Source organism: Taudactylus pleione, unplaced genomic scaffold (genome assembly GCF_031769625.1).
Source record: "Taudactylus pleione unplaced genomic scaffold, aTauple2 ptg000305l, whole genome shotgun sequence".
NCBI lineage: Eukaryota > Metazoa > Chordata > Amphibia > Anura > Myobatrachidae > Taudactylus > Taudactylus pleione.
Genome location: NW_028284706.1, coordinates 10,134,095 through 10,206,183, shown reverse-complemented (window position 1 = coordinate 10,206,183; position 72,089 = coordinate 10,134,095). Strand labels below are relative to the sequence as shown.

At 43.7% G+C, this 72,089-nt stretch overlaps 1 protein-coding gene across 1 annotated transcript; it reads right to left on the bottom strand.

Annotated features, from left to right (window-relative positions):
• Nucleotides 1–23,674: 23,674 nt before the first annotated feature.
• On the bottom strand, nt 23,675–55,190 carry AUNIP (aurora kinase A and ninein interacting protein). The gene is made up of 4 exons (XM_088442154.1): nt 54,934–55,190; nt 44,283–44,427; nt 43,569–43,694; nt 23,675–24,382 (listed from the first exon to the last, which is right to left on the bottom strand). Exons 1-4 carry the CDS (start codon nt 55,048–55,050, stop codon nt 23,868–23,870), a joined length of 903 nt encoding a protein of 300 aa, XP_088298280.1. The 5' UTR covers nt 55,051–55,190; the 3' UTR covers nt 23,675–23,867.
• Between the last annotated feature and the right edge of the window lie 16,899 nt (nt 55,191–72,089).

Genomic DNA, 72,089 nt, shown 5'->3' with positions numbered 1-72,089 from the left:
AGTATTACTTTTTGCAAACAATGGATAGAATTCAGATTTTAATCTCAATTTATTATTCAACCCTTGGGTGTTGATATCATAAACTTGTACTTCGGTGGGTCGATTAGGGGAAATAACAATACCTTCCACCCATAAATCCTCCAGTATGGAGAGAGGAATAGAGTCAGTGGAGTCCAATATAATTGGAATCGAGTTATCGTCGTACTTTCTAAGTTGTTTGTTCGCGAAAAACCTTTCACGGCACAAATCGCAAACAAATTTATTTAAATCAACAAACAGTTCAAAAATATTAGGATTAGCAGTAGGCGAGAATTTCAATCCTTTACTTAATAGGGTTAATTGGCTCTCATCTAATTGTTTAGATGACAGATTAAATAGATTTGGAGGGTTCCTAGCATCATTGGCATGGTGATGTTCTTTATGTTTTAGGTTCTTTTTGGATTTTTCTTTGGAGCGTAGGCCTCCTCTTCTACCTCTAGGCTTATATCTCTTGATCTTTTGGAAGTCCCTAGTTGGGACGGAGCCCTGTGTCTCCATTCCCAGTGGTTTGGGGGAGGCCCCTCCTCCTGAAAATCCTCTGACTCAAAGCGTGATCTTCTTGGATGGGTTCTGATAAATTTCTTTTTCGGTCTAGCTCCCTGATCCATCACTTGGGGGGATCTAAATGTCTCTGGCCTGGAATTATTGATGTTCTCTCTATTAGGATGTGATCCTAGATAATTGGATCTCTCAACAAATCGGTCTAGTGTCTCTTTTATATGTTGTTCCTCTGTTCCCTCTAATCATATTAAAAGAGGGATCATGAGATGTATGTAGGTTCAGATCCTCCCTCTTTTTATAGGATCTGACCTTATTCTCCCTATAATCTTCTAAGTCCCTCTTATATTTTTTCTGTTTATTCTCAAAAAGTTGTTTCTCGAACCTTTCTATTCTGTCACATACAACCTTGTCCCTGTCTATGAATTCAATGGTTTTGCTCACAGGGTCCAAAGAAATTTTCAAATCTTCTATTTCCTTTTCTAATTCTTGGACTTTAAGTGATCTATATTTGATAACCATTTTCATCAAGGACACAGAGCAGTCATCAAGTATTTTTTCCCATTCCGATTGGAAACCTGAGTCCATAGGGAAAATGGATGGTTTGAACAGTCTCAGACCACGGGGAATCACTCCCTTGTCTATAAGTTTTTGGAGATGTAAACAATCCAGCCAGTGCTTGGATTCTGCTCTCATAAGGTCTTCCAATTGATAGAATTTTTTATGTAGATCAGCATTTTGTGATACATTTATAGGCTCTACATTAGTCTCCCATTGTGTCAGATATGTCTGTCTTCTATGTTTTCTATCTGAGAAATTAGACATGACTGCAGCCCCCAATCTGTTGACAGTATACAGGTATAGCTACAATAGATAGAAAGGAGATAGGAAGGGTGCTGTCAAAGCAGCTGGTTCAAAGTGGGTGTGTCAGACCCCAATAGTCACAAAAAAGAGAAGAAAAACGGATCGAACAGCGCTAATAATAATGTCAGTATATATACTGATCTCACACTAAATAGCTCCAAATCTGGTGGAACAACACTTAAATATAGTGCATAATGACAGATAATGAATAAAAATAGTTCCCTGAATGATATTCAATACGGCTTGGTTCAGAATTCAAAACATTTAATAATAAAATTGTACTAAAATAAATAGTAATAACAATCACACATAGAATAAAAAGCAACAGCACATAGAGTAATATTATTCCAGCATACAAAGTGCCTGTGTGGGCTCAAATCATGCGAGGTCTCTTGTCCATATAATCCACTGATATTGTGGAAATCAAATAAAATGTCACAAGAGAAAAGCAACCCACATGGAAAGAAACGGAGTATAGTGAGGCAATCCGGACGATTATCCAGCAATAATGAGTATATTACCAGCCCGCAGAGATGGTCCAGTTAGTGGCTGGTCCAGTTGGCCAGCATGGGCCGTCGCTTTATGGCAAAGGTGGTGAAAGTATATAGTGCTGGTCCGGAACTTCCCAAATGCGTCTCAAAATCAGTCCTGATATTCTGGGGTGCTGTAAGTCCTGGGGTGCTAAACGCGTTTCGTTGTGGAACCCCCCACAACTTCGTCAGTAACTCAGTGAAATAATCCTCTCAAGATGGGGTTTATATACCCTGATAATGATTATAAAGTCAGTGCAGCTGCATTCGCCCTAATTGATCTGAACCAAGCCGTATATATATTTATATGAATCGCTAAACACATGTTCTAAGGGAACTCCAATAAGAGTAAAAAGCATATTTGCTTCTTATTATACAAAGATAGTATAATACTTACAAAGTAAATAACGCACTTGCGCTCCATTACTTCTGGTTCGCGTGACTCAGATGTTATGATATGGTCACGCGAATCCCCGGAAGTGATAGTCAGTGATCCAAACATATCGGAGATCATGTGGTGTAAACACAGACAACGTGCGTCTGTGTTCTGACCGCCGAATAGTAGCGGTCACATGATGTAACTTACTACGTAGGTATGTTTACATCAGTGATCATGTGTCTCCACATGCCGCTCTACAACTATCTGTCTCAGAAACCACCCAATTAGCGGCGGTCACATGATGCAAACATGCTTGTTACATAAACACATGTATTAGGTGCAAATAGAAAAAAACACTCAAAGATTAGATTACTTATCCATTAATGGGGGTCAAAGGGAAATTAAACCAATCGATACCTAATTCCTCAATATAGATAGGCTATATGAAGAAAATTGAATAAAATTACATACAGAAATCAAATATACAATTTAATAAATAATAAACACATGGCTATCTAAGGAACCAAATAAACTAGGTTTGACTTGAAAAATAAATAAATACTGATACCACTCCTATATATCCACATGGGAAATCTCAGAGGGTGGATAGAATAAATGGAAGTGAATATGAAAATCGATGGTGGATACCCCATCTGTAAATTGAAACTAATATATCTACACAAAGTACTAAAAAATGGAATTGAATTCTACTGATTCATTCAAACCACCCGGATGTAGTGAATTTAGTTTGAACATCCAATAAACCTCTTGCCTACATAATGTCCGAAATCTGTCACCCCCCTAGACGTCATAGTGATGGACTCCAGTCCAACTATCCCTAGAGTTTGAGGATCTTTATTATGTTTGTCTAAGAAATGTAGAGATACACTGTGTGTTCTCACACCTTTAATGATGTTCCGACGGTGTTCCATGAACCTCGTTCTAAGTGGTCTCGTGGTGCGGCCCACGTATTTCAGACCGCAACCACAAGTAATAAGATAGACAATATAAGGTGTATCACAGTTCATAAAACTAACCAGTGTATAAGTATCCTGCCCTGTACCTAAAGAAATGGTGGTTGTTTTTTTCTGTGTGTGTACACATCGTACATCTCGCTTTCCCACACCAGTGGAAACCTGGAGGTCTAATGGGTAACCACTGTTCTCTGTGTTCAGAGACATCTGTCTCTGAATTGTTCTTTTTATCAGTCTTTAGATAGCAAGGGACTAGGATACATTTAAGGGATTTATTCTTCCTGTAAATCACAGCTGGTTTAGAGGGTAAAATGTTTCTCAGAATATTATCTTGTTGCAAGATTCTGTAATTTCTAAAGATAATCTCCCTAATTTCTTTATGTTTATTATTAAATTTACATATAAATGGTACATTGTTTCTATTAAATGATTTCTCCTTATTACTATATAGATCTTTTTCTTTGGGGTATAGTAAATCTAGTCTCTCTAGCTTCGAGACCTCCTCTAAGGCTTTTTTCAAAATGTGTGGGGAATAACCCCTTCTCTCAAAGGAGGTAACCATCCTGGATGCTTGTTGTTGGAAAGTTTCCAAAGTGGAGCAATTTCTCCGTAGGCGCATCAACTGCCCCTTGGGTATATTGTTTTTCTAAGGTTGGTAGTGAGCGCTGTTAAAGTGTAGGTATGATTGTGTATCCACTTATTTGGTAAAGTTCGAAGTGTGGATACTACCATCACGGACCTCAAGGGTCACATCTAGGAAGTCCATACGTAATGGATGATATTGATAAGTGAGAGAAAGATTGTAGTGATTAGTATTAAGAGATGAAACAAAATCAGAAACAGAAGACAGATCCCCATCCCAAATAAAAAATAGATCGTCAATGTAACGGCCATAGAAGACCAGGATCGCGACGAACTCGCTCCCCCACACATGCTAGTCCTCAAACTCTCCCATGTATAGGTTCGCGTAGCTCGGCGCAAACCTGGTCCCCATGGCCGTCCCCATGACTTGTAAATAAAAAGTGTTTTGAAACAAAAAATAATTGTGCGAAAGTATAAAAGAAATAGAGTCTAAAATGAAGTCCCTATGTTCCGGTGAGAGGTCGTCATCTCGGGACAAACGAACAGAGATATTGGCAATGCCAAACTGATGTGGAATGTGCGCATAAAGAGCATGGTAAGGGAGGCATAAGAAGGCTTCCATTCAATAGACTGAATACGTTGAAGGAAATGAGTAGTGTCCCGAAGATGCGACCTCAAAACCGGGACATAGGGTTGAAGAAAGGTGTCTACATAAAAAGATAAGTTAGACATGAGGGAATTGATGCCCGAAATGATGGGGCGTCCTGGGGGTGAGACCAAGGTTTTGTGGATTTTAGGAAGGTGGTAGTAGATAGGGATCACCGGGTGTGGATTGAAAATAAACCGATGGACTTCCCTAGATATGACCCCCTTGGTCAGTGCTGAGTCCAGGAGGATCTTAATCTCCGAGAGAAAGGTCCTGGTCGGATTGTGGGACAGAACCTCATAAAATGAACGGTCGCCCAACTGATTGAGGGCCTCCTTCAAATAATCGGCTCTATCCTGAACAACCAACCCACCCCCCTTGTCTGCCTCTTTGATGATGATGGAGATATCTTGAGTAAGTATCTTAAGGGCTCTTTTTTCCTTTCTGGAGAGATTCGATGGTACTCTAGTGGTCGGAGACCTAGAGCATAATGATTTAAAGTTCTCCAACGTAATTTTATAAAACGACTCTATAGTATTACTTTTTGCAAACAATGGATAGAATTCAGATTTTAATCTCAATTTATTATTCAACCCTTGGGTGTTGATATCATAAACTTGTACTTCGGTGGGTCGATTAGGGGAAATAACAATACCTTCCACCCATAAATCCTCCAGTATGGAGAGAGGAATAGAGTCAGTGGAGTCCAATATAATTGGAATCGAGTTATCGTCGTACTTTCTAAGTTGTTTGTTCGCGAAAAACCTTTCACGGCACAAATCGCAAACAAATTTATTTAAATCAACAAACAGTTCAAAAATATTAGGATTAGCAGTAGGCGAGAATTTCAATCCTTTACTTAATAGGGTTAATTGGCTCTCATCTAATTGTTTAGATGACAGATTAAATAGATTTGGAGGGTTCCTAGCATCATTGGCATGGTGATGTTCTTTATGTTTTAGGTTCTTTTTGGATTTTTCTTTGGAGCGTAGGCCTCCTCTTCTACCTCTAGGCTTATATCTCTTGATCTTTTGGAAGTCCCTAGTTGGGACGGAGCCCTGTGTCTCCATTCCCAGTGGTTTGGGGGAGGCCCCTCCTCCTGAAAATCCTCTGACTCAAAGCGTGATCTTCTTGGATGGGTTCTGATAAATTTCTTTTTCGGTCTAGCTCCCTGATCCATCACTTGGGGGGATCTAAATGTCTCTGGCCTGGAATTATTGATGTTCTCTCTATTAGGATGTGATCCTAGATAATTGGATCTCTCAACAAATCGGTCTAGTGTCTCTTTTATATGTTGTTCCTCTGTTCCCTCTAATCATATTAAAAGAGGGATCATGAGATGTATGTAGGTTCAGATCCTCCCTCTTTTTATAGGATCTGACCTTATTCTCCCTATAATCTTCTAAGTCCCTCTTATATTTTTTCTGTTTATTCTCAAAAAGTTGTTTCTCGAACCTTTCTATTCTGTCACATACAACCTTGTCCCTGTCTATGAATTCAATGGTTTTGCTCACAGGGTCCAAAGAAATTTTCAAATCTTCTATTTCCTTTTCTAATTCTTGGACTTTAAGTGATCTATATTTGATAACCATTTTCATCAAGGACACAGAGCAGTCATCAAGTATTTTTTCCCATTCCGATTGGAAACCTGAGTCCATAGGGAAAATGGATGGTTTGAACAGTCTCAGACCACGGGGAATCACTCCCTTGTCTATAAGTTTTTGGAGATGTAAACAATCCAGCCAGTGCTTGGATTCTGCTCTCATAAGGTCTTCCAATTGATAGAATTTTTTATGTAGATCAGCATTTTGTGATACATTTATAGGCTCTACATTAGTCTCCCATTGTGTCAGATATGTCTGTCTTCTATGTTTTCTATCTGAGAAATTAGACATGACTGCAGCCCCCAATCTGTTGACAGTATACAGGTATAGCTACAATAGATAGAAAGGAGATAGGAAGGGTGCTGTCAAAGCAGCTGGTTCAAAGTGGGTGTGTCAGACCCCAATAGTCACAAAAAAGAGAAGAAAAACGGATCGAACAGCGCTAATAATAATGTCAGTATATATACTGATCTCACACTAAATAGCTCCAAATCTGGTGGAACAACACTTAAATATAGTGCATAATGACAGATAATGAATAAAAATAGTTCCCTGAATGATATTCAATACGGCTTGGTTCAGAATTCAAAACATTTAATAAAATTGTACTAAAATAAATAGTAATAACAATCACACATAGAATAAAAAGCAACAGCACATAGAGTAATATTATTCCAGCATACAAAGTGCCTGTGTGGGCTCAAATCATGCGAGGTCTCTTGTCCATATAATCCACTGATATTGTGGAAATCAAATAAAATGTCACAAGAGAAAAGCAACCCACATGGAAAGAAACGGAGTATAGTGAGGCAATCCGGACGATTATCCAGCAATAATGAGTATATTACCAGCCCGCAGAGATGGTCCAGTTAGTGGCTGGTCCAGTTGGCCAGCATGGGCCGTCGCTTTATGGCAAAGGTGGTGAAAGTATATAGTGCTGGTCCGGAACTTCCCAAATGCGTCTCAAAATCAGTCCTGATATTCTGGGGTGCTGTAAGTCCTGGGGTGCTAAACGCGTTTCGTTGTGGAACCCCCCACAACTTCGTCAGTAACTCAGTGAAATAATCCTCTCAAGATGGGGTTTATATACCCTGATAATGATTATAAAGTCAGTGCAGCTGCATTCGCCCTAATTGATCTGAACCAAGCCGTATATATATTTATATGAATCGCTAAACACATGTTCTAAGGGAACTCCAATAAGAGTAAAAAGCATATTTGCTTCTTATTATACAAAGATAGTATAATACTTACAAAGTAAATAACGCACTTGCGCTCCATTACTTCTGGTTCGCGTGACTCAGATGTTATGATATGGTCACGCGAATCCCCGGAAGTGATAGTCAGTGATCCAAACATATCGGAGATCATGTGGTGTAAACACAGACAACGTGCGTCTGTGTTCTGACCGCCGAATAGTAGCGGTCACATGATGTAACTTACTACGTAGGTATGTTTACATCAGTGATCATGTGTCTCCACATGCCGCTCTACAACTATCTGTCTCAGAAACCACCCAATTAGCGGCGGTCACATGATGCAAACATGCTTGTTACATAAACACATGTATTAGGTGCAAATAGAAAAAAACACTCAAAGATTAGATTACTTATCCATTAATGGGGGTCAAAGGGAAATTAAACCAATCGATACCTAATTCCTCAATATAGATAGGCTATATGAAGAAAATTGAATAAAATTACATACAGAAATCAAATATACAATTTAATAAATAATAAACACATGGCTATCTAAGGAACCAAATAAACTAGGTTTGACTTGAAAAATAAATAAATACTGATACCACTCCTATATATCCACATGGGAAATCTCAGAGGGTGGATAGAATAAATGGAAGTGAATATGAAAATCGATGGTGGATACCCCATCTGTAAATTGAAACTAATATATCTACACAAAGTACTAAAAAATGGAATTGAATTCTACTGATTCATTCAAACCACCCGGATGTAGTGAATTTAGTTTGAACATCCAATAAACCTCTTGCCTACATAATGTCCGAAATCTGTCACCCCCCTAGACGTCATAGTGATGGACTCCAGTCCAACTATCCCTAGAGTTTGAGGATCTTTATTATGTTTGTCTAAGAAATGTAGAGATACACTGTGTGTTCTCACACCTTTAATGATGTTCTGACGGTGTTCCATGAACCTCGTTCTAAGTGGTCTCGTGGTGCGGCCCACGTATTTCAGACCGCAACCACAAGTAATAAGATAGACAATATAAGGTGTATCACAGTTCATAAAACTAACCAGTGTATAAGTATCCTGCTCTGTACCTAAAGAAATGGTGGTTGTTTTTTTCTGTGTATGTGTACACATCGTTCATCTCGCTTTCCCACACCGGTGGAAACCTGGAGGTCTAATGGGTAACCACTGTTCTCTGTGTTCAGAGACACCTGTCTCTGAATTGTTCTTTTAATCAGGCTTTAGATAGCTAGGGGCTAGGATACATTTAAGGGATTTATTCTTCCTGTAAATCACAGCTGGTTTAGAGGGTAAAACATTTCTCAGAACATTATCTTGTTGTAAGATTCTGTAATTTCTAAATATAATCTCCCTAATTTCTTTATGTTTATTATTAAATTTACATATAAATGGTACATTGTTTCTATTAAATGATTTCTCCTTATTACTATATAGATCTTTTTCTTTGGGGTATAGTAAATCTAGTCTCTCTAGCTTCGAGACCTCCTCTAAGGCTTTTTTCAAAATGTGTGGGGGATAACCCCTTCTCTCAAAGGAGGTAACCATCCTGGATGCTTGTTGTTGGAAAGTTTCCAAAGTGGAGCAATTTCTCCATAGGCGCATCAACTGCCCCTTGGGTATATTGTTTTTCCAAGGTTGGTAGTGAGCGCTGTTACAGTGTAGGTATGATTGTGTATCCACTTGTTTGGTAAAGTTCGAAGTGTGGATACTACCATCACGGACCTCAAGGGTCACATCTAGGAAGTCCATACGTAACGGATGATATTGATAAGTGAAAGAAAGATTGTAGTGATTAGTATTAAGAGACGAAACAAAATCAGAAACAGAAGACAGATCCCCATCCCAAATAAAAAATAGATAGTCAATGTAACGGCCATAGAAGACCAGGTTCGCGATGAACTCGCTCCCCCACACATGGTGGTCCTCAAACTCTCCCATGTATAGGTTCACGTAGCTCGGTGCAAACCTGGTCCCCATGGCCATCCCCATGACTTGTAAATAAAAAGTTGTCTTGAAACAAAAAATAATTGTGCCAGTAGCTGGGCCCCAGACAGCAGCAGTGGCAGTTGTGGTGACACTGGTGAGATGCAGGGGGTTGTGGCGACAGGAAGTAGGTTGTAATGAGATGCAGGGGGCTGTGGCAAAAGCCGAGGTAGGTTGCTTATATACTAGAACGTATCCAAGTGGAGGCAGATGGCTTATATTAATTAGTTGGTTGGAACAAAAATATGGTAATGTATGGGAGCACATGACAATCGACCATTTGCTCCCAAATGCTGGAAAATGGACAGAAATGGTTACTCAGACTGGTTGGGTATGGGATGCTGGCAGTCGGGATCTCGGCTGTCAGAATCCCGACACTGGCATCCCGACAGGGCTAGCATCCCGACACTTGTTGTTCAGTATGCTAACCCTCTTCCCCCCCCCCCCCCCTGTACCGGCACCTGTAAAATCAGCTGGCTGTATCCCGTTCTGACAAATTGGTAAAATCAAACTGATTTGTCTGGTTTACCATCTTTATCTATTTTCCAGTGTTTGGGAGCAAATGGTTGATTGTCTATTGTACCCATCCATTACTAGATTTTTAGTTTCAACCAGGAGGGTGGTCGCTCTCCCCACGCTCCTGCCTCAGCCATATCTATCTTGCCTACTTCCTGCCCCCAGGTCCCCATCTGCATAATTAAGCCTTCTGTCTCCCCTAGGTTGTAAGCTCCTATGAGCAGGGTCCTCCTCCCTACTGTCTCACAGCCCTCTTTTCTAGCATTTCAATAACAGCCTTCACCTTCCCAGCTGTATTGTGTACTGAGAATTGTGGTGCAAATTGTTACTACTGCTCTGTTTATGTTCTGGTTACTGTACAGTATTGTAATGTTCTGTGTACCCTGTACTGTCATACTGTTTACCTATGTACGACACTGCGGTCCACTTGTGGCACCCTATAAATATAAAAAATGTAATAATAATAATAATAATGGTTGGACAGATAGGGCTTTATTTGCTAAGCAGCAGTTTTTGTAAGCCGTTGCTTCCCGGCAGGTTGTGGGTGAAAATTTAAAACTGCACCAACAGTCAGTGTAAAGCCCAGCATGCTTTGGGTGCCGTTTAAATTTTAATCTGCAACCTGCCGGGAAGCAGCGGCTTACAAAAGCATCTGCTTCATAAATAAAGGCAATAATCTTTCGCTGTATAGCCACCTTTAGCCTGTGGGGGCCTATGTATTAATAATCTTGGCAGTGCAGTGATCAATAGCAGTCTATCTTCTGACAGACATACATTTTTTACAAAAATGCCCCAGCTATGTACTTACTCACAGGGACAGCAGTAGCGATAACCACTATCCCTGCAGGTTATATCCCCAGCACATTGTGTCAGTTTCCATAGCTGGACAGAGACTGTAGGAGTATGAGTGCAAGATCCCTCTCCTGCGAGTATGCCTTCATAAAACAGTTTATGCCATCTGAGGATAGCATAATGAATGGAGTTTGGTATGATAGGAGGATAAATGTCTCATGAGAAGAATTAATCTGAGACACATATTGTATATTACTAATGCTGGGCATACACTATACAATTATCTGTCAGATATCTGTCCAATCTGTGTATGTAGTCAGGAAGCTGGCGGTCGAAATGCCGACCACTGGCTTCCCGACAGTGAAATCCTGGGATGGGACTAATGATAGACGTCTAAATACCGCTGCCTATCATTAACCCCATGCAAAATCTAGACAGAATGGTTACAGGAATATCTGTGAAAAACACTAAAAGACAAATGTGTGAATGCGGTATAATATGCAAGCAAAGACGTTGCCAAAATCAGCAAGCAGAACTGAAGCAGCCCTGAAATTAGCACATACAAGTGTGCGGTCCAATGGAAGCAAGATCAATATGTGGAAACATTCAGTGATGAGTTCACCAGATAGACACACATTTATGTCATAAAATAAAAGAGTGGTGATGAGCACAATTGCAGACTACAAGAGAACAGTAGAAACTCAAACTGGTCACAAGTTGAAGATCTTGAGGGTTGACAAAGAAGAAGAATTTTTAACCAGATGTCAAAATCTTTATAAAGAAACATGGCTTTGAACATCAACTGGCTTTTGCCTATAACCAGAACAGCATGGTGTAAGTGAACATGCAAACCGCACTATAGTGAAAAAAAAGTTTGCTCTACAGATGTGTCCTCCCTGGTCTTTGCTGCAGTTGCACCAAACAGCCCCTCTTGGCGCACCTGGTCCAGTACGACTGCTAGTGACGGTAGTTGTATTTTTACCAGAAAATTTCTATGTCACAACACGATGCAACTAGGATGCTCCAGGACTGTGCTGATTCATTTGATACGTGACACTTGTATATCCTGTACAACTCTGTTAGTGCCGGGTGTCACATATCAAATTAATCAGCACAGTCTCCTGGTGCAAACTAGTCACATCACATTGTGACTTAGCCGCATTTTTGGCAAAAAAAAAAAGGTGCTAGCAAAGCTGAAAGGGACATGGCAGCTCACTCACGTCAGGCATATTGCACTGCATGGTGGATTGAGGCTAGATGAGCAAGGACATATCTGTATGCATAAAAATACTGGCCTGAACAAGTGCTTTTGGGCAGAAGCAGTGTATCTAAAGAATCGTGCTCCCACAGTGGACCTAAAAGATACACCACCAATAAAGAAGTGGTCTGGAAAAAAAAAAACAAGCATCAGTCATTTCATAGTCTTTGGGTGCATTACATATGTACATATCCACAAGGAGAAAAGACACAAGCTGGATCCAAAATCCATGAAGTGTATCATGCTTAGATATTGCCAACAGATTAAAGGATACAGACTCTGGATTACTAAAAGGAGGAAGCTCATAAACTTAAAAGATGTTATATTTCAAGAAGACCTACTGTACGTCACACAAACAAAGCTGGAATTAGAGTTGCAGAACAGGTACATGTTATTGGATATGCCAGCAGCTGGAGGCATTTTTGAATGAGAAACTACCAGTGCGGATATCAAACCACAGGAAAGGACTTTTGCAAGGCCAAATAGTGGAAAACCACCTAGAAAAGATATTGAGGAGTCTACAAATATCATATTCTGTGAACTCCTAATTATACAAAACTCTTATTTCAAGATGAAGGACCTAGGTGCTGCACACTATTAGGCATTTAATGCATGCAAGTGTTGGGCCTGATATCATGCATGCAGTAAGCAAATTTGCCATTAATCTTGGGAGATAGCACTGGAAGCAGCCAAAAGAGCCTTAAGATACCTAAAAGTTACATCTTCCCTGAAGCTTGAATTTATCAAATCTGGAAATTCTACACTCAAATTATTCTGTGATGCCGATAGGGGCAATAGATGAGAATGATAGTCATTCTTATACAGGATATATATTTTTACTGGCAGGTGCAGTAATCTGCTCAAGTAGGAAACAAGCAACTGTAGCCTTATCTACCACTGAAGTAGATTATATGGCTGTGACAAAAATCAGCCAAAGAATCATTACATCTTAAAGAAACTTTAAGTGAACTAAAGCTGGGTACACACTGACAGATACAGTGGCCGATCAATTGATCGGCCAATGTATCTGCTGGCAGTGTGTACCCGCGATATCTTGGTGAACGTCGGCATTCACCAACATATCGCATTGGCTGTGCTGCACAGCCAATGGACAGTTATGTTTGCAGATATATCTGTCCATTGGCAGGTGTGTATGGGCAGTTGGCAGACCGCCCGTGTACACACACACACACACACACACACAGCAGCAGCCACGAGGGAGGCGGGACACGGCCCCTGGCCGCTGGGACCTGCGGGCAGACACATGTTTTCTTATGATAACAGCCTAAATGAATGCACAATTGCATTAGCAAGAAATGTTTGATTGACTTTGCTCAAATTTCAATAATACATTTTGAAATTACCACTCAGCCAATATGCAATGTATCCTAAACTCTTAATGTGTTCATTAAATATTTTCCCCAATGCATAGATCAGTTTAGTATACACATTCGTGTTCCCATCACGATCATTATACATGCTATCTATACGCACATACCATTTATCTGCATAATTTTAACTCATGATCCCTAAACCAGCAGAAGGCACTAAAACTAATCTCCAATCGAATGATGCAACATAATCTGCAATTTCAATGTGCTTCTAAACATATTTTCTGGATGAACGCATTCGATCCAGCAAAACAACCCAATACTTGAATGACGAGACTTCCATCCAGTCAGCATACATCAGAAGCATCCACCAATCAAAATGCAAATGGAAGAACCTATCACATAGGAGGCGGAGTCTATCCAGCTACAAACAGCCTCCTCGAATAGAACATTTTCATGCATCTCTGCCTAGAAGAAGACCCTGAGAGGGTCGAAACGCGTTGCAGCACCATTACTGGTCTCTAGTCATTCCCACTACCCAAGACTATACCAGGAGCCATTCAGTTGTTTAACATCTACTCGCGATCATAACACCAAAACCCTCAGCCAGCCGCGGACGGACCACGGGACCCGGAAGTACCAGCCACAAGGAGAGAGGACTTCAAACAACAGCAACCGGCAAGTGGCAAGAGCGGGACTCTGTCAAGTGTAAGGCATGTAAGTCTCGATCCGGAGGGGATGTGCGGTGTTTGGTTTTCACAAGCCACAACCGCTACGCCTCCTCCCCAGGCAAGCACGGTCCACCCTACATGTGCTTACGGCACCCGTCCGTCCCACTGGGCGGGCGTCGCTGCATGCATAGAGGCGCCGGACTGTGCAGCTGTGAGACTCCTGACCTTGAGATATCCGGTCCTCGTACTACTTGCCCTAAGAACACCACATCCCGGGCACCCAAAGTCACCATCAGTTACCACTAGGACAAGACACTGACAAGCGGGATGCCGCAGTCAGTATCATTATCACTGAGCCACTCAATTCTTCAAATCTCCTGCTCCTACATCACTTTTGATACGTAATCCTATCTGACTAGTCCATAATAGGCTTTCTCACAGTGTGTTCTTACAGTGTGGTTTCACATCCAGAGTCACCAGAACTCCAACTACAATAATTTGTTTTGTTTATTGTGCCAGAGTTTTACACTGTCTCAGAATATAATTTTTGTCCATGCTCAACCTGTGTGCAGCAGTATATATATTCATTTTGTGTAGATTTATTCACACATTTTATTGTCTCATTATTCCCAACAGTAAAGCTTTATGTACCTATACATTCTCATTGTTTACTCTCCCTTTGTACTCCATTCATTACATCAAACCACCAAGGGGGTTTTAGAGCGCATTTATTATGTCTCAATTAGACACAGATGATGGTTGTTCAGTGTGTACGAACAACCATCATCTGCAGATCACTCGATCTGCAGATATATCTGTATAGTGTACCAACCATAAAGCTGGGTACACACTGACAGATATATCTGTCTGGTGGGAAAGAAAATCTGGTAACGTATGGGAGCAAATACCAATAGAAATTTGCTCCAAAACCCCAGACCAGATTTTCCTTTCCACCAGACAGATTGGACAGATATATCTGTCAGTGTGTACCCAGCTTTAGTCTTATACTCAAAGACAACACAATCAACATGGAATGTGACAATAAAGGTGCAATTGATCTGTCCTATAGCACCAATTACCTAAAATATTCAAAATTTATATTGTTTGAACAGGAGTAAAACTATTGCAGAATTAAAAGTGATTGTCCCCATTTCATATATATTGGATCAGAGAATCTGTTAAAACTTCAGTCTTCCTCCATAGGTCCATTAATTTCCTAACCAGCTATATAATCATACTGGAATCCTCAGGCATGTTAGGGACTGGGATGATTGAAGAGATATATACATTAATTTGTCAATTGAACAAGCCTTTCTATCAGTGACCTCTTTTATACACTTACATAATCAAGAACTCTCAGCTGAGAGTAGCAATATGTATCTGGAGTTCTAAGATTTGGAACACCGTTAAGTGTCCAAAAGCAACATTTTGCTACATATGCTTTCCTTTTTAAATTGTGTTTTATGATAATAAGAGATATGGTAAGAACTAATACTGGCCATACACAGGATGATTTTTAACACGATTTTGGCATTTTCTACAGGTTGGTCAGACCAATCGTTTGCAAATAGTTGTATTTTGAGTCTTCTGCGACCCCGATGCGCGTCCCCGCCGTTGTTTAGTTGGATCGCAGATCAGATGGTTTTGCAGAAAGATCTCAACTGATCGTGTACGATGTGATACACTTCTATGCATCTTATCCTATGATCTTAATAATCAATCGTACACAATTTGACCACATCTTATGAAGAATTTCAAGGGAAATTATACAACTAATCTTACCGACTTTGAATCTCACCGTGTATACCCTTGTTATCTCTGTTTCTACAAAGTCCATAGGGTTCCACAGTATACCTTGGGGTATTGGTGATGACATACAAAAAGAATTACAGATGCACAACTCCAACATTACTCATTATATATAATAATACATTTTGCAATAGAAGTTTGCAAATAATAAATGAGGTTTTGGCATAATCATGGTTATGGTTTAAGTCCTAAAAATGTTTATACTGTAGTGCAGCTAAGGGTTGATTTTTGGGGCGTGGGTCCCCTGGATTGCTTTGGTTGGGCTGCTTCAGGGCATCGCATTATATACACATTTTTTCCTTTCTTGCACTTTTAGCACTTCCATTGTTTGTTTAATATATATGTATTATTTTCACATGTCCCAAAACAGTATCCTTTAAGGGCGGGGATGCTCCTGTGCTGCAAGGAGAATCCGCCGCCCAAAGGAAGCATCCTGAGAGGCGAAGGTATCAAATGCATAATACCTCACAAAGGTATGGACAGAAGACCACGTGGCTTCCTTGCACAGCTGAACTGCAGAGGCACCACGGTGAGCTGCCCATGAAGGACCCACAGACCGAGTAGAGTGAGCTTTAAGAGAGGATGGTACAGACATGCCCTCATGAATGTAAGCCTCAGAAATCGCCATGCGAATCCATCCTGCCAAGGTTTGCTTAGTGGCAGGCCAACCCTTCTTATGGAAACCATAGAGGACAAACAGAGTCCGATTTCCTAAATGAACTGGTACGGTCAACATAAATCCTAAAAGCCTGACACACTTCCAAAGAGGCCGCACCAGCAGATAGGTCTGGGGAATTAAAGGCCGGTACTACAATTTCCTCATTGATGTGGAAACTAGATACCACCTTAGGTAGGAACCCAGAGCGAGTGCACAGCACTGCCCTGTCCCTATGAAAAATTAGGAATGGGGGGGGGGGGGGGGGGAGACATGAAAGAAACCCCAAATCTGACAGTCTTCTGTCCGAGGCAATGGCCAGAAGAAACAGTCTTAGCTGTGAGCAGTTTTAAATCCAATGAGCCCAGTGGCTCAAATGGCGGTCCTGGGAGAGCCCTAGGGACCACAACCAAGTCCCAAGGAGCCACAGGTGGAACAAAGGGAGGCTGTGTGCGAAGTACACCTTGCATAAAAGTGTAGACATCAGGAAGTGTAGCAATCCTATGCTGAAATCACACTGAGAGGGCGGATACCTGCACCTTCAGTGAAGCAAGGCGAAGACTGAACTAAGCCCATTTGTATGAAAGCCAAAATCCTGGATATCCTAAAAACCTGAGGATCATAGCCTCTAGGTCGACACCATTCAAAGAAAGTATGCCACACTCGGTGGTAAATTCTTGCAGAAACCGGCTTCCGAGCTCTGAGCATGGTGTTAACAATAGAGCTGGAAAAACCCCTGGACCTCAAGAGGGCAGTCTCAACAGTCACGCCGTCAAAGACAGACGGCCCAGGTCCAGGTGGTGGCAAGGACCTTGAGACAACAGGTCCGGACATAGAGGCAACCGCATCGGAGCATCTATGGATAGTACCAGTGCCGTCTGGGCCACTCTGGAGCCATCAGCAGGAGCGTTTCGCCTTCTTGCTTGAATTTGTGAATCATTCGAAGAAGAAGGGAGAACGGAGGGAAGAGGTACGCAAACTGGAAGGTCCACCGGACCGACAGAGCATCTACCAGAAGTGCCTCTGTGTCTCTTGTTCTTGACCCAAACACTGGAAGCTTGTTGTTGTGTCAGGTGGCCGTGAGGTCTATCTCTGGAAGGCCCCACGTGTTCACCAGTAGTTGAAACACCTCCTGGTGAAGAGACCACTCTCCTGGATGCACGTCTTGACAGCTGGAGAAAATCTGCTTCCCAGTTGAGGACTCCTGGTATGAACACTGCCGAGATGGCAGGGAGATTGTCTTCCGCCCACGCTAGAATGCGGGACAGCTGTCAGGGCCGCCTGACTGCGGGTTCCTCCTTGGCGGTCTATGTATGCCACCGTGGTGGTATTATCCGACTGCACCTGCATGGGCTTTCCGTAGAGGACATGTTTTGCTTGTTGGAGAGCTTTGAATAACTGCCCTTAGTTCCAAGATGTTGATTGGAAGCGCAGATTCTGCTGGCGTCCACCTTCCCTGGAAGAAGTGTTGACCCGACACTGCTCCCCAACCTCGAAGACTGGCGTCCGTCGTCAAAAGGACCCAGTCCGCAATCCAAAAGGGGCGCCCCCTGTTCAGGTGAGTAGTCTGCAGCCACCAGGCTAACAACAGATGTACCTCTGGTGACAGCACCATTGTCTGTGTCTTTATCCGGTGGTGCAACCCATTCCACCTGAAGAGGATCAACTTCTGCAGAGGTCTGGAGTGAAACTGGGCAAACTCCACCATGTCGAACATCGACACCATGGAACCCAGTATCCTCATCACCAAGTGAATAGACACCCGGCGACTCTGCAGGCAACTGCGTACTGTTGCCTGTAATGCAGAGATCTTTTCCTCAGTCACAAAGATCCTTTGATGTTGGGAGTCCAATAGGGCTTAGAGATGGAGCATCCTCTGTGATGGCACCAGGGATGACTTCTTCCAGTTTATCAGCCAGCCGTGAGCCTGCAACACAGAGACTGTCAATTGCAGATGGCGCTGAAGTATCTCTGGAGACCGTGGCAACAGCAGAAGGTCGTCCAGAAAGGGCATCAAAAAGGGCTGCCATGACTTTGGTAAACAGTCGAGGCACTGTGGCCAGACCAAAGGGCAGTTCCTGAATTGGAAGTGTTTGTCTCTTACTGCAAACCTGAGGAAATGCTAGTGTGCTGAGACAATGGGAATATGCAGGTAAGCATCCTGAATATCTAGCGACACCATAAAATCCCCCCGGCTCAATCGCCAAAATGATGGAGCGCAGGGTCTCCATCCTGAACCGAGGAACCCTCAAAAATTTGTTGAGTGATTTGAGGTTGAGGATGGGCCTGTAAGACCCATTGTGTTTCTGTACCAGAAAAAGATTGTAGTAATACCCCGATCCTCTCTGGGACAACGGGACCGGCACTATAACTCCAGCCTGGAGCATAGAGTGGAACACCTTCCGGAATTAGTGGGCCTTGTCTTGGTCTGACTGAAGGCCCGTGGTGAAAAACCAGCTGGGAGGCCTCCACCGCAAGCATAGGGCGTACAAATGAGAGACCACTTCTCTTACCCAAGTGTCTACAGTTGTGAGACACCAACACTGGGCGAACTGAAAAAGCCGGTCCCCCAAGGGGAGGCCTGTCCCATCAGGCTGAGGGCTTATCGTCCGACTTGGGAGTTGGATGTCTTGTACTCCAAGCCTGCTTCTTTGGCTTGGCAGATTTCTTGGCCCCTGCCTGTCTAGGAAAGGACTGCACTTTGAACTTACTCTGGGCCCTTTAGGGCCGAAAGGACGAAGTACCAGACCCTGATGGGACACTCGCCGATGGCAGACACGCAGACTTAGCTGCTGCCAGAGTGGCCACAATTTTGTCCAGATCAGGGCTAAACAGGACTTGTCCATTAAAAGGCAAGCATTCCAATCCCTTTTTGGAATTTGTGTCTGCTTTCCAGGAACGAATTCAGAGGGTGCGGCGTGCAGCCACTGCTGAGGAGATTCTGGAAGTGAGGAACCCTATATCTAAGGCTGCCTCATTAATGTACATAGCCGAGTCTCTGAGGTTACCCACTAACTCCACCTGCTCAGGTGATGAGTCAGTGTCTAGAGACATCTCCAAGCTATCAGCCCAACGCTCCATGGCTCTGGCAACCCAGGATACGGCCATTGCCGGTCTGGACGCCCCCCCCCCCCCCCCCCCAGCAAGGTAATAAATGGATTTTAGGCATACTTCCACCTTGCAATCCGTAGCATCCTTTAAAGGAGGGCATGGGCAATGTAGCACTCCTCACTAGGAGTGAGGCATGAGAATCCACCTGTGGAGGGGTTTCCCATTTGGAAAAATAATTATCCGCAAAGGGGTATGCAAATGCCAAACGTTTTTGAGGCTGGTACCGCCTACCTGGATTTTTCCAACGCCTCCTCTAAATGATCCACTAACTGACCAGATAGAGGGAACACAGTGGCATCACCCTTAATATCCTTAAAGAAGGCATATTTAGATTTGGCCACGGGGGGGGGGGGGATCATAATCTGTAATAACCAAGGGCGCACGGAGGGCCCGTATAAGGCCATGTATATATATTTTAGACTTGGACTCCACCTCTTTAGTACGAGGGAGCTCCTGGTCTGAGAGGTCAAATTTCTCCCTGTCAGACGTTATGTCATCCTCAACATAATGAGCTGTCTGAGACATTAAAGGCCGCTTAGCAAGCCGCAGTGATGACTCCCCCTGTAAAACGTCCGTCAGGTGCTGTACCGTATTGGACAATGAGTTTCCCCACGCAGGTTCCTGGGAGACCTGGGGGGGGGCAAAACTGGGACACACTGGGGTACCATCAGCAGTCTAGGGAACCCCTGCATGGGTGATGACCCTACAGACTGCTGCAATAACCCCATTTGGGGAAACGCAGGGGGCGTCGCCAGCTGGCCCACAAGGGTTGTAAGTGCCTTAGCAAAACAAGCCCAGGGCAGTTCCTGCACAGACGCAGCTACAGAAATCGGGTGTGAAATTATATAACATGCCCGACATAAACCTTCAGTGTGCCCCTCACCCTCCGCTATTGGTACAGTACATGCGGTACACCTTAGCTGGAGAGGAAATTCACATTCACTCAGACATGATTAGTGTAATGGAGTGTATGTGACTCCCCTCACAGACAATATTTTTACTGTGAGGCAATTAATACCCTGCACCACAAGGGCTTTTGCAGAAGAACAGGGATAGTAAGATGGCCGATAGAAGTGAAAGTATAGGCAGACAGAGCTAGCAGTAAGTCACATACAATGCAGAAATAAATCCCTGCACTATCAGCACTGAGATCAACCACACAGACACAGAGCCTGGTAGGAAACAACGCAGCATACTCTGACCTTACTCTGGAGGAGAGGTATGCAGGTGGGGGGGGGGGGGACCCAGACCGCGATGCCACCTGTATCAGCTTCCACACCAGCGTTTGGACACTTCATTAGAAAATGGCTGCAGAGGCGCAAAGGAGGCGGGCCCGAGGGAGGAGCGCTGACACAGCCCGCCAGACCGCTGTGGAGAGGCACTGTGCAGCAGGGGAGGTACCGGCTGTTAGCATGCTAGGGGAGCGCGCCTTCCCTGTCTATTAACCCCTGGGACGCCACGCTGTACCGCACATGCTGCAGCCCGCTGTCCCTGGTGGTCTAATACCTGGCTACATGGGCAACCTGTCCACAGGGTGCCCCCTAACTGGAGACCTACAGGACTGAGTTACCGACGGGGACCCCGCCGCTTACCTGCCTCCTTGAATCCGGCCACAGTCCAGATAATCTGGGGTCACCGCTAGCTGTTACCCCCCCAAATACCTACCAGCATCCCCAGATCAGTACCGGCGTTCTGGTCTGGTGGGGTGTAGGAGCGACAGCATAGACGTCAGTACTGACTGTCCATGCTGTACAGCTCATTTGTGCAGCCAGCAGCTTGTAGAAAACTTCAGGGACCATTATAGCCCCACTCTGCTTGCAAGTGATCAGACTCCTGGCCGGACACCAACAAAACTGAGATGCCTTGGCTCGGGGGCGGGGTATAGGAGAGGGACCCCAGTGCATCCTGGGATGATTTAACGCTGTGGTGTCCGATGCCTTACGTCATCACCAATACCCTAAGGTATCCTGTGGATACCCTATGGACCCAGATGTAGAAATTTTTAATATATGTGAATAAATGAGGAAAATTCCTGCCACCTATATGGCTCTTGCTAGTTTATAAGGTTTGCCTTTTTTCAACATTACTGTGTAGACTTATAGCACCACTTCTGTGTTTTTATTTGCCCATAGCAACCAGATTCTAGCCATCATCTTCTAGAAGGCGCTAGATAAGTAGAATCCGATTGGTTGCTATGAGCAACTACTCCAATTCTAAAACCCGCACTTTAGTAAATATACCCCTTACTCTCTCAAAGTTCGAATCTATTCCAGTTTTAAATACAAATCAATTTGTATGAGACCAGAAAAACTTTTGGAAGGTTCACCAATTTTCCATGCTTGCTGGATGAAATAAGTGTAATACTTTATAGGTCTTCTAGCAAATGACCTTGTCTTGGTGTGCACTAAAGCAATTTTAAATGTATCTACGTAATTAGTTTTGCTTTGTAGAATATATTTAACAGTTTGCATTGATTGTCCATCTCTACACTCAGATTTACCTAGTCAGTGTTCTCCCCAGAAATTTTTCCAGCCGGGTGGGGGCCTTCGAAATTATGCACCTGCCAGGAAAAGGGGGTATCTCCCTTACCAATCCAGCCCACAGGTCTCAGGCTGCTCCCCCACTGGCTCTCAGTCAAAAGTGCCCATTATGCAGTGTCCCCTGTAGTTTAGCTTTGCCCCCATGTAGTGCCCCCAGACTGGTCCCTTATGTAGTGCCCCCAGGCTTAAATAGTGCCCCCAGACTGGCCCCTATGCAGTGCCCCCAGGCTGGTCCCTTATGCAGTGGCCCCAGGCTTAAATGGTGCACCTCAGCATAGTCCTGGCCCCAGCCGAGAACTTACCTTTACTTGCTCGCCGCTCACGCTCCCACTCCCGTTGCCTCACTCAGACTGGATCTAACTAGATCCAGCAGGCGTGCGGGGCAGGCTCCTCACGTTGTGGGTGACGTCATGACGCCACCCGCACAGTTCATCAGTGGAAACGCTTGCCTCTGAAGCGATCGGAGGCTTCTTTAGCCTCCGGTCACTTCAGAGGCCAGCGTTCCACAGCAGGGATCGGCGTGGGAAAGTGACGGGTGATGGGCTGTTTCTGCCAAGCGATGCGCCCGCAGAATACAGCCGGGGAGAACACTGCTAGTGTTACATTTCAGACCGCACCTGGGCGAACGGCCTTGCTAGCCAACATTACTTTCCAACATCCATCAAGGAGCACAAAATAATGTTTAAAAATGTCCTCCCAACTAAAAGGTGGGTATACACTTGAAAGATATCTGCAGATCGAGTGATCTGCAGATATATCTTTAGATGATGGTTGTTCATACACACCGAACGTCCGACAGCTATCCGGCAGCCGCGGATCCCGCTGGCAGGGAGGCGGGTTGGGGTGCGTGTGGTGTGCAGACATATCTGTCCATCAGCTGTTCAGCACAGCCAATGCGATATGTCTGAATGACGAGGTTCACAAACATATCGCCTGTAGACACTGGCCGACGGCCAGCAGATATCGGCTGATCAAACGATCGCCCAATATATCGGCCAGTGTGTACCCAGCATTACTCATGTCCTGTAGAATCATGATATTTTTACTGTACTTTCTTCTTCGATCATCTTAGACACCTAAGCACATTTCCACTTATCTATAAAGATAAAAAGATAGATAGATATATATATCTATCTATCTATCTGTTTTTGCGCTTTAACATAATGATTAGCAAATTAAACTATAAAGCTTTAAACACAGAACATTTGAAGTCAATAGTAGATAAAAGTTTGATTATTGGCCACACCAATTGGTATACTTAAGACAGTGCTGCCTGCCTGTTGTTTAATTAAAAAGGTATTAAAATGAGCCAAGGCAATTGTTCTCTTTTTCAGGGTCGGATGTTCTTTCAAACTGAACTGTGGCACGTAAGCAGTAACTGCAGTGTCAGGAGCTGGTTACTTGCTGATATTTCCAGCAAAAGGCAGTTGAAACACTGCAAAAACGCTTTTATTTTAAAACTAGGGTTGTTATATATTTTTATGGATTATAGACAGCCTTTTCCTTACACTGTACTCACTTATATCCTACATGTATGATAACTTTCCAGTTACGTACATACTGTTGTATTGCTTACAAGTCTCAACATATAAATAGAAAAAAAATAAGCTGGAAACGAACAGGGATAATATAGCTATGGAAATAAATTCTCTCAATTCGGTCATTATTTTCCAATTGAAAAACTTGTTTATTATATTAGAATTTTAGATACATAAAAAAAACCACCCCATCAATGGATTGCCACTGTGTAGTCACAGTATAAAATTAAGTTATGTAACCATCATCTCTTTAAACTCTAGCAGCATATTTTACCAAAACTGCATTATAGATCTTACTCGAGGATATGCAGTTGTCATTTAGTGCTTTATAACCATATTCCCTTCAGAGTCCTGAGTAAACATTTTGTGCAGAGAAACCTCATCACACAAAACTGGAGTTCCTCTCAATGGACTTGCAACATTAGTCCTGTCCTGCAGTGGTACTGCAGGGCAACTATTCCTATGGGGTTCACTTATAAACCTATGGCAGATTACTCTGTTCCCTTGTGTATCCTGAGTGAACAGCTGACTGCCCAGCCAATGCGGGGAACATCTATTTGATTCTTGGTCATCCTTGGGCAAGTCATATAAATGCAGCGGGCTCTTCGTACCAGAGGCCCAACAGTCAGAGGATTTTACCAAGTCTTCGGTTTTCATTGGCGAATGATGGTTAAAGCACTTCATTTGGTTACCAGGTTTATCCAACACACAGCCAACTTCTTCACTTTGTTCTGAATGTGCAGACTGTTCTGCCTCTTTGTGCGAGTTAACATCCTCCTGGTACACAGCAGGTTCATCCACACTACACACTTGATTTAAACATGCAGATGTTCCTGTTGAAGGGAGAAGAAAAAAATAAATAGTATTTGAATAGTACATTACTTGAGATGAGACTGTTAAGCTTTAATACAAATCAATCATCGCTTGGATATGTGCAGGCCAAGTATTTTCTATACCAGCATTTACTTAAAAAATATTTTTTTGCCACAGACAGCTGAATTACTTCAGATGGTTGTAGCTTCTTGACAATTTGAGTGCCTTGACAAAGGTCTGAAAATCAGACCGAAACGTCAGACTTTATGTAAGAACACTGGTGGTATGTAATTATTAAAATGATTTTTTATTCCTGCAATGGTGAGTGCCCTCTAAAGTTTCATCTTTTTGTATACATGTGAACCGAATTTTTTTTTATGCGGTTACACCGAGGTTGCGCCCTGCTATGATGGACATATTGGAGTGAGTGCGGGTCTATATGGATTGTGTATAATCATACACACGGCCATTACATCTGAAACGATTCTCCGGAGTGCACATTTGTTGTGGATCTAAAACCACAATTGATAAACTATTCTTTGCGGAGTATCTCTCTCAATCAGATCTGGTAGTTTTTGGCCACATTCGGAACACTGTTCCCCTTACGAATTCGTGGAATATTTGTCCAATTTATCGTTTGCCAATTTTTGATTGTACCCCTGAAGAAATCCCATGCTAGGGACAAAACACGTAGGGTCTTTTTTGGTGACGTAATCCATCTGCCAACAGCAAGGGTTCCTACCATTGAGCTCACACCCTAGAGGTGATGGCGTGAATATCATCCCACCAAGGCATTGGATATCGGTAACATATTTTTTTTTCTTACATCAAATAAAAAAAGAAGACTTATGGTAGACTTGTCTTGATAACTTTCTTCAAGGTCCATAGTGATACCCATGGGATAATGTGGTTGGAGTGATCCAGGCACCAGTTAAGCTTTCAGCTCCCAGGATGCCTCAGGTCCTCCTACAAATATAATCACCCGTGGCATTCAGTTCTGTAAACAAGCCCAAGGCAGGAGATTGAAAGAGGAGAAAGAACAATCATACACCAGAAACACTCACAGAAAATGAGGGAATTCCGTGGCATAAGGAAAAATTACCCAATGCAGCCAGGTACGTCAGGATGGGTGCCCTGTGGACCTCGAAGTAATTAATGGTAAGTCTACCATAACTCTTAGTTTCTTCAAGGTCCATAGGGATACCATAGGAATGTCCTAAAGCAGTTCCCCTAAGTCGCCCAAAGGAAGCATCCTGAGAGGCAAAAGTATCAAAGGCGTAGAATCTAAGAAAAAAGTGTGGACAGAAGACCACGTGGCTGCCTTACACAATTGTTCAGAGGCACCACAACTAAATGCTTAGGATGGTCCCACAGATCTGGTAGAATATGCTGTTGCCGTGTTTGGGACAGGGAGATCAGCCTGTGTGTACACATGAGAGATAGTCACACGTAAATCGAGCCAGAGTGTTTGTTAGCTGGCCATTCTAGTTGTGAAAACCATATAGCACAAAAAGAGAATCTGATTTTCTAACAGTTTGTATGCTCCACATAAATATGGAGAGCACAAACTACATCCAGGGAGACTTCACCTACAGAAAGGTCTGGAGCCTGAAAAGCTGGAACAATTTCTTCCTTTACATGAAAACGGGACACTACCTTAGGAAGGTAACCCTTCCTTGTACGAACAGCTTTATCCTGGTGATGATCAAAAACGGGGATAGATGAGAGCACTGCCAAATCAGAGACTCTGTAAGTAGAAGAGATCACAAGAAAAAAGTGTCTTTGCTGTCAGCCACTTCAAATCTACAGTATCTAATGGGGAAGCTTGTAACCCTTTAAGAACCAAAGACAAATCCCACAATGCTACTACCAGTGGAACAAAAGGAGGCTGAACTCGCAGGACTCCTTGGGAAAAAAAATTCTAACATCTGGTAATGAAACAATCTTCTTCTGGAACCAGACTGACCGTGCATAAACCTACACTCTCAAAATAGCCAGGCGGAGACCCTGGTCCAACCCTGCCTGCAGGAAAGCCAGTATCCTGGAGATCCTAAACACCTTAGGACAGGGCTTGACAAATTTTTCAAAAATCTAGGAGCCAGGATGAAAGTGTAGGAGTCAGACCCCCCCCCCTTCCCCCCAAAGAAATGACAATAGTGTGTGAGGAGCACAGCTCTGTTATGCAATTGTTATACACACTGTACTAGTCTACAAAATGGAGGCTACCTCACTACACTGCACAGCTCCAGCTGCTCCACCCCCCCTTCCAGTAAGAACAGACCTCATTTTCACATAAAACAATAGTGCCAGACATTATTACAACTTACCACCCAGGCAACCAACCCCCACAGCACTAAAAGGGTAGCCCCTAGCATACCACCCTCCACAGCCACATTGCTCATGGGGTAGCTGCACAGCAAACAAACCCCCCCACATTACTGAGCAGCTAGCCAACCCCCCCCGACACAGCCAAACATCTCTAATGGCCACACACAACTAAGGGGGTACCCACTGGCAACCCACCACTCTAGAACCATCCAGCCTCCCAACCCCCACATGGTCACACGACTATCTCTTCGAAGCCGCTCAACAATCCCTGGTCACGCATAGACCCTCTTACCGGAGAGCTCTATGCAGCTGGAGTTAGGAGACAGCAGACATCCGGGACATACAGGAGGATCAGAGCAGACCAAGAAAAAAAAAAACAAAAAAAAAACCCAGCAGCCCGGGTCGGAGAAGAGGAGTCAGCATAGGATGGGATGGACAGGCAGAGCAGTCACCGTAGGCGACCCTCAGCACATGCACTCCTGTGCATGACATGACCGCCACAATACTACAGACATGAATCTCTGCTGGGGCAGACGAGGACCTGCTTCTGCCCTCCCTGCAAAATCTGGGAGCCAGGCAGCAAAGTCTAGTCGCCATGGTGACCTGGCCCCTGGGATTTGTCAAGCCCTGCCTTAGGATCATATTCCTTATGAGAACACCATTGACCAAAAGCATGCCAAACTCTGTAATATATGAGGGCAGAAGCAGGCTTCAGTGTTCAAAGCATAGTTTGAATTACAGAACTGGAAAAATCCTTTGCTTGTAGGATGGAAGATTCAAGAGCCACGCCTTCAAAGCCAGACAGGGCAAGTCCGGATGTCGGCAGGGATACTTCGTATCCTCTTCCTCTGTGGCAGGATCTGCTAACGGACTGTCTACCGACAGCTTCTGTATGCAAGTGCTTTGTATACTGCTCGAAGTTCCAGAATGTTTATTGGCAGATTACTTTCTCGATTTGTCCATCTCCCCTGGAAGGTACGATGATCTGTCACTGCCCCCCCATCCGTGAAGACTGGCACACATGGTGAGAAGCACCCAATTTGGGATCCAGAACGGGAGCCCTTTGTTTAGGTGCTCTTTTTAGCCACCACAGGAGGGAGTGATGAATCTCTGGAGTGAGAAAGATCTGGGACCATATTAAAATGATGCTGTCTGTTCCACCTGGAGAGAATCAACCTTTGCAGAGGTCTGGAATGGAACAGAGCATACACTACCATGTCGAAGGTCAAAAACAATTTATCCCAACACCTGCATTGCTGACAGAATGGACACTTAGTTTGCGTAGCAGCATGTGTATCTGCTTTGATAAGGCCCCAATCTTGTCCTCTGGCAGAAACACCTTGTGCCTGAGAATCTAGAAATACTCCCAGATGTACCATCTGCTATGTTGGAGAAAGTGATTTCTTCCAAGTGATGAACAAGCCATGCCTCTGGCAGGCTATGGTCAGTTGAAGATTGTGTTGCAAAATCACCGGAGTCCATGCCAATATCAGAAGGTCGTCCAGATATGACAATTCTGGACTCTGACGCCTGGGATAAGCAGTCATGACTGACATTTTGGTAAATACCCGGGGAACCGTAGAAAGGCCAAAGGGTAGAGCCTGAAATTGGCAATGTTGCTGAAGGACAGCAAATCACAAAAATTGTTGGTGGGATGGGATAATTGAATATCCATGCAAACCATGTAATCTCCTGGCTCCATAGCCAAAATAATTGACCAGAGAGTTTCCATTTGGAATATGGATAAATCTGTTGAGGGGGTTTTAGATTCAGTATAGGCAGATATGACTCATTCGGCTTCTGAACCAGAAATAGATTTGAGTTATAACCCCTTCCTTGTTGGGACACAGGAACTTGGACTATTACCCCTGCCTGTAGCAGGGAGTGAATGGCTTCCTGCAGAGCCAAGGCCTTGTCCACATCTGATGGAGGCTTTGTGGCAAAAGACTTCTGGCAGGGATGTCTCTTGAATGTTTGGGCATACCCCTGAGAGCCCACTTCTTGGTCCCAGTCATCTGTTTGATACAAAAACAAAACAAACCACCACAACACAACAGTAAACTGAAGTCTGGCCCCCACCCAGGAAACCCCAGGAGGAGGCCCGCTACATCAGGCCGAGGGTTTGTTGTCCGGCTTAGAAGCTAAATGCCTTGCCTTAGTTTGTCACTTTGACTTACGAAGACTAGTCGGCCTAGAAGAAGTCTGTACTTTTCAGTCCTTCCATCCTCAGGGAAGAGATAAAGAAACCTGCCTAGATCTACTATTTGACTTAGATGGCAGACCTGCTGACTTTGAAGCCGCCAGAGTAGAAATTAGGTTATCCAACTCTACTCCAAAAAGTACCTTTCCATGAAAAGGTAAAACTTCTAGCACCCTCTTTGATCCTGTATCAGCTTTCCAAGATCTTAACCAAAAGGGTCATGCGTGCAACTATGGATGCTGCAGATGCCTTAGAAGCTAAAATTCCAGCATCCACTGCAGCTCCTCCCAAATAGGAAGCCGCTTCCCATATGTGGGAGATATTGATCATCTGTTCTCTGGTAGCATTTGGTAGAAAAATTTCCAATGTCTCAATCTATTCTTTAACATCCTTAGCTGCCCAGGGTCCAGCAATAGCTGGATGGGTAACAGCTCCAGATGAGAATATTGCCTGAAGACATGCTTCAATTTTTTTTTTGCGGAATCCCGCAAGATTCTGATGGAATAGGCAATGTAGTATTTCTGATTAAATACGTTACACGAGCATCCACAGTAGGAGATACCTCCCACTTAACATACAGAAGGCGGGAACGGATACAATGATTGTATCCTCTTATGTACATAAAACCGCTTATCAGGGTTACCCTATGCCTCCTCAATAAACTCTGTGAACTGTTCAGACACAGGGAACACAGTTTTGGCCACCTTTCGGTGGCAATTAAATACTGGAGTCTTCTTACTATGAGCTGGCTCATCATCCTGAAAATCTAGGACTGATTTAACCACCCTCGCCAAAAGTAATGACATCCACAGTAGATGGATGATCCTCCTCCCCAGAAGTAGATCCTGGAGAGGAATCCTGTGCATCATCAGATTCCTCCGAATCCATATGTTGGGCAGACAGATAAGAGACAACTTGCATTTAGGAGCTTTAGTCACTACTGGTCTGTTAACATTAGATGGTGCCATACTCTGACTAGAATGGCCATCAACATCCCTTATTGCGGAATGCATGCGAGGTGAAAAAAATATGTGGACACCCCATCCAAGACGGCATTGTTGGAGTAGCCAAATGATCCACCACCTGCATCAAAACCTGGGACAAAGGATACTGGTAAGGTGGCACTTTATAACAGTCAACACACAAACCCTCCTTTATATATGTCCTGAGGACACACAAGCCTTACATGAAACCAGCACAGGTGGCTCTCCCTCCTGTTTCCCTTTACTTTGAAAGTCAAAAGATAGTTATGTGACAGCCTTCACAAAATCTCAATGAATGAAGTGCTTCAGAAAGAAATAACAGCGAGTTATAGTTGACAAAAAAAAAAATTAAAGAAAAAAAAAATTAAAACAACCTGCATCAGTCAGCAGCTAGCAAACAGTAACATACAATGCACATGTTATAGAATTAAAATTGGCTCCAAATCAACTACAGCAATGCAAAGGAATGGTAGGACATACAGCACCGTATACCTTAACCAAGGGAGAGGTATACAGGGAGACTGACCCAGACCCTCCCAAAACCAACAGCTACCAGGTGCACTGCGTGGACCCCGAGCATCTCATACACATGGAGGGTAGGCGGAGCAAACCAGATGCACGAAACCCTTCGTAGGGACGGCGTATGGGTCAGGGGAGGAGCTGCCGGGGGAGTGGCTACCTCCCTAAGCTGCATTAACCAGTCGGGTATGCTGGCCTCGTGGCAGCAATTTGAGTCTGCTGCCGATCCCCAATGTCAGACGATAGAGCCCCGGCTGCTGTAGCAAAGATGCGGACAATCCCTGGTCCTTACAGCAGCGACTTCTGGCGAGTCTGACACCAGAAGCAAGGAATGCTGCACGCGATGTGCAAAAAAAAAAAAAAAAAAAGTTACCCCCCGAAAGATCACTTCTCGGGCACAGGCGTCTGTTTGCTGCCAGTAGTCTGCAAATATAAAGAAGTATGTCTCCCACCCTGGGATCCCCCAGTAGAAGGTCCGCCCCATCAGGCTCTAAGTTTGTCGTCTGGCTTAGAAGCTGGACATCTGGCTTGCCCAGACCTCTTGGTTTGATGCTTGGTTGTCCTGTGAATACTAGGTGGCCTGGAGGAAGACTGTTCTTTTCAGTCATTCGTCCTCAGGGACGAGTGAAAGAAAACTGCCTAGACTTTAATGTCTGCCAGAGTAGCTATTATCTTATATAATTCTGCTCCGAACAGTAGATTCCCAAAGAAAGGTAAGGATTCCAGAGTCTCTCTTTGACCCTGTATCTGCTTTCCAGGACCTTAACCAAAAGGACTATGAGACAGCACCGAGGCTGCCGATGCAGTGGTTCTCAAACTCATGCCTCAGGACCCCACACAGTTCACATTTTCTAGGTCTGCTGGAAGGTGCACAGGTGTATTCATTACTCACTGACAAAAAAAAAAAAAAAAAAAAAAAAACACCACAATCTACAGATGGAGATAATTATTTCACTTGTGATTCTGAGGAGACCTTTAAAACATGCACTGTTTCGGGTCCAGAGGACAGAGTTTGAGAACCTGTGCTTTACAAGCTAGGAGTCCAGCATTTATTGCAGTTCCTCCCAAATAGGAGGCTGCTTTCTGTATGTGTGAGATATAGATCAGCTGTTCTCTGGTAGCATCTAGTAGAGAATCTTTCAATGCCCCCGTCCATTCTTCAACAGCCTTGGTAACCCAAGCCCCAGCCATAGCTGGTCGAGTAAGAGCTCCAGATGATTAAAATACCGTTTTAAGACAGGAAAAATTTAAACATATCTGTAGGATCTTTAAGAGAAGATGCTGATGGAATAGGCAATGTAGCATTCCTGACTAAATGTGTCACATGAGCATCCACAGTAGGAGAAATTTCCCACTTCGTACATACAGAAGCGGAGAAAGGATACAACAATACTAATCTTTTCGTAACATGGAACAGTTTATGCGTGTTACTCCATGCCTCTTCCATAAATTCAGTGAGCTGCTCAGATTTAGGAAACTCAGCTTTTACCACCTTCTGGTGTTTAAACACCGGAGCCTTCTTTCTAGGAGGCGGTTCAACAGCCTTATATTTAGGATTGATTTAACCCCCCTCACCAAAGGAGGAACATTCACTGTAGAAAAATGGTCCTCCTCTCCCAAGCTAGACCCTGGAGAAGAACCCTGTACATCATCGGATTCCTCTGATGGGGCGTCCATGCTGAGCAGACTGATAAAAATAAGTTTCGGTGCATGACTACCGGTCTGCTTGCAACAGCTGACTGAGCCATATTCTGACTTGAGTGGGCATAAATATCCATCCAGAAAGGATGTATAGGAGGGACAAAGAGCATGCTGTGGGTATCCCATACAAGGAGGCAGTGTGGGAGTAGCCATACGATCATCTTCATTACCAGAGACAAGGAGGACACCCAAAATAGCTCCTGTATAGGGGCTGGTAAACTGTGGTTCTTTATAAACAGACAGCACACAAACCATCCTGTATAAAGTCTGGAGGGGACAAAGCCACCAGGATTCACATGAAACCACAGGAGCCTCTTTCACTTTACCTTTAGACATTCAATATTAAAAAGGTAATAAATGCAATGTGAGCATTCACAAAATGTGAAATACACAGAAAAAAAGAACCCCCACCCACCTGTACCAGAGAGATGAAGAGAAGAAACAGTGATAGTTATAACTGACAGTCAGAAATAAAAGGCAGTATCAATACAGCAGCTAGCAAATAGTCACATATAATGCATATATAATATAGTTGCAATAGACTCTGAATCAACTACCCAAATCCAAGGCTTGGCTGGATATAGAGCACCATATACCTGACCCAAGGGGAGAGGTATACAGGGAGACTGACCCAAAACCTCCCGAGACCAAATCGCTTCAGCAGAGCACAGATAGAGGACTGTGAGCGTCTCATATACATTGAGGGTAGGAGGAGCGACCCAGACGCAAAAACTTTTGATGGAACTGCATCTGGGGAGGAGGTGCCGGGATAGCGCCTACCTCCCATAAGCTGCATCAAACGGTCAGGCAGAAGAGTCTGCTGCCAGTCCCCAGCGTCAGACGATAAGGCCACGGTGGTCTAGTGAGGAAGTGGACGCTCCTGTTGATTCTCCAGTGCCGGAAGCAAGGACTGCCACACACGATCCCCCAGAACGAGGAATCACCTTACCTGACATCTCCGTGAGTCTGGTTGCAGTCCAGGCCCCAGCATCGCTGCTAGGAAGCTCTGCCGTGACCCGCCGAAATCAGAGGTGTTAATGGTGTTGCGGTCCGGCAAAGGTAGACGGAGTCGCAGTGCATGAGTCTTAATTCAGAAGCTCAGCACTGCTAACTCAAAAACATAGAAATAAAACAAAATAAAAGCTTGCCTGAGCAGTCACGTTACAAAGGAGTGCCTGAATCCTGCCGCTCCGTACGAAGAACTGAATGCCTGTGGCCATGGGCAGGGTATATGGAGGAGGACCCGAGGCATCCTGGGAGCTGAAAGCTTTACGGTTTGGTTCCTGGATCACTCAAACCACATTATCCCATGGTATCCCTATGGACCCTGAAGAACATTTTTACACATTGAAAACCACTTTTTATCAAAAATAAACTAAATATTCTACAAACAATGGGCCAGTCGGCCAGGTTTCGGGTGATTCTTTCAGAGAGCGGGTCCAATTCCAGGAAACTACAGCACACCCATGTTAGGGGCATCTTCCGAACTACACAAGAAGAAACCGCTCTTAAAAAAAAAAAAAAAAAAAAAAAAAAAAGGAAGAAGGCAACCAGAATATAGTCAAAAAAGACATTCCACCTCATTAACAGAGTGTCAAAAGATACGAGTTTTAATTTTACACCCTAAAATTTTTATTGTATGTTGGGGCCACCAACAAGGGTTCCGATTCGAGGTGCTGCTTAAATTTTCAGCATAAAATAAAAATGTATTGGAGGGGGAAAAATAAAAAAAATTATATATATATATATATATATATTTATTTATTTAGAGAATTTCATTAATGCACAGGTCAATATAGCCATTTGGTCTGTTATACCTTTTTCCACCAAAAACCCAGGCCTGGTCTGACCTGGGTTTTCAGACATGGTGCTGTGTAAACTGTGTTGGAACCATAGGTCTGGGTTAATCTCAGGTCAGCCCCGATCAGACTGAACCTGGGTCTGCCCTGCTAAACTTGTGAGGTCATAAAAAGTGGGGAGGCGACTACTCCACAGCCACCAATCAGCTCATTTTAGGCATGCCCAAGGTCAGATAACCCAGGTTGCACTGTTTACACTACACCATTACCCTGGTCCATCCTGGTAGCTACACTGCACCCCAGGTAGACCCAGCAAAAATTAGGAGACATATGGTAAGAACTAACCTTTGCTATCTCTCTTTCTACGAAGTCCATAAGGTCCACAGGGTGACCTTGGGGGTATAGGTGATGCAGAGTCATACGGGAACCTTACGCAGTCAATTTTTCTTCCCAGGATACACTTGGGTCTCCCTCTATACCCCGCCCCCGGGCCAGAGGCACCTCAGTTTCTTAGCAAGCCAAAGGCTGGAGGAGGATAAAAGAGGAAGTCTGGAACACACTGGAATCACATTCTCACACAGAAGGAGACAGAAAACCGGTGACCAGAGCGAAGCCCATCTGAAGCACAGTTGAGTCAGGGTGGGTACCCTGTGGACTTTGTAGAAAGATAACAAAGTTCTTACCATAGCTCTCATTTTCTACTTCACGGTCCATAGGGGGTCCACAGGGTGACCTTGAGGGTACTGCTTTGGGACATCCAAGGATAGGGACGCTCCCATGCAGAGGGAAAATCAGCCGGCCGAAGGCAAAGGAATCAAATGCATAATACCGTTAAAAAGGTCTGGGCAGAGGACCACGTGGCGGCCTTACAAAGCTGAACAGCCATGGCGAGCTGCCCAAGAAGGACCCACAGACCGAGTAGAATGAGCAGTAACAGAGTGCGGCACTGGAAGGCCCTCATGAGTGTAAGCCTCAGATCGCCAATCAAGGCCACCTAGCCAAAGTTTGCTTATTGGTTGGCTATCCCTTCTTGTGGAAATCAGAGGTCAAAACAAGGAGTCTGACTTCTGAAGGGAACTGGTACGGTCCACATAAATCCTGAGGGCACGTATCATATCCAATGAGGCCTCACCTGCCGAGAGGTCTGGGGAATTAAAGGCCAGCACAATAATTTCCTCATTAATGTGGGGACAAGACAGCCCCCAAATCAGACAGACATTCTTCCGGCAGAAGCAATAGCCAGAAGAAAAAAAACAGTTTTAGCTGTAAGCCAATTGAGGTCCACCGAGTCCAGGGGTTCAAATGGAGGGCCCTAAGGACAACAGCCAAATCCCTAGGCGTCACAAGAGAGACAAAGGGAGGCTGAATGCGAAGGACCTCTTGAAGGAAAATGTGGATATCAGAAAGGAGCAATCCTTTGCTGGAACCACACTGAAAGGGCAGAGACATACACCTTCAGGGAAGCAAGACTGAGACCAAGGTCCAAACTTGGGGGTCATAATCTCTGGGACAACACCATTAAAAGTAGGTATGCCATGGGTAAATCCTAGCAGAGGCAGGTTTCCGCACCCTGAGCATGGTGTTAACCACAGAGCTGGAAAACCCTTTGGACCTTAGGAGGGATGCATCAAGAGCCACGCCGTCAAAGATGGGTCCTGATAAAGACAAAGGACCTTGAGACAACAGGTCCGGACGTTGAGGCAACAGCAATGGCGTGTCGATGGAGAGACTCTGAAGATCTGAGTACCAGTGACGTCTGGGCCACGCTGGAGCCACCAGCAGGACAGTGCCTCCTTGTTTGAACTTCCGAATTACTTGAGGAAGGAGGGAAATGGGAGTAAACAGGTACACAAACCGGAAAGTCCACTTGCTGACAGAGCAAGTACCAAGAGAGCCTTGGCGTCTAGTCCTGGACCCGTACAGAGGCGGTTTGCGATTTTGTGGAGAGGCCATGAGGCCCCACTTGTCCACTAGGAGCTGAAAACACCTCTTGGTGAAGAGACCATTCCCTGGGATGCACGTTGTGATGGCTGAGACAACCTGCTTCCCAATTGAGAACTCCTGGAATGAACACTGCCAATACGGCCTTCTGCCCATGTCAGAATGAGTTATACCTCTTACATAGCCGCCGGACTTAGAGTTCCTCCTTGATGGCTTATGCAAGCCATTGTCATGGCGTTGTCCGACTGAACTTGCACGGGCTTTCCGTGAAGTAGGAGTCTTGCTAGTTGTAGGGCCCTGAAGACTGCCCGAAGCTCCAATATATTGATTGGTAGAGCAGACTCCTAGTGTCCACCTCCCCTGAAAGGAGTGTGGACCCGTCACTGCGCCCCAACCCCAGAGACTGGCATCCATTGTTAGAAGGACCCAGTCCAGAATCCAAAAGGGGCACCCGTTGGCGAAGTGGACTGACTGCAGCCACCAAGTCAGAGCTAGAAGCACCTCCGGAGAGATTACCATCATTTGTGTCCTTATCCGATGTGGTAATCCATCCCACCGGGAGGGGATCAATTTCTGCATGTCGAATGTTGACACCATGGATCCCAGTAACTGCATGGCTGAGTGTATGGACACTCGGTGACTGTGGAGACATATGCGCACTCGCGTCTGCAAAGTAGAGATTTTGTCTGCGGTCAGAAAAGTCCTCTGCTGTTGGGAATTCAACAGAGCTCCCAGATGGCGCATCCTTTGCGATGGGATCAGGGAGAACTTCTTCCAATTGATCAACCATCCGTGCATCTGTAGGACAAATATTGTCTGCTGTAGATGGTGGTGCTGGTGAAGTACCTCTTGAGACCCTGCCAACAGCAAGAGGTCGTCCAGGTACGGTAACACGCGGACCCCCTGGAGCCGCTGATGGACTGCCATTACAGTCAGAACTTTTGTAAACACCCGGAGGTGCAGTAGAAAGACCAACCGGTAGGGCCTGAAACTGGAAGTGCTGTTGTGAGACAGTAAACCTGAGAAAATGCAGGTATGCATCTTGAATATCCAGAGACACCATAAAATCCCCAGGTTTCATAGCTAGATTGTGGATAGGTCGGTGTGATCCGTTCGGTTTTTGAACCAGAAAAAGACTGAAATAATAACCAGTTGCACTCAGGGATAATGGGACTGGTACAATGACCCCAGCATGGAGCATGGATTTTACTGCCTTTTGAATGGCCAAAGCCTTGTCCTTGTTGGACAGGAGCCATGTGTGGAAGAACTGCAGAAGGAGAGGGCGTACACCCGAGAGACCACTTCTCCCACCCAAGTGTCTGTGGTAGTCTGACACCAGTACTGGGCGAATTGAAGAAGTCACCCTACTACCCTGGGGTCCCCCAGGGGGAAGGCCAGCCCAGTCAGGCCGAGAGTTTGCCGTCAGGCTTGGCAGCTGGACGTCTCACACTCCAGGCTTGATTCTTAGGCTTCGTAGATTTTTTGGTGGAGGACGACCTAGGAAACAACTGGGTTCTGGCCTTATTTGAGGCCAGATAGGTCCGAAAGGATGAAGTCTAAGACCCAGAGGGAGCAGTTGGCCGACAAGCAGACTTAGCTGCTGCTAGTGTATCCACAATTTTGTCCAAATCTGGTCCGAACAGGACCTTACCATTATAAGGTAAACACTCCAAGCCCTTCTTGGAATCTGCATCTGCCCTCCAAGAACGAAGCGGCGAGCCGCAATAGCTGCAGTGGAGATCCTGGCATTCAATGAGCGGACATCCAAGGCAGCTTCATTTATATAAGTAGCTGAATCTCGCAGGCTGCACACAAGATTCAACTGCTCCCTTGTTGCATCTGAAGACAAGGATCCCCCCAGGGTGTTTGCCCAACATTCCATAGCCTGAGCCACCCAGTAGATAGCCATAGCTGGTCTGCACACAGCACCTGAAAGGGAATAAATGGACTTCAGGCAAACCTCCACCTTCCTATCAGTAGTATCTGGAAGGCATAGGGAGAGTCACGACTTTAACCAAGCGCGTAACGTGGGAATCCACCGCCGGTGAAGTTTCCTATTTAGATAAATAGTCTTCAGCAAATGGATAACCATGAGCTTCTGCGGCTGGTACCGCTTCCCACGATTCTTTCATGTCACGACCAGATGGTCCACCAGCTGGTCGGACAAAGGAAAAATAGCTGCGGCTGCCTTTACAGGCTTAAAAAGAGCATGTCTGGACTTAGGTGCTGGAGGATCGTCCTCCTCCATGACCAAGGCCGCACGGACAGCTTGCATCAGATCCGGGATATATATCTTAAACTGACTATTCCATTCGGGATCGCCCCATCCTCAGAAGACACCCAGTCATCATCATACAGAGTAGATTGGGACGACCCCCAAAATCTTTTAGCCGGTCTGCCCTGAGGGGCCTCCTCCTGTCGCACTTCTGCGACATTTTGCAATGCAGTGGGAGCTGTATTAACCCACTGGGGAGAGAGCACCTGTAAAAGGGGCAGCCGTCTGAAGCAGGCTCCGAGAGTGCATAAGCTGCTGCTGTGTGAACCCCAGAGGGGAAAACACAGTAGGGGTAGCTAAACGTCCCGCAATGGCCGCAAGTGCTTGTGCAAAGTACGCCCACGGAAGCGTGACAGGGACCATAGAGGGAAATGGGGGGGGGGGGGGGGGGTTTGCAGCATAGCACCTCAAACATGATCCCTCCAGTACAGTGTCTCCCACCCCTAAAGTCACTGTACGTTTTTTTTTTACAGGACATCTGGGCGGGAGTCAAATTAGGCAGATCACTCTCATTGCCAGACATAGTGAAGAGGATAGCAATATAATGTATGTGACCCCCTGAGGGTGTACCCAGACAACACGGGAGATAGGGAGGGAAAGTAAAATGGCTGACAGTAAGAAAGTGAAACTCAGACAGACAGCTCTAGCATACAGTCACACACAATGCGGAATAAAAATACTTGCACTAAAACGCACTCTAGCGTCTGGTAGAACAAAAGTGCTACATACCTCTCCTCCTGGACAGTGGTCAGTGTACGTAGGGGGAACACGGACTCCGCACCGCCTGCCTGCTTTCTGCGACACTCAGCCAGGAAGATGGCTGCTAGAGATCACCGAGGGGGCGGAGCCGGAGGAGGGAAGCTGCCACAGCCCAGCCAGACCGTGGTGGAAAGGCCGGCTGTTAGACAGGGAAGGCTGCTTCCCCTGGCCAGAGTTTAACCCCTGGGACGCTGGAGTGTGCCACAGAACTCCAGCCCAAAGTCCCAGGCAGCTTAGTGGGGACGCAGGACTGGCCCCACTTGCTGTCAACCCCAGGGAGTCTCCCGCCCTGAGGGAATAGACTGCAAATCTGCACGCACCACTGCGGTGATACGCCGCTTACCTGTGTGCTCGTAGCATCTGGCTGCAGTCCCGGGATCCTCTGGGGTCCCGGCTAGCCAAGATCCCAGAGGCCCGCCAAGATCCCTGGACCATTACCGGTGTCTCGGCGCTGGCGGGGTGACGGAGCGACAGTGCGTATGTCCCTGGACTGTCCTTGCTGTCGCTATGTTGAAGCAAAATTCTTTTAAATTAGAGAAAAAAAATCTTTGGGGGCTGCGTCAACACCCCCCTGCGCGTCAGTGACCCAAAACTGAGGTGCCTCTGGCCTTGGGGTGGTGTATAGAGGGAGACCCAAGTGCATCCTAGGAAGAAAAATTTACTGCATAAAAAAGGTGCCTCTGCATCACCTATACACACCCCCCCCCCCAAGGTCACCCTGTGGAACCCTGAAGTAGAAAACACAGGTTTTAGCTCTGGTGTAAAAGGGGTATAAGAATCCTACCTTTTCCACACTGACAGAATTCCGGAAATCATGAGCCATTGGGACAGAGGTCCCCAAACGTGATCCTCAAGGCACCCCATCAGTTCAGGTTTTAGTGCTACCCATGGTTAAATTAAATTGACTGAGGTACTAATTAAGTTACCTGTGGTAAAGCATTGATATCCTTAAAACCTTGATTGCTGGGGCTGTTTGGAACCTCTGCCTTAGGAGGTAGTTTATTTCCATTGGTACATGGTACCTGCCAGATTGAATAAAATATTCCGGTCTACATCGCCATTATGTTGGGGGACACAGGCATCTTTATTCACATTTGGTGGACATGCCCAAAGATTGTGGTTTTCTTGGATTCAGTGGCAGCCCTAATGAGTAAGTTCACCAATTCTTCAATTATGAAAGAACCTTGGTCCTTCCTTCTGGGGCTCCATATAGCATGTTTGTATAAATCTTTCAGATAAATTAGCCTCTCAATTGCTTAATGCAGCCAGTTGCCTTATAGCTACTCATTGGAAGCATCTTAACCCTCCCCCTTCAAGCTGTCATTAACAAGATTCGATATATAGCCGCTATGGAAAAGATAACAGCTTACCTTCATAATATATCGCTAAGATTTATTGAAATATGGAGTCCTTGGTCACTCCAAATCAAGTAACAGTGACTATGTGACATCCAATAGCGACAGTGAATACAGCCCCTGAATAAGAAGGACGAGACACAGCATCCTCACTCCCTTTAGGGAAAACCACAAGCAACGAGGTAGAACCAAAGTGGCGCCCCCGCCCCCCCAAAGGTCGAGGAGGCAACAGAAAGAAGAACTGATCTACAACCTTTCCTCCAGAAGCCTCAGTGAGAATGAGATCAGTTTAAAAAAATACAGCGAAGCAGAACCAGTGCCACACCATAACTTGACAAAAGCAGAGAGATTGGCACTCAAGGATCTGGGTGATTATGAGGACATTATCCGATCGGCCAACAAAGGCGGCGCTATAGTGATACAAGATCTCACACAGACTATAAGGCTGAAATCTCACGCCAGCTATCGGATAATCTGGTATACATGTGTCTATATAATGATCCAACAGATGTTTAAGAGAGCTGGATGATATCCTCACAACTGCACAGCAACAAGGGAAGTTGACAGAAGTTGAAAACAGCATTGACACAGGAGAATCCCAGTGGTACCGATCATATATACAGTGCCTAAAGTGCATAAATCCCTGGTGAATCCACCTGGCCGTTCCATAATCTCGGCCCGTAATTCACTATACCAACCGATTTCCCAGTTCCTTAACAGTATACTGCAACCATATTTGTTGAAACAGGAAACTTTCCTTAAATACACCACTACGTTTCTATTATGTCTAGAACAACTCCAGACTGTTCCTGAAAATACCATAATCTGTGATGAGTGTGTGAAATTTGTACACGTTATTCCTCACAAGGAGGGTTTACAAGCAGTGCATGATTTTAGAATGATGAAGGAGAATATGCAGGAACTGGATCCAAACCTCTTATTGATGCTCTTGGAATTAAAACTAACTCGCAATTATTTTTTATATGAAGGTGCATTTTATCTCCAACAGTCGGGCAGTAATGTGGCCCCGACATATGCCAACATATACATGCTGCAGAAGGAGATGTTCTTTAGTGATCCAGAGGTGTCAAAACACAAGCTTCTTTTGTCGAATATAATTTTATTTTAAAATATATACATACATACACACACTTTGTTTATGTTTGGGACAGGTGGTGAACAGACCTTTGTTGAGCTGATGTCTTATTAATACAAGAGTATCACCAATTAGACTAACATATCAATATAGTCTAGACTCTCTCAACTATTTGGATGTAAGGATTACATTGCAGAATGGCAATATTATCACAAGCGTATATACAAAACCTACAGATAAAAACCAACCTCTTACATGCCGCAAGTCACCACCCACCATCTTTAAAACGAGGTCTCCCCAAATCAAATGATGAGGGTGGCCAGAATAACCAGTAACTCTACGGCAGTTGAACAAGCCATTGACCAAATAGTCATTAAATTTGGAGAGAGAGGCTACAATTTTAAACTATTGAAATAGAAGGAGGAGGTTGTTATTGTCCAGAACATTGTTACAAACTACATCAAAAAGGAGAGATGCAGTGATAGCCTGGAAAAATAGATTTTCAACATCTAGTCCAGTTATACAACATGCCAGTAAGGCACTCTGGCCGATAATTGCATCGAATAAAGAGCTACCGTGTTTTAAAGGACAGCGACCGATGGCGTGCTATCCGAGAGGTCACAGTATTAAGGACTCAATAGTCCGGACATTACAGGAATGAATAAAATAAAACAAGAGGACAACTTTTCTTCAAAAACCTCCAGGCTGTTACAAATGTCTTAAATGCACCACCTGCCAAAAAAGGATTACAGGGACAACATTTAAAAATCCTCACAGTGGAGAAGTATATAAAAATCAACCACATACTAACTTGTACGTCCACTTTTATTATATGCCCTTGTGGCTTTTATTATGTGGGCAAGACTGAGGACGATGCGGGAAAGGATGGCCCTGCATCGGTCGGCCATAAGATCGGCATTGGCAGGCAATACGACGGACCAACTAGTAGCAGGACACTACGCGGAGAGACATCATAGCTTAGCACAATTCCAACATAAGATCATCGATCATATTCCACTAGCATTGAGAAGAGGAGATAGAGCTGGGCAGTTGCTGCGGCTTGAAGCTAAATGAATTATGAAACTGAATACAATCATTCCCAAAGGCCTTAAATGAAGGTCACAAGTCTGTCATAGGACATTCCAGCATATTTTATCATTAACTTCAGTTATTTTAAGTTTATTATGCCCTCGGCTTCTGGTATAACATCTATTAGATCCATATATTTTTTTATTTTTTCTTGTTTTTTATTCTTGTCATTTTAAATTTTTAAAATTTAGTATATTATAGCAAGTTATAAAAGTTAGCTGTTTTTTCTATAATAGTCACACGTAGATGTATTATTTTTTGTTTTATTAATATTGTATATGGTGCTCTTGGATTGGCTTAGAAAAAAAAAAAAAAAAAAAAAAAAAACACACAACATGCTCTTACAGCATTTGTACATATAGTACCCATATGGGACCAGGCCGATAGAATTACAACTGTATTTCTAGGAAACACCATGCAGTAGAAGTTTTATGTATATATACTTTGTGGTGCTGGCAATGTGCACTTAATGGATGTTTATTAATTTTCGCCCCAGAGATGCGGTCCAGTCAGACTGCGTCCAGTCACCATGGGAACAGTCAGCCGGCTGTGGACACGTCATCAGAGTGAGACGCGCCCTGCAGCGTGCGGGCGACTCAGGGGTGTAGCAGTTCACTCGGGCGCAATAAAGGTAAGACTGTATTCTTTTACTTTTTGATACCTTGATAAAAGAGCACCCTAGCCCTGAAATGTTGGATTAATAAAATACTTATCTGTCGATTAAAACCTCCAGTGCGAGATAGAGATATATATAATCTCTCTCTATCTATATCTCCACACATACTCTTATTTATTTTTTGAAAACATTGGAACTGCCATCGGAACATCAAAAACATTGCAACATTCAATTTGAGACTGGATCCAGGCACCAGGTATGTCAGGGGAGGTTATTTTACTTTTTACCAGCATCTGCTAATCTTTGCAGCCGGTGGGTGGTCTTGCTTTGCTGACTGATCAGCAGTGATCGGCAGCACAGCAGGAGAGGGTGCTGGCAAGCAGAGGGACTGGAAGGTCCCTCTGAGAGCAGCAGCTGCAGGAAGCTTTTTTTATCTGACTGGTCGACATTTTACAACCAGAGTAGATAAAGAACTGCCTGGTGTGGTCAGAAAATTACAATCATGCCAGACAAGTGGTTAAAACATAGCTTTCTTGAACACATACCACAAGTTGAAGAATTCACCGTATTTAGGTTTTCTGCGTTGCCTCTTTTGTTACATGAATTATTAAAAGAAATTTCTTGAACTGAAGCATTAACCGGAGAATTGCAAGTCTGTTTATTCCTCTTGCCTGAAAGAGAATATGAACATTATCTACATGCAAAGACATGGCCAGTGGCAAGATGAATGAAAGCTAAAGATGGAGTTTAATAACTTCAAAATAGAAGATTGTAGTTACACTTTTCCCGACTATCTTCTCCACCTCCATATATTACAAATTATGTCCAGAGTTTAATTAGCCGCGAAAGCAGAGGTTGGAAAAATGCGCGATGATTTCACCTGTTTGGACGCAATGTTTTCACCATGCGTGTCCCAGCTTATCGCCATATTAAATTCCAAAACAGGCGAAAACAGAGAGGGAATACTTGCCCGCCCCCCCCCCCCCCCCCATTTTCTAACACCTAAAATTTTTGCCCCAAACGTGACATGTCTTTTTTGGGGTGGGATCCAAAAGGTTCTGAACCAAGTCTCCACATTTATACCTCTAAATATGGAGTTTGGACTCTCCTGCCTCTTGCTGGAGAAACTTTCTCACCTAGGCAAAAAGTCCTGGGAATTGAACATGGAGATACTTTGAAAACGATCGCAGGTTTCCCCCCCCCTCTAATTGAATTCGGCCCTATATGTCAACGTAACACTTGTACAAGACAGTGCTTACCAGATGGAGTAAAGAACGAGTACATGGATGTCTGTTTAGTGCAAAGTGGAGTTTGTGTTTGAGTGAATTCAAACAAAGCAGAATCAATACGATGTTTCCTTGAAAGTGGATTAAGCCTGCTTGAAGATGAACAGGGGATGACAGTCTACAAAAGAAAATGAAAGATAAACAACAAAAATCAGGATTTTAGTGTTCCTAGGGATTGCCTTTATAAAACCAAGCGTTTACATAGTGACATGCAATAGTAAACTTTCAAATTAGAGCAACATTTTTATACACTCCAGGTCCAAGCTCGTTGACAGTTTAACTTGCACCTGTGCACTGCAAAAAGCCAGTAGATAGAGGCAGATTAAAAACCTAGGCCTTGTGGCTGGATAACTAGGTTTGTTAATAGATTTGACAAATTCTTAAACAGCATGCTGTTAATCCATCTACAAGGACGAACCCTTAAAGGCAATACCTGCGTTATTAGGTGTGACTGGATCATGCAGCCCACCAAGAAACTGCATTCTGGCTGGATCAAAATGCAATATATAGCACCTATCCTTGTGTATCAATGCCTGTTTCCCTATAGATTGTAAGCAGGACCTTCCTACCTATATATGTGTTATTACCCAGTTTTGTTCAATTAATGTTTACAATTGTAAAGCGCAATGGAATATGCTGCGCTATATAAGAAACTTAATAAATAAAATATTAGTTCTCTCTTGCTGATCTTGAATGAATGGCCCCCCTCCTCGTCTGCAACAGGTAACCATACAGCAGAGTATTTCACCTCTTGTGCCTGGTTAATTTAATTGTCTTACTAGGCAACATGAATTTTGTATACAGTTGCCAAACGTATTAGACATCTGCTATTGTTTCAAGTGCCTTATGATCTGCAAGTGTAGTTAATCTGCTCTAAGAATTCTCTTCGGTCTATAGACAGAGTTAAGGCAGGATTTATTTCAAGTCCTAGATGTTTGGTATATGTTGTACATTTACTTAAGCCATTTTATTGCTAGCCTTCTGTTGGATGCCAGTGGGGGCTTTTCATTAATTAGTGTCCACACTTGTATGTATCTCTGTAAATCTGCACCCTACAGTATAGTTAATAATACTTATAGAGATTGCATAACTGTAGTGTTATACCTGTGTTTAACACAAGAGAAACAGAAGGCGAACACTAATGCTGCATACACACGTAAAGATTTTCTGTCCAACCATCCAACTAGTTGATTGGTTGGAATAAAAATCTGGTAAGGTATGAAAGCAAATGACAATCAGCAATTTGCTCCCAAACACTGGAAAATGGACAAACACTGTTTGAACAAATTGTTTAGATCAAACATTTAACAAACTTGTCTGAACGACCATTTTCATCTGTTTTCTGGCATTTAAAAGCAAATTGCTGATCAGTTACTCCCGGTAAACTGTCAGGAAGCCGACAGACGCAATGCCGACCGCCAGCTTCCCGACTGCTGAATCCCGGCAAGGGTTAAATTACAGGAGTCGAAATCACACCGGGAAACTGGGGGAGGGGGTAGGATTAGGTTTAGGTCTCCCGGGGGGAGGTTAGGGTTAGGTTTAGGCACCCCTAAGGGAGGGTTAGGGGGTAGAATAGGTTAGTTTGTACTTACTTTCCAACGATCAAAATTTTCACCTGTGTCGGGTTGCTGCTGCTGCCGGTAAATCATGCCGATTCAGTTACTCCCATACGTTACCAAATTTTCATTCCAATCAACTATTTGGATGGTTTGACAGGAAATCTTTACATGTGTATGCAGCATAAGACTTCCTACTTTAACAATTAAATCAATACAAGGACAAATTTGGATCAAAAATTGTGAGATCAAAAACTTGTCACTACAAAAATCTGCAGTCTGCATATCCAGGACGGGTTGGGTATGGGATCCTGGCGGTCGGGATGCCGCTGGTCAGAATACGAACAGCGGCATCCTGAGTCAGAATCCTGACACCTGTAGGTAAGTAAGGCAACACTAACCCTCACACCTACCCCTAACTCCACCCCCCCCCTTAGTGCCTAAACCTCCACCCATAGTGCCTAACCCCTAACCCCCAATACTTACCTTTGGGATGCCAACAATCGGGATTCTGGCGCCAGGATCCCGACGCTGGTATTTGGACTGTCTATATATCAGGTCAAGGAGAGAGGGTAAAAACCACTGTACTATCAAAAATATTATCAAAAAATATTAACAAAGAAACCCCATTGATAATATTGCTAATTTTAAGTTTGGGGGTGCTGCCAAGGACAAGAGCAGAAATCTATTATACAAATTCCTCGAAAGGAGAAAGATAGTCCTATATAGGCGCACAAAGAGTAATTGATATAGTATAAAATATAACCTTTATTGAGATTATTAAAACCTATTTATAGTGAAATATCAATAAAATAAAGAATACAAAGATGTTGTGAAAAAAGAAAATTGAAAATGTGAGTAAAATAAGCTGACACTTAAGGGCAACTGCTATCCTGTAAATAAAGTTTATTACAACGTATACTGAGTATTAATGACTCTTCTATTGTTTGTTATTACCAACCATCAACATATACACTAAGAGAGAACACAAATATATAAAGATAGAAAACCCAGCCGTGCTGGACCTAAGTAAATTTGAGTATTGGCCTGTTTAGGCTCTCTTGCTTCAGCACATCACGCACTATATATACACATGAACAAACAATTTATTAAGTCCTTGTTTATTTGGATCATTGGTTATTAGTCATGTATATAATAATAATTAATTAGCAGATCGGTCCTTCCTTCCATATAGAAAGGCCTTTCCGTGCTGATCCCCAGTAAGTTTTATATATCAGCCTACTCAAAATATTTTACTTCTGCACGTCAAACTGTGTGTTGCCCTTCATAAATGGAATACTTTGTTCCTATTCATTTTGAGACATTTGTTTCTAATCACGGACATAGTAAATCATGTAATCGAACACGGGTCAATTTGATAACAAGATAGTTAAATGTCACAGTATGTTATAGTATATTGTGTGTTTAAAGTGTCCCTCTCATCTTAGATAACCCCTCCATACATGTTTAAACAGCAAGAGGACATCTATTTATTATCCGGTCCATAATTGGTGTACCAGCCCAAGACCAGAATGTTAGACTTTATTCAACTTGGTTTGCTGTTAATGATCTAAATAATAAATAGCAAAGACAGCGACCGTATTAGATGTATCATCCCCGCAAGTGGCAAATTAACTTCCAATGTACCCGAGCGTGCTGTAGCCGCGTCCCGGGTATAGGTTAGTTACCGGCCCAAGATCAAATTACAGGGCTTAATGAGTCAGCTTAACTTGCTGTTGGTGGTTTGAATAATATGTATTAGTAGTCAGCCACATTAGCGGGCAGTGTCCTTAGTCAATATATTATCCCCGCAAATGGCAGTCCAGATTCCCGTATACCTGAGCGTGCCGGGCATACAGGGATTTGCTTACTTAAATTATTAACAGCCAACCAAGTTACTTAAGTGACAAAATAGCACAGAACAGCAACCATAATTGTCATATTGTCCCCGTAAGTAGCAGATTAACTTCCTATATATTCAAGCGTGCTGTAGCCGCGTCCCGGGTATAGGTTAGCTGCCGGTCCAAAATCATATTATGAGGCTTGATAATTCAGCTTAACTTGCTGTTTTGATAATGAATATTGATAGTCAGCCACACTGACAGGCAGCATTCTATATTAGCATATTATCCCAGCAAGTAGCAGGTCAAATTTCTGTATACCCGAGCCGCGTCCTGGGTATAGGCTGAAAAAAAAATGTCCAGCCAAACATCAACAACATATATACAAATAACATAGTTGGCGTTCCCGTGTTAGAAAAGTATCTCTATGTGAACGATTGAATAAAAGAGGATACAGTAAGAACAAAATAAGATCAGCGGTTCAGAACATCAGGACTTACCCACGTGAATCATTACTTATTAAAAAGAAGAAACCGAATTTAGAGGAACCAGTTAGGTTTGTAGGTACCTTCAACAAAAATTGGTACCAAATCAATACTATCCTACAGAAGCATTGGGGGATTCTTCAAACTGATGAAGATCTGAAAGTTGTTTTACCTGAAAAAGTGCAAACCAGCTGGAGAAGAGCCTCGAACTTAAAGGATATTTTGGTTAAGAGTCATTTTGATACCTCTAAGCGAACTAAAATTTGGAAAAAAGGATCACACCGGTGTGGATGTTGCAAGGCATGTAAATACATGTCACCTAATGAATATTTTTTTGACAAATTTGGTAAAAGATGGACCATTGACAGTTACATCTGCTGTACCACTATGGGCGTGATATACCAACTTGAGTGCCCATGTGGTAAAAAATACGTGGGCAAGACAATTCGACCATTAAAAGTACGGATATTGGAACACGTTAATAGCATTATTAATGCTAGAAGAGATACAACAAAGTTTAAAACTTTGACATCAGTGGCCAGTAATTTCTTAAAGTACCATGGAGGTTGTCCCTTGGGACTTAAGGCCATTGGATTGCAACATGTAACATTGGGAATAAGAGGTGGTGACACTGATAAACAGTTATTGAGAGCAGAAACTAAGATGATTTTTCTCATAGATTGTATCTCCCCAAAAGGACTGAATGAGAATAACAGCTACTCGCCTTTCTTATGAACTTAATTAGTTGTTAGATATAATCTATGATGTTTTGTAAATTCCATCATGTGAATATCTAAAATGTGGGTTATCACCTATAGACTATATAATGATAGATTATAGATCAATCTATAATTTTTATTATTTACTTATTCCCAATAATTATAGGCAATGTTTTCATCATGTGTAGGCAATGTACTGTGTGGGTTCCCTATCTTGGTGAACCAGTTTCTAATATCTTAAATTAGCTACAGTGGAGATTCTACCTTGCTTACTTGGTGGAATGAGATTGCCATTTAATATTATCTATTATACTATATATCATTTGGAGATATATGAGTACCTATAGGATTAAACAATGGATTCTGATTATAGTCTGACATGAAGTACTATTAAGATAATAAATTGTGTTTTTTTCATTTATCAAATCAATTCACGATACACTGTATTGTAATAAATACACACATCACTATATATATCATTTTTATTATATATCATAAGATTCACATAATTAATATTTTTTCACATTATCAACACATTTTATTTGTTTATTCATCACAGGGTTTATTCACTTTAAAAAATTTTATTTATCACTTTTACCCAAAGAATCTGTTATGAACTAACTGATTTTTCATTCTTTATTTAATGAACATTGGATCAATAAAGTAATTTATTATTGATTCATTTTTGATCACTGTTGTATATAGGTAGAATTGTAAATTATCAATCAATTTTTGTTATCACATGTTATTTTGGTGATAATTTAACAAGATAAGGAGTTAAATAAATTTTAATTTAAAATTAAATGATTATCAGTATATATTATTCTTTGTAGGTTTTTATTAATGTTTAGATTTTATCACAATTATGTATTATATCTTTATATATGTTATATATATTTATTACATATGTTTATTCACATTATATATTGACACAACATATTTTAAATTCACTATGATTTATTTATCATTGTATACACTTATTTATTTTAATATTCACAATAATTATTAATATTGGTAAAGTTGTATAGTATTTTAGTTTAGTCATGTCAGGTATATATTTATTTAATCTATTTGGGTCATAATTGGCATGTTAATTACCTTGTCATATCTATAAGAGTTATCTCATTCTTTATTTGATTGCCGTTACTATTTTATAGTGATACGAGTATAGTATTATAAGTTCATTAGAAGGTTACTAACTTGCTCTCTAAATATGAGAACTGAATCAAATAAACATTATCTAGTCTATCATTTTGAAACTACATACATCTTGTATTAGATAGCGTCCCAATGAGGGATTATACCACGTGATTGGAAAGAACGATGCCATTGGATGTTATACATCTATTTAACCCAGCTGAATACTGAGCTCGGGTTAGCCTTGATAAAGCCTGTCAGTGAAACGTACGTCTGCATTTCGAATACTGACCAAGAGGGCACTGCTCCTAAATAATTGTCATAAATGTATTGTTATTTGTATATATCTTGTTGATGTTTGGCTGGACATTTTTTCAGCCTATACCCAGGACGCGGCTCCGGCATGCTCGGATATACAGAAATTTGACCTGCTACTTGCGGGGATAATATGCTAATATAGGACGCTGCCTGCCAGTGTGGCTGACTATCAATATTCATTATCAAAACAGCAAGTTAAGCTGAATTATCAAGCCTCATAATATGATTTTGGACCGGCAGCTAACCTATACCCGGGACGCGGCTACAGCACGCTTGAATATATAGGAAGTTAATCTGCTACTTACGGGGACAATATGACAATTATGGTTGCTGTTCTGCGCTATTTTGTCACTTAAATTATTAACAGCCAACCAAGTTAATTAAGTAAGCAAATCCCTGTATGCCCGGCACGCTCAGGTATACGGGAATCTGGACTGCCATTTGCGGGGATAATATATTGACTAAGGACACTGCCCGCTAATGTGGCTGACTACTAATACATATTATTCAAACCACCAACAGCAAGTTAAGCTGACTCATTAAGCCCTGTAATTTGATCTTGGGCCGGTAACTAACCTATACCCGGGACGCGGCTACAGCACGCTCGGGTACATTGGAAGTTAATTTGCCACTTGCGGGGACGATACATCTAATACGGTCACTGTCTTTGCTATTTATTATTTAGATCATTAACAGCAAACCAAGTTGAATAAAGTCTAACATTCTGGTCTTGGGCTGGTACACCAATTATGGACCGGATAATAAATAGATGTCCTCTTGCTGTTTAAACATGTATGGAGGGGTTATCTAAGATGAGAGGGACACTTTAAACACACAATATACTATAACATACTGTGACATTTAACTATCTTTATATATCTGAGTGAACACGGGTCAATTTGATAACAAATCTCCCAGTGCTTCTATTACATATATAACATACTGTGACATTTAACTATCTTGTTATCAAATTGACCCGTGTTCAATTACATGATTTACTATGTCCGTGATTAGAAACAAATGTCTCAAAATGAATAGGAACAAAGTATTCCATTTATGAAGGGCAACACACAGTTTGTGACGTGCAGAAGTAAAATATTTTGAGTAGGCTGATATAAAAAAAAAAAAAAAAAAAAAAAAAAAAACTTACTGGGGATCAGAACGGAAAGACCTTTCTATTAGGGATGTGCAGGCTCGGATAGGTTCGAGTTTGCACGTTGAGTTCGGATTTTTCTCTCCAAAAAAACGGAACTCAGAAAGAGGCTAAACGTCATCTTACATGGACGAACATCATCATTCCTGGACTTTTGTCCCCCGGTTAATCCCATCAGCCAATATCCTCTGAACCATCCCTGACATTCTCCACATTTGAGGTTAATGCTATACACCTATTCCAACTAGTACACTGTAGCTGTCATTTACCATCCCCCTGGCCCTTCCTCCAAATTCCTTGACAACAGCTTCCTGGCTCCCTCACCTCAGATCTTTCCTCCTTATGGGATTTTAATATTCCAATTGATATGCCCACAGAATGCTTTGCTTCTAAACTCCTTACACTCACATGTTCATTTGGTCTCTCCCAATGGACCTCCTCACCCTCCCATGTGAGTGGGCACTCACTTGATCTGGTCTTCACTCACTGTTGTGATATTTCTGATTACTTTAATTCCCCATTCCCCCTCTGACGATCACCTTCTCTCTAACATATCTCTCTCCTACCTCCTCTATATCCTAAGGCTACGATTACGAAGCGTAACATTGAGGATATCACGCTTTTTCCTCCCTGCTGAACTTGCTTCTTTCCCCCTGTCCTGAACAAGCCACTTGCCTGTACAATGCCTCCCTTACTTCTGCTCTTGACTGTTGCTTCAGTGATCACTACTCACCCTCATAGATCCACCTCTTAACTCTGGCATGCCAAATGCACCAGATACCTGCAAAAATGTTCATAAATTGCCAAGCGACAGTGGAGGAAATCATGCTCTAAGGCAGACTACCTCCATTTCAAATTTATGCTCTCATCCTACAGTGCTGCCCTGTCACTCTCATATGTGAAGAACCTCATCTCCTCCCAGTCCTCAAACCCCTGGCATCTTTGCCACTTTCAATTCACTTCTCTACCCTTCCCCTTCTCGCTCTCTGCCCCCTACTTTAAATCATAAAATGGACTCCATATCACAGCATACCCTCAACACTCCACCACCTCCTCCTTTCCCAGACCACTCCTCCCCATCCATCCTACCAACTCTGAAATCCATCTCCCTTGTATCTGGAGAGGAAGTCATTGCCCTCATCAGGTCCTCCCCACCCCCTTCTACTTTTCTCCCCAACTATATTGGGGGGTGGGGGGGGGGAAGGAGAGGAGAGAGATTTCCCCATAGTAAAATACAAGCTGAGCTGTAATAGCCGACTATGCTGATCACGTGACCGATTTACATCATAACCACTTCTGTGATGTCACTCAGCTTTGGTATTAAAGTCACTGCTTGGTACAAAACATCAAATAAGTAAGCTGTAGGATAGAACCATAAACGGCTTATTGCTGGATCTGCTTCTGCTAATATGACATCTCAGTCTAAGGTAAGCTGATTTTAAATTTAACATTACATGCAAATAATGTTAAAATTAGCCTGTTTTATTTATGTTATGCATGAAAATATAGTTAAAAACCTTTTACATTAAATGGAAAGCTTCCATATTAGGCTTAAATAAAATATTTTAATTTCCTATGGGACCCTAAGTAAATGGTGTGGGATAAACTAAGGTACAAGCTTTCCCATAAATAAAAACAAATGTGAAATATATAGACAACGGTGCATGTACAAGATAGTCAAATTGATATTTACTGTGATTTTTAGCCATTATAAATAGTTAGTCCTTAAGGTGCATACACACACACGATTTTTTGAATGATTATCGTTAAATGATAATCGTGTGAAAAAACCATTCACTTTCTGAGTCAAACGATGAACGATTATCGTTCATGCGCGTTCACGTTTGTAGTTCAGTCAGACTTGTCAACTGAATGATTTTCAGTAAGTTAATATGCAAAAATCGTTTGTAGTTCTAAAAAATCATTCATTACATTTAGTAAATGAACAATGTTAGTAAACGATTTTAGTTAATTTTTTCAAGGGAAAAAATAGTTTACTAAAACCGTTCATTAACTGAATCGTTGTGTGTGTATGCACCTTTAGTATTTGAATTTCTTCAAATTCCTTAAGAAATTATGGCTTTCAAGAACAGTCTTTCATTAACAGTAGATGTCCTTCACAGACATTCCCTGAAGCCAGTGTCAAATCAAAAACCATGCTCAAGTAAGTGTTAGTATGAGAGAAATAGCCAATAAATTCAGGGGTCTATGTACTCAGCAGTGACAAGTGACAGAATGAAAAGTGTTAAGTCTGTGATAAGTGCCAGCCAATCAGCTCCCAACTGTAATTTTTTAAACACAGCCTGTGAGATGACAGTTGGGAGCTGATTGGCTGGCACTTATCACTGCTTAGTACATACACCCCTTTATCTCATAACATTGTTCATTCCAGCACCCGGCACCTGTCACAGCCCATGACAAACAATGTGGTATGACCTGTTGGGTGGGGGAGCAGTGTGGTATATTCGATTGGGGGCAGGGGGAGCACTGTGCTGTTTTTTTTCCTCTTTTCCTCTGTGGGGGGAGGGGGGGGGGGGAACAATGGTTTTTCTCCTGTGGGGGTACACAGGACTGATGGGATGCCTTAGTACAGGAATCGAGAAAACAGCAGTCAGTTTTGCTGTCCCTAATCCTATGGTTAGGTCATTTAGTTATAAGGTAGACTTTTCATTTAAGGCCATGTCCCTTATTGCAAGACCACACATTTTGTCTGTTCGCTCTGGAAGCCTCAAAAGGTGCCTACACACATCGTGCAATTGTGAGTACATCGCTGTGTACAATTTCCCCCTGAATTCTCCCCAGGAGCTCCCTGGCAGTTGTGGGCACAATTTGACACAATCTATCGTGCCTCCTAAACTATCCAGTGCATAGTGACTTGAGATGGTCAGATCTGCCCTACAGCACGGCAGAACTGAAGCTGCAATGTGCGACCTGCGGAGATGCACATCGTGAGTGGGGATTCATGATTTGGGCATATTTTACACAATCTTTCATTCCAATGCGTCAGAATCGGCCAGATCAGGTAAAATATCACCATGTGTGGAGCACCTTCAGCCCCTAGAAACAGCCCTGAATAGCATTAACCCCAATGACTATTAAAGACTGCACTACATGTGACCATATCAGGCAGAAACACTCATCCACTGTAATGCTGCATCTTAATATGCAAAAATATTGCAGAAAGCCTCCCGCCAGGTATACAGCGCATTACACAGAATAAACACTTTTCAGGGGATCATGTGTATCGTCTCTTCTGCCGCTCGGACAACAATCCTCTCCTCAAAGTAACGTGATAACAGATGGGCGAGCCTTGCGATAAGCAACAGTAAAACATCATAACATAGAGCTGCTGTTGATAAGTAGGAGTCAGAGCTCACTGTTTACACTAAAGAACAGAATGCACCGCTGCGTCTACCTGCTGTGACCTCCTCTTCAGCGCTGCCGTGTCCAGCCAGACCCCGCACTGCTCAGCATGCTGCGGGGATCGGGCACGTCTGCTGCTCCGGGCACGTCTGCTGCTCCTGCTCTTCATCTGCACACACACAGCGTCTATACAGTGCTACAGTGTATTATATATGTGCTGCAGTCACACAATCATATCTCCCGCCGCGTCCTCACACATAGGTGTCCTGCACACTGCCTGCACTCTGCCATCTCCACATAGCTGTCCATGACGCAGCCTGATGCGGCCTTTTACACTGAAATGATAATAACGGACATTCTTATGGGGGGGCAGCAAGCCACGCTGATATGCACATGGTGTGTAGCTGTTGGTATTTCCAACGTCCTAGTACACAGCACACAAGGCAGGCGCAACACATTACAAGCGACAGCAGAACCATACATAACCATGACAGCAGCGGTCCTTGTTACTTTACACATGTTGCACATACAGCGCAAAAATTGCAGCATACTGATTATTCGCCGTTGAAATGATGCACATTACTGACACCACGCACGGTATTTAGGGGGAGAGTGCAGCCTTTTAAAGAGTGAAGATGAGGAAGTTGCCTGTAGCAACCAATCAACGTCTACCTACCTATCTTATAGAATGTACTTTACAAATGCTAGCTAAAAGCTGATTGGTTGCTATGAGCAACTTCATTACTCTTACACAGTTTGAAAACCTGTGCACTAAACCAGTGGTCTCCAACCTGTAGCTCACGGTCTTAATTTTGCCGACGTTGCACTCCCTCCATCCGGGAGGGAGCTGTCGGGCTCTCTCGGCGGGGGGCGGGTCGCGGCGAAAAGGGGACATGGCCCGGTGGAGACGTGCATTTTGGGGCAAAGCATGGGGGCGTGTCATCGCGATCACGGCTCCACCCCCTCTTTACAATGCCGTTTTTAAAGGCATTGTGAGGCAGGGGGCGGGGCCGTGATGACGCGATTCAGCGCGAATCGCGTCACTGGCCCCTCCGCTGCTGGGATTTGTATAGTAAGTGCAGGGGGGGGGGCGGACGTGTCGCTGATCGCGGGAGGCTTGCCTGCTTTCCCGGGAGGTCGGGAGCGGCACCCGATTTTCGGGAGGCTCCCGACCAAATCGGGAGGGTAGGCAAGTATGCAGTACTGCCGAGTCAACTAGGAGGAAGTGACCTCTGATGTGTGCTCCCCCGTGGCATCAACGCCATGGGTGGAGCCACAGGGAAGCATGTCAGGTGATTGTCGGAGCCTCTACAGCAATCACCTAACGTGCTTCTCCATGGTTCCGGCATCTACGCTGCGGCAGAGCGAGTGACTACCGCCCAGTCCTGTCGGGAAATCACACAGCAGCCCTGCCTATATCTTTTGCTCCTCTACTGCACATACCTACTTGGAGCCGGTAATTAACAATGAAATGTGCCTGTGCCTGCGGTCCCTCCTTCATACATCCGGGGGATACTTAGCATTTGAGGTAAATCCCCGAAAACAGGTGTTTTTCGGGGAATTTACCTCAAATTAACTTTGATAAATGGGCTCCATAGAGAATTTGTATCTTTACAGTACTGACAATGTTGCCAACATCAGACAAATGTTGCAAAAGCATAACACTTATCGGCATTCAGTTTAGCATGAATATAAGTAGAGAGTCCGGACCCACTGATACAAATGCTGAAAAAAATACTAAAACAAGTATTTTGGTTGTGGAACATTTGTGTTTTGATAAGGCGTGTGCCTTTTTGGATATTCCGTATATGCTGGGCTATGCGTGTTTTTAAGGCTCTTCCTGTTCTACCTACATATACCAGGCCACAATCGCATTCTATAAGGTAAATCACATTAGGTCACAGCCAAGATTGTAAAATTCATAGTGATACAACAAGTGAAATCTAATTAGAGAGACCGTGATGTAGGAAATGCAAGGTCTGAAATGCAGTGGATTTTTAAATTGAAAAGTTTGATACCAGATGGTTTTAATTCAGACTTTGATTTAAAATGGTTTTTAAATTAGTATTTTATATTGGATTTTAAACGGATTCTTACCTCTTTTTTTAAATTATTTTAAATGTTTTTTTGCAGGATCTGCCATTTTTATCATGTGTTATCATTGTCCAATTTTGTCCAACTTTTTCTTATTTCATTTTATATTATCTCATTTTATTTTATCATTATTATTATGCTTAATTATTGGCACATCTGCACTTTCTGAGCTATTCCCATTAGAATTTTTTATCTCTTTTGGCACTCCCTGTTGTTTATTTGTTCTGGCCCTAAGCACGGTGGAACTATATTTCAGTTCCCCTTACATTTAGGAAAGCTACATATCCCCAAGGTTCGTAACTTCCGGTTATGCAGAGTTTCCGGTTCACGTCTTTTTATGAAACTAGAACTTTATTTCCCATACTCCTATGAGTATTAACATGAATTTAGAGCAGCATTGACCGCAGTGTCGGTCAGTGTGAAATGCGGTGTGAACTTCAGGTCCACGTCACTCCGGCCCACACACTTGCGGTCAGTGTGGAACGCAGTTGGAAAGCGGCACTTCCGGTCTACATCCTTTGTACGGTCGCTACCCGCTGTTAGCTTCTTTACGTAGGTCGCTCCATTGTAAGCTCCATAGTGAACGTCAAATAGGTTGATTTATAGTAGTTAGTTACATTAAATTTTATATGATTTTATTTTTGCCCAGGATGCATTGTAACTATTGTGTTGTGACATCATTTTCGGATATGAGGTATAAATATCCCCAAAAGCCCACTCTCTCATAGACCTTGAAAAAGATCCACTGTGGATCAAAACGGCTTTGGTGCAGAGACTTGTGGACATTTATAAGGGCAATCACAGAGACCCAGACTTTGTTTGAAAGTTATGCAGTATTTTTGGATGCAGGTATTAGATCGGACCTTTGCCTGTTAACTAAACCATTAGGCCTGATTCAGAGATGGACAGAATTGCACAGCCGCACACAAGCGGCTGTGCAATTCCGTCCATTTAAAATGCAAATGCAGAAGGAGGTGTCACACACCTCCTTGCTGCATTTGCGTGATCTCAGCACTGCGACCCAGGTCACAGCCTGGGGTCACCATCAAAACAATCGCGACCATCAGTCTCAATTTTTGTCGATGTTCCATTAGTCAGGCTGTGGGAGCTAAAGCCGGGTCCTGGCAGCTTGCGAGGCCAGGAAGTCTGCGTGCACCCACACAGACACTGGATTCGTCCCTCCCAGAAAACGGGGACGACATGCCCCCATTTCTGGGAACTCTGCCAGGGAACGCCCCCGCTCCATCTCCCAAATGCCGCAGCCTATCAATCAGGCTGCGGCTGGGACACACTGCGAGCGGGCTCGCAGTCAGAGGGCTGCACATGCGCAGTACACCTGCTGCGCACGCGCAGTCCTCCAAACATCGGAGATGTGTGCTAACCATCGGATTAGCGTGAATCAGGCCCTTTATCCTCTAATTTTTCCATACAATCTGTCATCAACTTTGGACTCTGTTGTGAATATCCAAAATATTTTATTTCGATTATTCTTGATTGTTCTGACATTTTTTATCAATTTGGAATAAAGTATTATTGATTTTATTGTTGACTTTGTGGGATTTATGCAAGTTATTATTAAGTATAAAGATATCTTGATGTGCGGATCCCAACCTGTTTCATGTGAGTTGGGTACGCCCCAGTATCAGTCCCTTTGAGTGACACACGGTGAATTATATATCAAGTAAAGAAACCGTTATACTGTATGTTATCACATCCCACTTTCTAAGTGAGTTCTCATTTACATATCCAAAATAAATACACCTGCCCGAGGCAGGTGATTTTGGGAGAAACGATGCACAAATCACTCTGATCTGTGCAGGCTTCTTAGTCTTAAAAGAATGAGTTAAAAAAAATGGCATGGGGTCCCCCACTAATTCCATAACCAGCCATGGACCTTTTATAGAAAAGATATAGGTACACTCCCCATTCAGTAGTTTTATTAGGTTTAGAAAACTGGCAGCTTCCACAGCAGGATCTGCTACCTGCTAAAAAGATCAGAGAACATAGATAGATGTGGAGCACTGGTTTAAAAAAACCAAACAATGGTAAAAACAATATGTTTATTCACAAGCGAAAAATACATCAAACAATTAAAATAAATGAATGATATAAATAAATATAGTCCAGTGCTGATATCTGACCAAGCTCTGTATAAAGCCTCCAAAGTCCTTAAATGGATAGAAAGCTTAGAATAAATATCCAATTTCTAACATGTGAGTATAGTGGATGGTTAAATATTACTCTGTTTGTTCTTCAATAAACGCTAAGCCAGCATATAAACCCCAATAGATAATTTCAACCTTCAATGTGCAATAGAATGTAATGAGTAAAGTCCACTTGTAGTATCAAAGGTTCAAGCATATATAACACTGTAAAATGAGTGCTTGAGATTATATACTCACTAGTAGGAGTCTAATGGAGATGTGCTCTCAACCGCTCGTCAGTGGGAATGCAAGCAGACTTTTGAGTTAGCATAGGTAGTCTGGTAAGATCCGGAGCAGTCGCTCGTAAAGCACTGAGCACTACGGCAGTGACAAGGCTGCCGATGCCTCTACCACGGTAATACCATGCGCTCAGTGTAAAGTCGTCTCTGTCTGAGTGGCGCCGGAGCAAGCACGGGTGGTGGCAGGGCTGCTGGTGTCTCCAACGGAGCAACACTGTGCATGAAGTGTGAACTGGTCTCCGATTTGAGTGATGCCGGGATGCAGCACAGGTGGATCTAAAGATGGGGTAGGCTGGAGCGTTGGAGCTGATCAGGATCTCCGTCCTTCACGTGTTTCTCCGGGAATAACTATGGACCTTTTAGCCTGGTCTGGTCATAGAAAATCAGGGGAAAAACTGTTGAGGGGTTCCCCTATTTTCCATTAACTAGCACCAGGCTGAAATAGCCGAGGTGGTAATGCCACATTAGAAGAACACACAGAGTGGGATCCTCCTGCCAAAGCATTAAACCAGCCCCAAACTGGTCAGCCCATGGCTGGCAATCCTTGAAAATTGTGGATCCCCCAAAAAAATGGGGTCCCCGCTGCCGAGCATTAACCCAGGGACTCTTCCCTGCTTCCCTGGTGGTGGTGGATGCAGGGGTAATAGGTTAAAGGAAGTAGTAATATTGTTCTTCACAGTGAAACTACAGGTACCAGCCAGCCTACCATTTGGCACTTGTAGAACTACAAGTGCCAGCAGGACTGTGGCACTTGCATCCCCACTGTAAAAAAAATAAAATAAAACAAAGTACACACACACCGAATATTGTAATTCTTTATTACACATTCACTCACTCGCACTCACACTACATACTTACCTACTCCCTAAAGGAGGTCGGTCCTCTTCTCCAAGTAGCAGTCCTAGGTCTTGGTAAAATAACAAAATGTACGAGACAAAAACAGAAAAGTTCCAGCGCTTCCTTCTAGGCCAAAATAGAGTATTATTCCCTCCAGTATGTTCTCTATGGAGAATTTATGATGTAAGATGTATATTCATCCCCTCTTCAACAAGGGTTGCCACCAGGCATATATCCAGTGTACATGAAAAGAAAAAGATTGCCAAATATAGTGAAGTACAATCTTTTTTATTTTTTAAAACAACTCTAAAAACACAGTATCCACCAGCACTAGGGGTATAGGAAGCGTACCATATATAGAGGTGTATGTGTGCACCAGCAAACACATGTGATAAACAGAAGACAACCCGGTTAAAGCACCTGCCTTCACATCCACTGGTGCGTCCAAACAGCTCTCCACATCTGGTCTGCTCCTCTCCCTTATTCACCAACGCGTTTCAACTAGGGATGTGCAGGCTCGGTTCTACTCGGTTCCGTTCGGTTCTTTTTACCGAATCTTATTGGCTATCCAAAACTCGTGACAGCTGAAACCCAATAAGATCCGGTAAAAAGAACCGAACGGAACCGAGTAGAACCGAGCCTGCACATCCCTAGTTTCAACCATATCAGTCTTTATCAAGGTGTGCTTATTAGGTGGATTCCAACCCTTCTTATACCCTGCACTTCACTGTTATTGGTAAAAACCAGGAAGTGGGCAAATAACATGTATTCATACAAAAAACAGACTTATCTTATTACAGGCACAATTCCTTTACATAACTTATTTCCATTAGAATAACCGTTTAGGAATTTCCAACAAACACTTTAATAAACGAATTAAAAGATATAAAGGATTCTATTTCCGGTTTTGCGTTCCACTTGGAACGCATACAGCACGCAGCTACTTCCGGGTATTGTCATGTGATGCGCCTCGTGGTAGGACTCCCTCGCTGGCGCTTACTGCCGCACTAGTATTTCATCACATGACATATCACGTGGCTTGAGTCTCCCAGTTGATGTCACTATTTCCTGACATACATAAACCCGGAAGTATGCGGGTCATCTCGAAGAATGGGCATATAGTCACATGATTTACCACACGTACACCGACGCTCTGGTTTTTTTTTAAATCACTGTCTCCTGACATATGTAGACTCCAAAGTGTGCGGGTCACCACGGAGACAACCTATTATACTTGGAACGCATATTGTTTATATTCAAACCTAGAAGTAGGTGTACCACTTCAGAGAATAAAATTTTGTTTTCATATGTAAAGTGCTCAGTGCCCGCTGCCACCCGAAATTACTCAAGGTCATTCGCGGTCACTTCCATTCACTATACTGGAGAAGATGTTTCCTTTGGCTGATGGCAGCAGCCGCTGATTGGCTGACAGAGTCCGCTGGCATGGCCGGTTTTGAGGTTGATTTTTGTTTGATTTTCAATCTGACTTTTAGTAACCTGACCACAGTAACGCCGCTGAAGCCCACCACTGGCATGTTTCCCCAGCATTGGCTGTTTACAGTGTCAAATTGTTTTCAATACAGCTCTCATTTTCAGGGCATTTATGTAGACCTTTCTTTTTGTGACCAAGGGAGAGATATAAGAAGAGGTGGTAAGTGGCTATTTGACACTAACCGCTATGTATGTAAGCAGATAACGTAGCTAAAATCACTTTTCTTGAAGTTATCTGCAAGCATCTAATGATTTTTCGGGTTGGGTATGATATACCGGCAGCTCAATAGTCGCCGGTTGAAATCCTGGCGCCGGAAGCCTGAATGCTGAAGATCCCGACAGGGGAGGTAAGTACCCTAACCCTCCCCCTCTTCCCTCCCTAACCCTCCTTTAGTGGTGCCTAACCCTAACCTCCCCCCCGGTGGTGCCTAACCCCACTCCGGTGGTACCTAACCCCCCTGCCCGCACCCTAAACTGAGATCTCCCGAGTGGGGGGTGCCTAACCCTAACCTTCCCCCGGGGGTGCCTAAACCTAACCCCCACATCCCCAGGGAAACTGTTACTTACCGGCGTCCACACACTCGGGATACACCGGTATCCTGATCTCATTCGGGATAGCGGCGTCGGCATTCCAGCGTCAGTATATCAGCGGCCGGCATCCTGTCCGCCGGCATTTTAAACACATCCCGATTTTTCAGTCACCATAATATTGTTTGGTGATGGAAAATCATTTATTCATAGCAGGATTAACTGCCAGTATGTGTACAAATCTGCGACATCTTCTGAGGGGGTCCGCCTGCGCACGAGATCTCATGATGTTTGCTAAATCTCGTGCATGTGCTGTAAAGTTTCGTTGTGCTTCGTATACAGAGTCAGACACACAGATATACAAATGTCAAACATGAAATTAATCAGTGCAGTCTCGCAAGCAGGTTTGTTGCTTTCGCTTGCGACTAAGATGCATTTTCAGACACAAAAATACGCTGAATGCAAGCCAGGTTGCATTGGACCTGACGGCTCACTCGCACCAGACGTCTCGCATGACATATAGAGGCTAGGTATATGAGGACACATCTGTACCTTGTCCTCAATATCCAGTGTAACTCCACCTAACCTGAAAGCCATAGCCATTGAGACTATAGTAATACAAATGTAATTCCTGAAGAAATATGACATTTTTTGTAAATATCCATGGCATCTCTAAGTGGGCACCTATCTTCTACTAGAATAATACTTCTAGCAGACATGCTAGCTATTAGGCTGGCACTTTTCCATTTGATCCCATTCGTTGTGGATTCAATTCTTCCATACCTGATGCCCCGTAAGACTCTGACAGGGGTATTCAATATGGGTGCGATAACATCGTTTTTGCGTTAATATCGGAGGTATGATTTCATTATCGCAGGTTTTACTTTTACACCGTGTTCAATTTCAAAGACTTATCGCAGTTTTGAAAAGTCTTTGATAAAAAACGGGGATAACTTTTCACCATTGAATAGGTGTCGAAAAAAGTGCAGAATTGGGGTTTAGGGGTGCAGGCTTAAAAAAAAATAGCCTGCACCCCTGGGACTGACATTTAAAAAAGAACTGTGTCAAAATTTTTATTTTTTTAAAAAAAATAGGGACACCCAAAAAATGTATTTAAAAATTGGGGTAATTGTTTAATAATAGGGAAATAGGTTCAGGGCTATTCTGCAAGTATGCGGCAGGTGTTTTCTAGAATAGAATTATAGCGGCAGGTGCACAAATGCAGAATTTTTAAAAACTTACTTTAGGGACATAAAAATATGGTAGTACCCATTTTCATGTACCCCAAATTTGATGGGACCAATTAAAAAAACGAAAAAAATAACCTAAGTGCTCTTCTGCATCACTTCTTCAATGTCGGGAAAAAAGCACCTGCTGCGGCTATTTAAATCCCCGACTTTCAATTAAAGGCTAAAACGGGGGTACCCATAGTGATCCCCCATGTTTTTACTACTTTAGGGGGGTCATACAATTTTTTTAAGGAAAAATTCGTAACTTTACGCAAATCCAACTTTGGAGTTTCCCATTTTCGTTACTTTTATATTGAATACGGGCATAAGCGGGAGCGCGCCCGATACTTTAACGCAGGTTAAAACTCTGATATGAAACGTTAACTTTGACAGTGAAGTTAACGTTTCATATTGAATACCCCTCTGAGTGTGATTCAGAGGTGGACGCTATGCCGATGTTTGCGCAGATGTCCGATGTGTTTTGTACTGTGCATGTGTCCGAGTTGCACTGTGCAGGCATCCCAATGGTTATCAATGCTGAATTTGGACGTAGAGAGACAAGTTTGGTGGATGTTCCTGGGAGGTAACAGCTAACTAGTTAGACATGGCATGTCACAAGTGTGTGGTGGCCAGCGATTGCGCCCAGAGATACTGTTACAATGACACCAGTAACCATGTTCTGACAGACATTCTGAGCAACTATAGGGCTGTCCTAATGTTTGATAGTGCGATTAATGTGTGCCTGATGGTGTGACTTTTTACGCACAGTGGTGGAGAAATGCAGCCGGTGGGTGTCTCAGTAGGAAGCAGCATTGGCTGCGGCATTAGCATTCACAGTCATGCTGCGCAAAAACATGCAGTAGCATCTACCCCTGAATCAGTAAGTTCTTAACATTAACTTATTTTTTTCCACCATGTCCTGGGAAACAGACTGGTGGGCCCAAGACAGAACCAGGTTTCAGAATGGATTTATATTTAGAAATGTTCTCTAAATCATAGGTGTAAAGGACCAAGAAAGAACATCAGCCTTTCCATTCTTGTTTTGAAAAGTTATGACGAGATCAATTCCGGAAAAGAAAAGTGCCCATCTAGCTTGTTGTGGCTTCACCCGCTGGGCAGACAGTAAGGGGTATGTTTACTAAAGGTTGATTTTAATTTATTTTGATCAATTTAAAATCAATAAAAAAAAATCAATCCACATCGATGTTGTGTTTCTGGGGCTAAATTAGACGTTTACTAATACTTAAAAAACAAATAAAAAATATACCCTAAATACAGAATATTTTTGCGCTCTGTGTAAATTATATATGGGAAATGGCTCCTGCCAACAGGTGGCACCACTCCTCCAGAGCTAATTTTGCGACTAACAATTCTTTATCCCTGATTCTGTAATTATTTTCTTCCGGGGAAAGTTTCTTTCAGAAGAATCTACATGGATGGAGTGTGCCATAATATTGACATTGGAACAATAATGTACAGGAAGAAGCATCCTCTTCTAGAAAGAATGGTGCAGTGACATCCGGCTGAAAAAGAATGGGTGGAAATACAAAGACTTCCTTCAATTTAAAAAAGCTTGAATTGCTTCATCTGGCCAGACTTTAGCTTTTGCACATTTGCCAATGAGAGCAGTGATAGCTGCAATAACAGATCCTTAATAAATTGCCTGTAGTAGTTTGTGAATCCCATGAAATGCTAAGTAGCTATCAGAATGGAAGGTTTGAGGCTATTCTAGTATAACCATGACTTTCTCAGGATCCATCTGCAAACTGTGACAAGACATGATATATCCCAATAAGGAAACAGAGGTCTATTTGAATAAACACTTCTCCAGCTTACAGAATAGATGGTTTTCTATCAGATGTTGCAATACTTTACGAACATGGAGGCGTTGTGAAGAAAAGTATTTGGAAAAGATCAGAATGTTATCCAGATAACCGACTACATGGTTATAGAGAAAATTCCAGAATATATCATTCATAAATCTTTGGTAAACAGGAGCATTGCTGAGACTAAATGGCATTACTAGATACTCGTAATGACCATCCTTGGTATTAAAAGCTGTTTTCCATTAAATCACCAGCTCTGATGCGAATGAGGTTGTAAGCGCCTCTTAAGTTCAATTTGGTAAAATTTTTGCCCACCTTTAAGAAGATCAAAGAACTCAGAAATGAGTGGTAGAGGGTACTTTTACTTACTTGTGATGCCATTTAAGCCTCGGTAATCGTTACAGGGATGAAGAGTCCTGTCCTTTTTCCCTTCAAAAAAAGAACCCAAGGATTCCTATTGCTCAATACTCTTATCACCATTTCTTGAACAGTTTTGATCTCGTCCTCATCAGTTTGGTGAGGGGGCAGAGGCCTGTGCCCTTTCTTTTAAATGCTTTTATTATTTACTATAGTAGCACTGTGGCTTATCATACATTTTGTGGTGAGTTGGTCTTTTTGAAACAGGAGCATCAGTGACAGGTTCAATTTAAAAAGTCAAAATGACCTTGAGGTAAAACCCACTGCAGAATATCTAGTTGGATTCACATCACCAGCAAAGCCTACACTTTGTCTTTTGTATTGTTAAATCATTTCATTGAGAATGTATTGATACCACTCCCTGTTAATAAGACTTCTGTTTTCTTGCTGCCTAATACATGTGCCCAGTTCCAAGATGGTCAATATTACAGTATACATAAAATTAACTCAAGATGGGATTACCAGACAGTTCCAAAAATATTGTCCCCCAATGTTTTCTACATACAGTAAGATGTAAGCTCGTACATTTTTATGTCTGAGATACATAGGGCCTGATTCAGTATGGATTGCAATAGCGATTACGCACGCAGTCTAATTGCGAAGATATACTAATCCTCTGCGATGGCTCTGCCATCGCAGCACAACATAAGGACGCCCACCTTACCTTACACACATCTGTAATACTTTGCAAGACTGCGAAACCATCGGTAACATTGAGTACAATCGCAGCCTCATGCACACTTGCACAAGGTCTCGTCTTACTCAGGAATTGCTAACCTCATCGCACTCATTGAAAGCCCAAGCTGCGTATGGCATCGCAGTGCTTCCTGTCAATCACTCTGCGTAGTCACTGCGATCACAGTCCCAATCACAGTGCAGTCTTCGTGCATATGCACTGCGATGCATACACATGTGCAGAATGCAACAATCGGACGATTGCAAGCGTAATCGCTGTTGCGATCCTTGCTGAATCAGACCTATAGTACTAAGCTCCCCATTTGGTGTATGTCATGTATATTGACTACAATAAGACAGTATTATGTTTTAATCAGGGTTAAAAATTTTCCAGGTTTTGTGCACAGTGTATATAGAGAAAATTTTCATTTAGTTCAGTTGATACTATTGAAGTAAATTTACTAAAGTGCGAGTTTTTAGAAGTGGAGATGTTGCCCATAGCAACCAATCAGAGGCTACTTAACATTTAAATAGCAAACTTCTAGAAGATAATCGCTATAATCTGATTGGTTGCTATAGACAACATCTATACTTCTAAAAACTCTCACTTTAGTAAATTTACCTCTATGTATGTTAGATTATCACATAAGTGTTCAACACTGATAAAGGGGCTGATTCTGACTTGGGAGTAGAGTAATAAAAAGCAAGTAACTTTGCACCTTGGCAAAGTCATGTTGCGCTGTAGGTGGGGCAGATTTAAAATGTGCAGAGATTTAGATTTGGGAGGGATGTCTCAAAACCAGTAGTGGATTTACCGCAAAGGCAACTCAAGCGTCCGCTTCGGACATGGTGGGTCCTAGGGGGCTCGTTGATAGTGTTAGAAAATGCTCGAGTGCTGGGCTGACTGAGTCCCAGCAAGCTGTCAATGAATAGACAGCTACCAGGTGCCAGCTCCAGCGTACGCCTGTGTCCTACTCGTGCGTTGTGCGTGATCCATCATGACATCACACTCACAGTGAGAGCAGCCAGGACGTGCCAAGAGGAGGGTGTGAATGAGCCTGCGGTACATGCTTCTGGCGCAGTGGGGCAGTGATCCAGTGCAGCAGCTATCTCCCTCTGTTGGAATCGGTCATCTTCTTCTGACTCTCAGCGCATGCAGCAGCCAGCACAGTCAGGTATCTCTCACCTTCATAGCGGCAGTACATTCCTCTCCTCAGCATCCGATTGCCAATACCTGGCACGCTGCAGCAGTAGCAGCATCGTTGTCGGTGACACCCGGTCGACCCAAGAAACCCCCCTACCCCGGTGCCTGAAAAGGGTTTTTGGCCTCACAGGCCAGCTTACATCTCTAAATGCGGCATGGCCACACGGGAATCCTCCACTTACTTTACTCCAGGGTCATGTGGGCAGCCCACTGAGACTCTGGCTGCACTGCCAGCTCATTCTCAGTGACAGAAGCTTGGTGCTGCAGGATAGTGTCACATTGCAGCATGTGGCTCCTGTCATTGCGGAGGAGTCTGCATTTTGGGTTCACCCCATGGAAGGCTGACACTTGCCAAAATACGGGGGACAAATGATGTAGGGGTCCCCCGTTTTCAGCGCAACCAGCACTGGGCTCTGAGTCGGCCTTGGTTCTGAAAATACAGGGGGAAAAATGTGTAGGGTCCCCCTGTATTTACCAGAACCAGCACCGGACTCTTTCTAGTGGGGGGGGGGGGGTGATGCCACGGCCAGGGGAGCCCTTTCACCGGGCCCCCCAACCGAAGCATCACCCCATAACGCTAGTCAGCCCAGGCTGGGGATCCCTGGGGAGCTGGGGACCCCCCCAATAAAGGGCACTCCAGGCCCAGGCTGATAGCCCTGGGCTATCCCGGCATCTCTGGAGCGGTGGGTGCTGGGTTGATTGTGTAAAGTGTGGTGCAAGTAAATTGTTAAAATATTGGCTTTTGCTGTGGAACTACAGGCACCCCAGGCCGGGGATCCCTGGGGAGCTGGGGACCCCCCAATAAAGGGGTCCCCCTCCTCAGGGCACCCCTGGCCCAGGCTGATAGCCCGGGGCTATCCCCAGCACCCCTGGGCGGTGGGTGCCAGGTTGATTGTGTAAAATGTGCATATGAAAATATAAATATTGTCTTTTGCAGTAGTACTACAGGTCCCAGCAAGCCTCCCCCGCATTCTGGTACTTGGAGAACCACAAACTTCAGCATGCGGGACATTACAGGCCTGCTGGTACCTATAGTTCCACAGCAAAAGCAATATTAAAAAAACACAGAACACAAACACCGTTGAAAAGCAAAATTTTATTAAAACATACATGTACACACACATGTACTCACACATGCACACACTATCTCACATATTCACCTATGTATCCCTGTAGCCATTCTGTCCTTTTCTCCAAGTAGATAATACTATGGAGTACCTGTAATAAAAATTCCATACTCACCTCCTCCTATGTGTTGATCTGTCCTCTTCAGGAAATCCAGGGTCTTGCCAAAAAAAAACAAACGGAGATACCCGGACCCACGGACATTAGTAGTGTTCTCTAAGAACACTACTACCCGAATGACAGCTCCACCCGGGATTTCAGTTCAGAAATCCCGGTGCGGAGCGCTCATTGGCTAAGAGAGGTGAGCCTTCCGCCTCTCAGCCAATGAGCTGTTCTCATCATTGACTTCAATGGTGAGGACCGAGCGTGCCCTTTTCAAAAATGGCACCTCAGCGCCAATTTTTAAATTCAAATATGGCCGACGCGAACAACATCATTGCTCCGCCCCCTCGGCTGGCTTATATAAGGCCAGTGAGATGTGCCATCCACTCAGTTTGTCGGCCGGGTAGCTGGAGAGAAGGCCAGCTGAAGGAGCAAGACGCCGGGAAGTCCTGGATGGGCAGTGGCCAGGAAAAAGCTTTAAGGCTCCAGGTGAAGACGCCGTGGAAGTCCTGGTGGAGGTGGCAGCTATGAAAAAGAGCTTAAAGGCTGCCGCCCCCCAGGTGGAGGTGCTGAGAAATAAAATATTTAAACAAACGGTCTCTTTGTTTTATTTTAATATTTCTTTTGCAGGGGTACTATAGGTACCAGTGGGCCCTTGATGCCCTGCCTGCTGGTACTTGTGGTTCTCAAAGTACCATTGTGCGGGGATGCCTGCTGGGACCTGTAGTACTACTGCAAAGACAATATTTATATTTTCATATGCACATTTTATACAATCAACCCGGCACCCACCGCCCAGGGGTGCTGGGGATAGCCTCGGGCTATCAGCCTGGGCCAGGGGTGGCCTGAGGAGGGGGACCCCAGCTCCCCAGGAATCCCCAGCCTGGGCTGACTAGTGGTCAGGGATGATGCTTCGGCTGGGGGTCCAGTGAAAGGGCTCCCCTGGCTGTGGCATCACCCCCCTGCTAGAAAGAGTCTGGTGCTGGTTCTGGTAAATACAGGGGGACCCTATGCATTTTTCCCCCTGTATTTCCGGAACCAGGGCTGGCTCAGAACCCAGTGCTGGTTGCACCAAATACGGGGGACACCCACATCATTTGTCCCCCGTATTTTGGCAACCAGGGCTGGTTCTGACTAGCTCAATGATGGTTGTGCTTAAGTATGGGGGACTCCTACATAATTTTTCCCCTGTATTTAAACACAACCAGGGTGCTGGTTGCGCTCTGGGGGGGGCCCTTTTTTTTTCACATTTAATTTTTAACAGATGCATAGATGGTCTCACTGCTGTATTCGTGCATCTGTGACTTGTTGATTTTATTTTCTCAGGTGCATGCGCACCACCAGTGTGCCCTCTGTCACCCACTGATGCCCTCTTTGCACTGCACCACTGCTGCTGCCGCTACCCTGCACGCCTACAGCCGTCTCGCACTCTGCACCTCCCAAACCAACCTTCTGTGTGCTGTCCCCTCTTCTACCTGTGTTAGTGTACCATTTTGTTGCAGGTGGTCCGGTTTGCTCACAGAAACCCTGATAGTTAATACATTTTAAAAAAGCTATGAAATTCCATAGACAAAAAACCTTACGGTTTCACATGTCCCATTAAGGCTGCTTAGACATGATCTGAAAATTCACAAACCTATTGAATTTCTTCCACTCAAACTCCAAAAAGCTATGAAATTATGATCATTAAGGCTGACGTCTTAATGGACGTGTACCTTGCATTATAGATATGATATGCCATGACACCATGTGGTTAACTGCAGATTCAGCACCCTCACAGAGTGAGATTGCTGTCACACACAAAATGGTGGAGCTGCTAATTCACAGAATTGTGAGCTCATTGGAATACACACATGCAGTCTATGCAACTGAGTTCTGAGCAAAATATAGAGCTGCGCAGATAAGATAAGAGTATGGTGGATGGGGGGAGAAAACAGGGCATTGTGGATGGGGCAGACAGAAAGGCGTGCAAAGGGGAAGATTAAGCAGTACAGATGGGGGTGAGCCAAAGTGATGCAGATAGGTTGAAAACAGTGGTGCACGTGGGGGGTTGACAGAGTGGCATGGTTTGGGGGAACAGAGCAACATGAATGGGTATTACAGAGTAGCATGGATGAGGGAAGATAGAGCAGCACAGATGGGTAAAGACAGATTGGTGTGGATGAGGAACACAGACTAGCACAATGGGAGAACACACAATAAGGATTGGGGAAGACAGATTGATGCAGATGGGAGGGGACAGATTGGTGCAGATGGAGGAAGAAAGAGTGGCAGAGATGAAGGAAAAACAGAGTGACGTCGCTGGGGACAAGGCAGTGATGCAGGTGGAAGGAAACACAGTGTCACGGATGCAAGAACACAGGGCCTGATTCAGACGCGCTCGCAAGCGGGTCGATGTTGGCCAAGTGCGTATGCGCACGAGGGAACCGGCTCCGTCGTGCAAGACCTGCATAGCGACGGGCAAGCCGTCGCTATGGGTCTCGCTACAAAGGGGGCGAGCTGTCGATTTTGAGTGACAGCACGCCCCCTTTGGTGGGCGTTGCTGCCCAGACGGAGGCATTCCCATGGGAACACCTACCGTCTGGGGCCGGCCCCACTGACATCACAAATGATGTCAGTGGGAGTGCTTTTGGCTCTGATAGAGCCAAAAGCACTCCAGGGCCTGCGGCAGACGAGACCCTACCACAAGGGTCTCGTCGCAAGCCCGATGGTCGCGACCATCTTTTTGGCTGCTCTCTATAGCTGTGGGTGGTCACGCACAGCTATGCGAGCGGCCAGGAGGCCGCTCTGAAAAAAGAGAGGGACGGCCCTGATTCAGAGCGAGCGCTCTGAAAGAGCGTCCGGCTCTGAATCAGGCCCACAGGGCGGTGAACATGTGGAAAGACATTGGTGTGGATGAGGGCATGCAGACTAGCACAGTTGGGAGACCACACAGCTGTAGGGATTGGGGAAGTTATAGCAGCATGGAGGCGATATTAGTGTACATGCATAGACAGAGTATGATAGCTTTAGCAATTAGGAAGCTGAATGTGTATAATAAATGAGATAGATGTATTGAGTTAGAAGGATGTTGGAACCCAGTGGGATTACTGTGGTGACTGAATAGGAAGATTGTGGGCACTGAGTGGATGTGTGTGCCACATAACTGTTCAGACCTCAGTTGCATAGACTGCATGTGTGTATTCCAATGAGCACACAATTCTGTGAATTAGCAGCTCCACCATTTATATATAGTAG

What these genes read in the sequence shown, in the direction of transcription:
- AUNIP (XM_088442154.1), bottom strand. Translation starts at nt 55,050, where the DNA reads ATGAAGAGCAGGAGCAGCAGACGTGCCCGGAGCAGCAGACGTGCCCGA. An exon ending in CTCGTTCTTTACTCCATCTG is followed by an intron (nt 43,695 to 44,282) that starts GTAAGCACTGTC and finishes ATTCTCTTTCAG; the next exon opens with GCAAGAGGAATAAACAGACT. An exon ending in GGTGAATTCTTCAACTTGTG is followed by an intron (nt 24,383 to 43,568) that starts GTATGTGTTCAA and finishes TCCCTTCAACAG; the next exon opens with GAACATCTGCATGTTTAAAT.